Source organism: Oncorhynchus mykiss, chromosome 11 (genome assembly GCF_057628025.1).
Source record: "Oncorhynchus mykiss isolate SJ-2025 chromosome 11, ASM5762802v1, whole genome shotgun sequence".
Classification (NCBI taxonomy): Eukaryota; Metazoa; Chordata; class Actinopteri; order Salmoniformes; family Salmonidae; genus Oncorhynchus; species Oncorhynchus mykiss.
This window is the reverse complement of record NC_143032.1, coordinates 53,915,234-53,974,518: the sequence shown is the minus strand read 5'-3', so window position 1 is coordinate 53,974,518 and position 59,285 is coordinate 53,915,234. Positions and strand designations below refer to the sequence as shown.

Sequence of the window (59,285 nt, the reverse complement as noted above, 5' to 3'; positions counted from 1 at the left end):
AAATGTGAACAGCATTTTGTATTCCTAGTTGAATTAGTTAGGGAGCGTAAACAAAGTACCAACTTTTTTTTACATTTGAATTTCAATAGCTCCTTGGTCATGTGACCTGACCTCAAGGTTCAGAATGTACACTCAGTGGGCCTACACATTGCACACCCTTTAGTTGGTCCATTTTCGTCTCGCACGTTTTACATGAATTTTTCAAACTTTCTAATTTCAATAGCTCATTGGTCATGTGACCTACCGGACTCAAACAAGGTTCAGAATGTCCACTGACTACCCTTCTATATTGCACACCCTTTAGTTTGTCCATTTTCATCTCACGTGATTATGGTGATGCCATTTGTTTCCCTTTCTGTGATGATTTCAGCCTGCCAATTTGTTGATTTCAGTCCTATTTGATGGTAAAGTTCATACTTTCCCTTTAGGATATGAAGGGGGCCATTCAATCTTTTCATGTTGATATCTGTAGAGGTACAGATGACCCTGAACATGTGGCAAAAGGAATTTAGAAAATTGCCTGCACAGAAGCAGAGTTAGAGCTTAACCTGTAAACCCATGTTATCCTTAGGGAGAAACTCGGATGTGTCAAACTGTATAAACCGGCGGGTGCAACTAGAATAACTGATGACCCCAGTTCTTTTTTGACTTCCTGGAAGACCAGGCCTTGGGGGGCGACCTGAGGCCGTCTGCCTATTTTAATAACACCCGCGGACGTCTAGTAACTGGCCATCCATTTGCCATAAGGAAATGTAAAAAATTGCATGTAAAATCATGTGAGGGGGAAATGGACAAACTAAAGTATGTGCAATGTGTAGGCTCACTGAGTGTACATTCTGAACCATGTTTGAGGTCAGTAGACCTCGTGACCAAGGAGCTATTGAACTTCTAAAGTTGACTAAATTAATGTAAAATCGTATGAGAGGAAAATTGATAAACTAAAGGGTGTGCAATATAGAAGGGTCGTCAGTGGACATTCTGAACCTTGTTTGAGTCCAGTAGGTCACATGACCAAGTAGCTATTGAAATGTGTAAGTTAGAAAACCTCATGTAAAATCTCATGAGATGCAAATGAACAAAAGAAAAGGGTGTGGAATATATAAATATTGTCAGTGGACATTCTGAAACCAGTTTGAGGGTTTTAGGTCACATGACTAGAGAGCTATTGAAATGTGAAACTATGAAAAACAAAGAAAAATGATTGTAAAATCACCTGAGATTAAAATGGATGAATTTAAGGGTGTGCGATTATATATTGCTAGTGAGTGGGTGTTCTGTAAGTAGTTTGAGGGTTGTAGGTCATAAGACTAAGGAGCTATTGAAGATTGAAACTTTTAAAAATTCATGTAAAATGAGATGTAAATGGACAAACAAAAGGGTGTGCAATGTGTAGGCCCATTAAGTGTGCATTATGAACCTTGTTTGAGGTGTGTAGGTCACATGACCAAGGTGCTATTGAATTTCAAAAATTAAAATGAATAATTTAATATGGTGCAAAGAAAAGGTGTGTTTTTATTTTATTTATTTTTTATTTCACCTTTATTTAACCAGGTAGGCTAGTTGAGAACAAGTTCTCATTTGCAACTGCGACCTGGCCAAGATAAAGCATAGCAGTGTGAGCAGACAACACAGAGTTACACATGGAGTAAACAATTAACAAGTCAATAACACAGTAGAAAACAAAGGGGGAGTCTATATACAATGTGTGCAAAAGGCATGAGGAGGTAGGCGAATAATTACAATTTTGCAGATTAACACTGGAGTGATAAATGATCAGATGGTCATGAACAGGTAGAGATATTGGTGTGCAAAGGAGCAGAAAAGTAAATAAATAAAAACAGTATGGGGATGAGGTAGGTGAAAATGGGTGGGCTATTTACCAATAGACTACGTACAGCTGCAATGTGTCTATGCCATCGGGTTAGCTCGAACCAGTTTAGGAAGTTTTAGGAGTAATGGTTGAAGAGCTATTGAAATTTGAAAAATATGATTTGTCACTATGTTGACGGTCCCTAACTGCTGTTGGTGGAAGTAAGGAAAACTACACGCGAATATCCAATCTGAATCTGTCTTTACCTCAGTGAGTTATTCGGGAACAAATGGAAAGCTGCCAACCTGAAGTCAACAGCACCCTGCATCAATGGGCACACGACTTTGTCGTGCGTCTGCGCAGTGATTCTGGGTCGCGTAAGGGTTGGGTGCAGCCTCCACCAGACAAGGAAACTCAGTTCCGGCTATTTGTAGCGTAGGGAAAGTATTGCTGACACCTCGAATCCCTGAGAAAAAAGCCGCCGGCTTGGGGGCTAGCAATTGGGTAAAGGGGGGGGTAATCATTCTAATTCATATTGGGGGAAGTGCTTGTGTACGACAAGCCAAGGGTTCGGACAGCAAGTCGATAAGAAGAGCATAGTAAACGGCGGGGGTAACCCACCAACTACCGGCATGGCCAGGGACTACGATTACCTATTCAAGCTGCTCATCATCGGTGACAGTGGTAAGCGAATACCGGGGATGCGTAACGGGAAATGGGCCTCTCCAGGTATTTACACAATGAGTCGCAGAAGAGTAGGTCGCGGTTCCTAGCGTGATTTTGGACTCATGTTTAAGTGAACGTCTACGTTACTATGTGTAGTTTTAAAAATGCACAGCAATATTTGGGGGAGAGAGCGGTGACACTTGCGCGAGGTGTGCATCGCAGGGCTGGGCATGTCAGCCGATCAGGCCAGATATTGCACGATAGCGTCTAGTACTGCCACACTGGGACGAATTCCATCCATTAAGATTTTAGTTATTTAGCGGAATATTTTAGTAACTAGCTATTATGGCGTTGCAATTATGTATATTGTAGCTAAACTTTTGACTTATTTCTTACAACTTGCAAAGTGTTGTTCGCTTGCTAGCTAACTTGCCACTCAACGTTAGCTAATGGATCCTATTTTATTTTTCTGTTAGCCGAGGAGCTAGCTAACTACTAGGTAGAAAGCTGGCCTCCTTTAAGTTGACAACCAGCTACTCTGGTGTTATCCTGCTGTGAGCTGGCTCGTTAACGTTAGGTGGTTTGTCATAGTTTGTAGTTAGAAGAAAAACATTTGAGCAGCGTGTTCCCTGTGTGAAGGAATGTTAACTATGACAAACTGGCAATATGTATGTGATACTGATTGCATCAAGTGCAGAGTCGTTTACAATGAGCCCTGAATGATTTCTAGATGATCCCCTAGCATAGGGCCCTCAAACTCAACTCTGGACCTTGAAGCCAGTTCCACTGCGTTTTTTAATTGTTCCCCACGAATCAGGGACTTATTTAGACCGGGAACATCAGGTGGGTGCAATTAATTATCAAGTAGAACAGAAACCCTACAAGGTGTGGATCTTGATGGTTAGGAGTTTAATATCTCTGCCCTAGGGCCTAACGTTTAGTATACCAATAAGGAAGGAATTTAACTTGTAACTTACTATCAAGATCCAACTAAGTTACTGAATTCCATAATATAAGGTATATTAAAAACCATACTACCACTTAATTTGCAGTTTTTTCGACCACCATGTTTATTTTAATTCTAAAGACTGCTGCATTCATCTGAAAACATACAGTGCCTTGTGAAAGTATTCGCCCCCCTTGAACTTTGCAACCTTTTTCCACATTTCAGGCTTCAAACATAAAGATATAAAACTGTATTTTTTTGTGAAGAATCAACAACAAGTGGGACACAATCATGAAGTGGAATGACATTTATTGGATATTTCAAACTTTTTTAACAAATCAAAAACTGAAAAATTGGGCGTGCAAAATTATTCAGCCCCCTTAAGTTAATACTTTGTAGCGCCACCTTTTGCTGCGATTACAGCTGTAAGTCGCTTGGGGTATGTCTCTATCAGTTTTGCACATCGAGAGACTGAAATTTTTTCCCATTCCTCCTTGCAAAACAGCTCGAGCTCAGTGAGGTTGGATGGAGAGCATTTGTGAACAGCAGTTTTCAGTTCTTTCCACAGATTCTCGATTGGATTCAGGTCTGGACTTTGACTTGGCCATTCTAACACCTGGATATGTTTATTTTTGAACCATTCCATTGTAGATATTGCTTTATGTTTTGGATCATTGTCTTGTTGAAAGACAAATCTCCGTCCCAGTCTCAGGTCTTTTGCAGACTCAATCAGGTTTTCTTCCAGAATGGTCCTGTATTTGGCTCCATCCATCTTCCCATCAATTTTAACCATCTTCCCTGTCCCTGCTGAAGAAAAGCAGGCCCAAACAATGATGCTGCCACCACCATGTTTGACAGTGGGGATGGTGTGTTCAGGGTGATGAGCTGTGTTGCTTTTACGCCAAACATAACGTTTTGCATTGTTGCCAAAAAGTTCAATTTTGGTTTCATCTGACCAGAGCACCTTCTTCCACATGTTTGGTGTGTCTCCCAGGTGGCTTGTGGCAAACTTTTAAACAACACTTTTTATGGATATCTTTAAGAAATGGCTTTCTTCTTGCCACTCTTCCATAAAGGCCAGATTTGTGCAATATACGACTGATTGTTGTCCTATGGACAGAGTCTCCCACCTCAGCTGTAGATCTCTGCAGTTCATCCAGAGTGATCATGGGCCTCTTGGCTGCATCTCTGATCAGTCTTCTCCTTGTATGAGCTGAAAGTTTAGAGAGACGGCCAGGTCTTGGTAGATTTGCAGTGGTCTGATACACCTTCCATTTCAATATTATCGCTTGTACAGTGCTCCTTAGGATGTTTAAAGCTTGGGAAATCTTTTTGTATCCAAATCCGGCTTTAAACTTCTTCACAACAGTATCTCGGACCTGCCTGGTGTGTTCCTTGTTCTTCATGATGCTCTCTGCGATTTTAACGGACCTCTGAGACTATCACAGTGCAGGTGCATTTATACGGAGACTTGATTACACACAGGTGGATTGTATTTATCATCATTAGTCATTTAGGTCAACATTGGATCCTTCAGAGATCCTCACTGAACTTCTGGAGAGAGTTTGCTGCACTGAAAGTAAAGGGGCTGAATAATTTTGCATGCCCAATTTTTCAGTTTTTGATTTGTTAAAAAAGTTTGAAATATCCAATAAATGTCGTTCCACTTCATGATTGTGTCCTACTTGTTGTTGATTCTTCACAAAAAAATACAGTTTTATATCTTTATGTTTGAAGCCTGAAATGTGGCAAAAGGTCGCAAAGTTCAAGGGGGCCGAGTACAGTGCCATGCGAAAGTATATCTACAAACAACATTGCATTTCCAACTCCACAATCATTTTGATGGTAAAGATCCTTTCAGCCATTGACACTCCCAGTCCTGGCACTATCTCATCTGCTGGCTGATCACAATAGTGGGAAAGACAGCAGCCCTTTTACTACCACAGACACACCGGGTGCTGTGTCCCCTTGGCTGCAATCTGGAACCAGTATTGGTACCGCTGTTATGAGATTCAGGGAAGATTGAAACCAATGCTCAAATGAGAGTCAAGGAAAACCAGTATTTGGACTGACGGAGGTCCACCTCACCTGTAGCTAGTGTTTTGCATGACAACAACTAAGCAGAAACCAACTAGCACCCACCCAGGCTACTGTTCTTCACCTTTGTTACCTTGCCTAAATATAGTATTTGAGGATTTGAATAACATGTACTGTATTTTGTGGCTTTTGCTTATTGCCCTGGACAGTCGTTTTTACAAGTGAGCAGGCTATGGCCTATGTCTTCACCACAGGTACCTAATATGACTGCTAAGTACTCCTTCAAAGACAGGGCTGCACTGATAAGTCTTCCCAAGTATCACTGAGGGATGTTTTACCAGTAAGACCAGATGTGGACATGCCAGGTACCAGAGCTTCAACTGGTTTCTTCTCGACTCACTCCGTCATTGATTAGGAATCCCTGTTATCAAGACTGATTGATGGGGCCGGGACGATATTTTTATCCATGGCAACACGAAGCAGATAACTCTTTGGTCCTTTAACAACCTACTGTATGGAAAATATTGTGTGCTTTAGCTTGAAAAACAAAAATGTTACTCTGGATGACAACCTAATGATTTGTTTCCAACAGTAAGGCTGTTTTCTTAAAGAAGTAAAATCTGCTCTGTGTTTTTGTTCCCTTGCCATGATACTATCGAGTATCGCAATACGGGTATCGTCCCGGCCCTACTGACTGACTGACTAGACTGTCCAGTCCATCATTCAAAACAAAGCTTGGTTTTCCTGGCATACAACGGCCTGATTTTTAAAAGATGATAATGACATGGCCTATATGGTGATCTGGTTCTGCTTTGTCTGGGTAGCTGGTAGAGCATGACTGAACTCTTATTATCCCCCTGATTGGACATCAACGGGTAGGAATGTGTGATGCAGTAGAGCCCTGGGATTCCCCAGATGCTCTCTGTGTGAATGTTAGGCTCATGAGAGTTGGACTTGTCTTTGATGTGGTTGTTAGTGGCCTGACAGGTGACAGTATTGTTTAAATGATATTCCACCCACATAAAGTACACTATCTCTGTTTCTTGTAGCTGCCAGTAATGTTGAGTCTGGTAAACGAACGAGACTCCAGAGAGCGATCAGAGGGATTTGTTTTTTGATGGGCTTTTAATTCGGGACCAATCAACCGCAGCCAGACACGATCACATTACCTTCCGGTAGCAACTGATCTGAGCTGTTAGTCCCTCCTCCTGGACTCACAATTCAGCTCTGACAGTTTTGCCAACTCACCCGATGGTTAACTAGCCACCTGTCTGTTCCTCTTGGATTTCGCTGAATGTGTTATCTCATTGCTTATTGGTTGGCAGTACAAAGTCATTAGCAAAACCGTCCCGGGATGTTATGGTCTGTACCTGACCTGCATCATTTGTATCAAAACTATACCTCTGTGTTATTGTGATCTTTAACCTACTAAAGGTTATGCAGAGTTCAGCTATCACTGTCCTTATACAAGGCTACACTAGATAACATGTATTTGTCTGAGTGCCTGCTGTCAAGGGCTAGCTGTCTGACTGTGTTAATTGACCTATACCAAAGAGGTCAGGAGACACACCAGCCTAGTTGTAGGTGGTTATGTACCTCTGTTATTCTTCCTGGCCATTTTATGATTAGAGAAAAAGAGCTGTGGAAATCTGAACTCCTTGGTGGCAGTGGCAAACATATGTTTACAAAACAACACAAACTTAGAAAAATCTAAATCTTCTTTCAAATGAGCTTACTTCTAGAAACCTCTGTGTAGCCTAACTGTTATAACTAAAGGGTGGTAAGAAATCACATCTCCTGCCTAGCTTATTGTAAGCCTTTTTAACCTGACTCAACCTGTCCTTTTCAGGAGTGGGGAAGAGCAGTCTCCTCCTGCGGTTTGCAGACAACACATTTTCAGGTAAGTGTACATGTTACTCCTAACCCCACCTAGCAGGTTATGAGTCATTTGGTCTGTTGAATTTGAACAACTGTCCAACTCGCACTGTGTACAGTGAGTACTTGCCTTGCAAATCAAACACTGGGTCTTATAACCTGTTTGTGTGTGTGTGTTTGCAGGTAGTTACATCACCACGATTGGAGTGGACTTCAAGATCCGGACAGTGGTGATCAATGGGGAGAAGGTGAAGCTGCAGATCTGGGATACGGCAGGACAGGAGCGCTTCCGCACCATCACCTCCACGTAAGTACTGGCAGAGGCAACGCTCACTTTCACTTTCACACTGGGCTGTTAGCAAGACTCACACATGCCCCATTGACCATGCAACATTCTAACACGTCAACTGATATTTAGGGGATATTTTACAAGGCCAACTTTTTAAGATGGTTTGAGCAAGTACTTCTCAAAGACATTTAAAATAACACCTGTGCTCTTTTTGGAAACTGATGGAATTCTCCACAGAGCCTAATTACACATTTTAGTAACAGGTGTGTTTTAGTCACACAGAATTATAGGACTGTAAAGATTGGAGCTCAATGCCTCTCTCACTTGGGTATCATCCCCATTGATTTGCTTCCCCTTGTTATATTTACTTCATTTGTACCAATGGAATTTCATTTTTCTCTTGTCCTTGCCGTCACTCTCAATCTTCACATTTTCTGTCCGTTGTGTACTTTGGCTGCATGTTTGACAGATAATTACTCCTGTGGAGTCTGGGTTTCTTGGGACACCGGTATTGAGCTGGCTGTCAGATGCATCTTTTTTTTCTAGTAATGTGCCAAGTGGAATATGGTCACGTCATTGCCTTTTTTTCAATTGTGGACACAAATTATAAGCAAAAACAGAATTGGAAGACATTCCTCTCTGATTTCATATTCGTTTTTGAACTATGGCTGGTATCTCCTCTCAAGCGAGGACTTTCTAAGCTGAAGTGGATGAGTGTGCCCAGCCATTCTCCTCTCTGTCATGAGAAATAGGTGTAGTGATTAGAGGTCGACCGTTTATGATTTTTCAACACCGATACCGATTTATTGGTGGACCCCAAAAAAAAAGCCGGCCAATATTTTTATTTTATTTTTATAATAGTAATGACAACTACAACAATAGTGAATGAACACTTAAAAATTCACTTAACATAATACATCAATTTAGTCTCAAATAAATAATGAAACGTGTTTAATTTGGTTTAAATAATGCAAAAACACAGTTGGAGAAGAAAGTAAAAGTGCAATATGTGCCATGTTAAAAAGCTAATGTTTAATATGTTCCTTGCTCAGAACATGAGAACATATGAAAGCTGGTGGTTCCTTTTAACATGAGTCTTTAATATTCCCACTTAAGAAGTTTTAGGTTATAGTTATTATAGGAATTATAGGACTTTCTCTCTATACCATTTGTATTTCATATACCTTTGACTATTGGATGTTCTTCTAGGCACTATAGTATTGCCAGCCTAATATCAGGAATTGATTCGCTTGAAGTCATAAACAGCGCTGTGCTTCAAACATTGCAAAGAGCTGCTGGCAAACTCAGTAAAGTGCTGTTTGAATGAATGCTTACGAGCCTGCTGCTGCCTACCACCGCTCAGTCAGACTGCTCTATAAAATATCAAATCATAGACTTAATAATAATATAATAAACACACAGAAATTACGAGCCATAGGTCATTAATATGGTAAAATCCAGAAACTATCATTTAGAAAACAAAACGTTTATTCTTTCAGTGAAATACGGGACCGTTCCGTCTGAATATTGCTGTTACATTGCACAACCTTCAATGTTATGTCATAATTATGTAAAATTCTGGCAAATTAATTATGGTCTTTGTTAGGCCAAACTGCTGCATATACCCTGACTCTGCTTGCACAGAACGCAAGAGAAGTGACACAATGTCCCTAGTTAATATTGCCTGCTAACATTAATTTCTTTTAACTAAATATGCAGGTTTTAAAAAAATATACTTGTGTATTGATTTTTAAGAAAGGCATTGATGTTTATGGTTAGGTACATTGGTGCAACAACAGTGCTTCTTTTCGCGAATGCGCTTGTTAAATCACCACCCGTTTGGCGAAGTAGGCTGTGATTTGATGATAAATTAACAGGCACCGCATTGATTATTTGCAACGCAGGACAAGCTAGTTAGACTAGTAATATCATCAACCATGTTGAGTTAACTAGTGATTATGTTAAGATTGATTGTTTTTTATAAGATAAGTTTAATGCTAGCTAGCAACATACCTTGGCTCCTTGCTGCACTCGTGTAACAGGTGATCAGCCTGCCACTCAGTCTCCACGTGGTGTGCAATGTAATCGGCCATAATCGGCATCCAAAAATGACAATTACCGATTGTTATGAACACTTGCAATCGGTCGTAATTAATCGGCCATGCCGATTAAACGCTCGACCTCTCGTAGTGATGAGTAGTCTGTGTTTCTGAACAAGAATGCCGTCACTCAGGAAGGTGGACTAAAGGTCTGTGAGCTTGTCCTCATTACAGCACCTTACAACCATCTGACTCACACCACTCAGTTTGACATGGACAGCACAGCGTCTAAAAACTATTCACCCCTTTGGACTTTGACGAGGACTGTACAGATCTTTGACACTGTTTGGCTTTGATTGCCTGGGACTATGAAAGAGTGGAGAAAGTAGAAACCTTGCCGCCATTCACTCAAAAAAAATAAGGTTTTGAGAAAGGGAGGCATTTGAACCTATTGATTTGTATAATTTTTTTCTCAAAACCCTCTAGAAAATATGCCGAATTGCCCTCAAACAGAGCTGCTGGTTTTCCTGTGGGAAAACCTCCTACAAGTCTACAGAATGCCGTGTGTGTTTCTGGAAACCTGGCTGGCTGTGTGAGGAGGGAGGTGGCGGGTGCTGCTGGGTTGTGGAGAAGTAGTGTCATGGTGCCTCATTAGGCCTAAGTGCATTTCAGTGGTCAGCCCAGCCAGGGTGTGTTTAGCCTTATGTCTGTCAGTCACAGTCCATAGCTGCCATATGTCTGTCTGAATATATGTCTTCGTAGTGGACAGCAGCCTGTGTGTGTGTGTGGTGGAGGGACTGGGAGTGTGTGTGTGTGGTGGAGGGACTGGGAGTCTTGCCCCTGTGCCTGTTGCGTGTTTCTGGTTCTCCATTCATCTGTGCAGAACGCCCCGCTGACTGGTCCGTTACTGCTGGGCCGTGTGTGACAGACAAAGCTTCTGTCTGGCCAATGCAATCTCACACACACACACACACACCCCTTTGAAAGCTGTATATTGTGTGGTGCACTGCAGTCAGAGGGGGGATGCCCCCTCTTTTTGTGGCCTACTTTTCAGACATGGGGGGGCAGGGGCAGGTTTTCATGAATACTGTGGCTGTCCTCTACTTGCATGTCTGCCTTTCCCTCCATGTATCTGTCTGTCATATTCCTGTGATAAGCATCAGCTCCGGTTTCCTGCCGACCGCTGCCCTACCCTGCCTCAGACACACCCCTTCCTGCTCTCATGATTTCAGGACACTAGTAGGGATTATTGAACTCCAAGCAGCATGTGGAGTCTGTGTATATGTAATAGGCTTTCAGTTCATGTTGGCTGTTAGAGGGCGACCAAAGGAAGTAGATTATTGTTATATTGTGCCATTTATTGGAACAGGTCTGCGTCTATCCCCAATTCCATTCAACCATGGGACGATTCGTACCTTCAGCGGATGGTCATGGGCTGGAACATAGATATAAATAATTTGTATACTGCACATTGACCGCAATAACAGATAGTATTTGACAAAAAACAGAATAATTTCAAACCTTGATTACATTGAGATATGATCACATATGTCTCTCTCTTTATGCGTGGGAATACTTGAACAGATTTCCTGTATTAAAATGACTGAATTCATTTACTGGTGATTTATAGTCTTATGTCCAAGAACAAATCACTAAATATGTCCCGCGGGCCATCTACTGGGGGAACCCTGCTCTATGGGATCAAAAGGAAGCATTTCTACTTCATGTGAGAATGGGTAGTCCTTCAAGCATACTTTTGGCTTTGTTAACATCAGTTTGTTGGGATTGATTGAAAATCTCATGTGTGTTTGTAATACAGATACCTGCCAAAATAAAGGAAATACCATCCTAAAATGGTGGTGGAAAATGCTGTCTCAGGCGTCGATCCAGAATCTCCCATAAGTGTTCAATGGTGTTGACCTGTTGAAACAAACACCCTAGGCTTCTTCGAGACCCCCCCCCCCCCCCCAAACTCACTGAGATCCCATCTAGGCAAAATTATGGGCAACTGGGCAATCTTTTATACATTACCCTAAACATGATGATGTTAATTGCTGTGTGGAAGAACTTGCTTTCAATATATCTGTCATTTATTCAAGTGTTGCCTTTATTCTGGCAGTTCTTTGAGTTGGGCTCCCCCTAGTGGACATGGAATGTGTCAAAATGCTGACTTCTCTTTCTCTCCAGATACTACAGGGGAACGCATGGGGTCATAGTGGTATATGATGTCACGAGTGCCGAGTCCTTTGTCAATGTGAAACGATGGCTACATGAAATCAACCAGAACTGTGATGATGTGTGTCGAATATTAGGTGAGTCCAGTCCACCTGTTTCAATGACCTTTACCCAGTGCAGTGTTGTTCCATCAGGGACCATTGCGTAAGGCCTTATGAAATCTGTCCAGACATTAAAACAAAATATTCAAAGATATGATTAACTTAGTGGAACATTTTTTTTTAATGTTTTTTTTAAAAGTAATTAGAAAAATGTATTAATTTGTCTGCATGTGTGGGGGTTCACGTGGTTCTCTTACTTTCTGCATCATTTTCAGAGCAAAAAAAATGGGGAAAATTGAGGAATTTGGGAAAATGCTGACTGGAATTTGGGAAGTAATAAAACAGACTTTATAGTCCCTACTTGGAGTTGAGAAAGCTCAAATGGTCTTCCTATTCGTATTCTTCCTCAGTGGGAAACAAGAACGATGATCCCAACTCAAAGGTGGTGGAGACGACTGATGCACAGAAGTTTGCAGAGCAGATGGGCATCAACCTCTTTGAAACAAGTGCAAAAGAGAACATCAATGTTGAAGAGGTGGGTCAGGGGTCCTCTGGTATAAGTAGGGGAACGTTGAAGGGGTGGAGTTGTTCATGGGACATGGGCTTGAAGGTGAGGTTGTTGCTTTTAGTGGAGGGAAAGAAAACAAGCTCTCATCCTAAAAATGTTAGTTGATTGTGTTCACCGTGTTTTTTGTCATTTCCCCACAGATGTTTAACTGCATCACAGAGTTAGTGCTAAGAGCCAAGAAGGAGGTGCTGGCCAAGCAGCAGCAGCAGCAACAGAATGATGTGGTCAAACTCTCCAAGAACAGTAAACGAAAGAAAAAGTGCTGCTAGCGAACTCAAACCCCAATCACAAAGACCACCAGCGTCCGCCTCAGAGACGGCACACGGGATGGGACTCCAAGCATCTAAATTAAGATAGATTTAATAAATATACAATGAAAAAAAGAAATTAAAACGGTCCCCTTTGAACGAACAAACAAATCATGAAGACTTAACTAAAAATGTACAGATTATATTAGTCAGATCAAGTTTTATTTGGAATTCAGCAGATGGGCAATATTTAAGAGATTCTCCTTTCTTGAAGGATCTGCAAGCTGAAAACTGACGGCCATAATGCTCTGATTTCTATATGCGTATACAAATGTTGTTACATTCGTATCTATTTTCTCCTTGTCATTCCACTTCACACGGGACATTACGAGTCAAGTGAAACTCTGCACCTGAAGAGGAGGACTATCTTTTTCGGATGATACATTTTTTGGGGGGTGGGGGTCAGTTGGAACAGGGGTAAAAATGAAAAACTGGATGGGGTATGAGGGAAGGGATTCACAACCTTTTGTACATTTTTATTTTGACTTTTCAGACACCTTTATTTACCATGGTTCACAGCAACTGATCATGAACTAATTTGTTTTTGACTTAATGGGGAAAAATGATGATGATGATGATGATGATTGATGGGCACCCTTTAGCAACCAATCCAATGGACACAATTGGTGACTATCTTCTTAGTTTATTTTTTCAATTTTTTGGGGGGCAAGCTTTTTCTCCTCCCCTTTGTCCTACAGTAATGTTGATCGATCAGCCAACGACCTGTTTTCAGAGCTGGTCAGAGCAGTGAACCACTCCCATGGCCCGGGGACACAATGCTCTGCCATCTACCACTCACTGCAGTCTTATTGTGCACTAAGTTTGCTTTTAAAAGAAAATCTTCCACTTTTTTTTTTTTCTTCTTTTTTTTTTCTTTTTTTTAACAATGATACTGCCAATATGTGATGTGAATGAAAAGTGAGTTCTTTGGCTCTCCCTGTTGGACTGTTGTGATAGAGGCCCACTGGGCGTAGTCGTTTTGGGTTAAGGCCTAGGTAACTCTCGGGCAGCGGGGGGGAGCCCAGCGCTGCTCTAACCACACTTCAGCCACAGGCCTCCCTATTCCCATGCACCAAACACCCTCATATCAGCACCTCTTCACAGCTATGGATTCAAACCCCTTAGCTTTGGTCACTTGTGGGTTATTGTAATGATATTGGACATATTTATCATTATTACAGGGTGAATTTGGTTTGTGCCAGGACTGTGTTGACAGGAAATGGGAGTCAGTGCACTAACCCTGTACCGGTGCAAACTGGTTAGTGTGTTTAACACGAAACACTTTGTTTGAAGGGGTATGTATATGTTATCTGACATGCATGTAGTATTCATAAATTGTCCAGGATTTTCAGCTTGCAAAATATTCTGAACTGTAAACATGTTTATGCCTGGTCGTGTCAGGTTTTTATCTAGGACTTGTCACAATCTGGTTACCCATTCAACTGAAGTGTTACTATCCAGTGTTCCGCTTGAGTGTGTGGCAGGCGGGCGGTGTGACAGGTTCCTCTCTGAGGGTCTGCTATGGGGGACCATTAGTGATGGAGAAATGGAATCCCTGGCCTCAGCCCTCCTACACACATCCGGGCCCCCCGAATACCTATTCCTCTGCTTGAGGATAGCTGAGGTGGTCATGATGTGGAGTTGGGAAATCTGTGACCCTAACCAGACGACCATTGGGGCGGGGCACGTGACAGTGCCACAATCTGGGTGTTGGGTGACGCATGCCAGGCAGTGGAGAAATGATATCAAATCTAACTGTATGATTTCTATTCATTGTGTATATAAAAAATGTGTTTATATTCAGTATATAGAACATACACTCACAACTGTGCATGTATTGACATGCCTCGTGTGCTATGGTTGAAACACACTTATCAGCAGTGGTTGGCTGTACACTGGAGAAAAGAGATGTACTATTCAATTTCCCTACATGAATTTAATCAATAAACGTTTTAAAAGAAATATTTGACATAATGACTGCTCTCTTTTGTCAATGATTTGAAGCTTGGCCTTGATTTGTTTTGAACTTCTTGCTTTTTGTGAATAAAACTATGGAGGAATTGTGCCACTTGAATGTGTCTTAGCTGTTTTATTTTGTTGTTGACCACAATGAAACTATATGAACTCCGTGTAATCATTCATTTACTTAGAATGAGTGGCATGGTAAATGGTGTTTTTCTCTACACGGAGAGAAGCCAAAGTAAGTACTAACACTACCAAGATACTTTCTGTCCCCATGTATTTTTTCAGTGGCCGCCACATATAGAAACATTAATTGGATGCATGATTTCCCCTGAAAAATTGCTATAAAAATCCATTCTGAGTTAGTGTTTTGGATATTTTTACCCCAATACTAAAAATAGTAATTTACTATGAATATAAAACCATACTCTTTTACATTTCCAGCCCCATCATAAACATTATGTACCTCTTTATGAAAGTGTCCTCGGTATAGAAAAACTAGTTTGTCATATGTACAATATTTGAACGAGTATGCGTAAATACTTATGCATATGTAACCTGTGTCAAATCACATAGCTGTGTCATTATCATTTACCATTTCAAACTGTCTTTGTTACTAAGTTCACTTGTGATCTGAGACCGTGCCTTTTAGTGTCAAGACTACATTAAAGTAATCTTATTTAATGACATAAATATTACTCTTACAACAGTGTGCATTATCCATATTCAATTGACTGGAGCAGGGTATATAGTCCCTTACCATTACAGAAAAGCTTTAATGTGTCAGGAGAGAAAGGGGCAGCTGTTTAAGTTCAGTACCACATTCATTTATGAAGGCTAAATGGCAACGGTGTCATTATTGAAGCTTGTCCAATAATGAGGTTGACAGAAAGCTATGTTTCTTACCCTATGGTGGTGAGTCAGGGGGGAAATGGGTGTACTGATACAAAAAGAATCCAGACCCACAGATTCCCACATTTACTCCCCCAAATGACCATGGTCAATGACTTATTTTCAAAGGTTCCAAATAGTTTGGCAACCCAAACAATGTTTGTCATTGGTGAATGAAAAAGGACAAACACTGAGATTAAGTGAAATTCCAAAGAACATGACCCATAAGGACAAGCAGGTGACACACTCCATGGAATGTCTGTTTTTTACACAACGTGCACACACAGACTCACAAACACTCAACGCAGGAGAACAACTCTTCCCACAGCATTCAGGCTGATTAACAGTAAGATTGAGGACAGGAGACAGACTTTAAAAAGAGTATTCAAATAGAAAATTAAAACAATACAAATGACAGTAATTTTGGACATAACATATACATGAAGAGTACATAACTTTACACTGAAAAAACTATAACATGGATGTAAGTAACTAGCAGGCCAGAGCTCTTGAACGTATCCCCTCTGAATGAACAGAACGGCCAAACTTTTCTACCAGAGGCCACGCCCAGGAACACCGGAGGTCTATACGACAAAGAAGGATTCATGAATTGACCAACTACCTTTGATAAACAACCAAAAATAACTATTGATTTTCTGCTCCATTAAGAAAGCAAATCTTAGATATGTGTTTTTGGTTAAGTTAATTAGACTGTGCCCATTTTATGCTCATCTTTCTATTTTTTTTGTGTGAGTTATTTCAGAATATTTGGTTGCCAAATTAGCTGCCTAAGCCATGGAATTTACTTCGTAGTATACCCCTCTGGTGACAACAGGCCATGAGGCTGAGTTCAAGACCTCTGGCCTGTTACATTACAAATTACTACATGAGAAAACTTACATTCTGGTCATAAGTGTTGTTTGATCCCGTTCGTAATATAAGTTCATGTTTGATCCAGGTTCAACCAACCCTAATTTAGCATGCAGAATAACTTGTCATCACTCAGTTCTGAGGCTGCAGTCTAACTGTGTGTGGTTGGCTTAATATCCACTATAATCATGCAGCTAGTCAGTGCCTATCAGAGCTGACTGGCTCCTGGTGTTAGACCCACTTAACCATCCTTCTCAGATCAATACAACACCACAGCTGCTTAGACACGGATTCCCAAACCTTTTTACTTCATGACCCACTAATTGAGGTGTCTTTTGAGTCGCGACCCACCCTAAGGGTTGAGCGGTGCAAAAACATACAGACCAAATGTCCTGCAATTCTATACATCTTGCCATGGAGATGAAATAAAATGCCATTTTAAAACTAATTTCCTGCAATTCTTCATGGAGCCTAATCGAATATTGCTGTTTTAAAGCCAATCTTTCTGCAATTCTATACATTTTGCCATGGAGCTGACAGAAATGTTTTGCAGTTTCTACACATTTGGACATGGCTAATGCTGTGTTCATATGCTCAAACATTATAACAAAATCAATGGGGGCTTTTATTTTGTTGATTCCAAGTTCTCAAAGACTAGAGTATTATTAAAAATATATAGGTCCCTTATCTTTTCTACATACTTTCTATTTGGTTTTAGTTGTTAAAGTTTACACTCAAAGTGTTTTTCCATTCCCCAAAATGTGTGTATATATATATATATATATAAAATATAATTTATAATTTTGCAATGCACTAAAAATGTAAGCTAACGACCCACCTGGACCCCTGCCCGACCCACACTTGCTTAGACAACAGACAGAAAGGCAGACATCGCTCTTTTATCTAGATAATGAGTTTGTTTTTGCAGCCTGGCTGGGCTCAATTCAAATTGAAGGTAGTCAATTCAGGAAGTGATTTTGAATTCTTAAATGTAAAAACTTTTGAAATAAATAGCTTGAACTTTTTTTCAATTTATTGAGAAGTCATTGAAAATAACTGCCCTTCTTTTGATTATTTAAACTGTAATTGTAGTTTACCTCCTGAATTGACTGCTCTCAATTCGAATTGAACCCAACCCTGGTGACAACCTCTGAATCAAAAAAATCGGTAGACTTGAGTATAACTCAAACTTCGACAACATTCAGTGAATTACGTGAAAGTTAGAATGACTTATTACAAAGACAGAACTGAACAGTCACATGTAGAACTTATAATCTTCACCCTCCTCCACATCACCCCTCCCCTCCCTTTCCGCAGAGATCCCAATTTGCATGTAAACACTCAAAACACAAAATAAAAATACGTGAGCAATGAAAGTTTTTTAAAACAACAAAAAATACGAGATTTCCATTGAAAAAGGTATGCATTTATAAATATATTGATTTCATCCAAACCTACTCTCAACTCTTTAAAAATAATAATTCTTTGGGTTGATCCTAACCAACAACCTTACCAACTGAGATGGCGAGAAGACATCTGCATAGGTTTGCGCAGGGGCTCTAGATATGACTTTCCATACATAGACAGAGGTCCGAGGACTGTGCCAGTCTCCTTCTTAAACACGCCGGGACAGTTCAGACGCATCACATTTATCGACACACACACTCTACAAATATGGAGTCACAGATACAGTCACCTCCAAAATGATTGGCACCCTTGATAAAGATGAGCAAAAAACATGTGTAAATAAAACAAATACTAAGCTATATTGTATGCAAAAAAGGAACATACTAATACAATATTGCTCCAGTAAAAAAATAAATAATTATGTGTCAAAATGATTGGCACCCCTAAAGATTGCATTATCATTCTACTTGTTTAAGTTAATCTCAGTTAAAGGAACTGTGTTGTGGCCTTCCATGGCTTCCTGTTTCACTGGGGTAGAAAAATGAGGTAACAAACATGTAAAATCCCTTTGTCATCCATCACCATGAGGAAAGGCAAATGGCTGTTGACTTTCATAAATCAGGCAATGGTACAAAAAAACGACTGAAAACTCCAATATACCACTATTATGGGCACAATGAATACGTTTAAAACCACTGGAACAGTGGTAAACTTGCCTGGTAAGACCCAAGTGTATTTTGTACTACGCACATTGAGGAAGACGGTTTGGGAGGCAAAAAAAAGTCCAAGGGCCACAGTTGGAGAATGACCGAACTTGGTCGCGTCTTGGGGTCACCAAGTCTCCAAATATACAATTAAACGCCACTTCCTTTATTGAGAGCAACCAACAAATGTAAATGCCTGGAGTTTGTTAAATGGCATTGGCCCTTGAATAGGAACCGGGTGCTATGGTCGAATGAGATTAAAACTGAGCTCTTTGGCCACGCACACCAGTGGTGGGTTTGGCCTCGAATGAAGGATGCATATGCAGAAAAGAACCTTGTACCTACTGTAAAATGTGGATGAATCTTTCAAGGTCCTGGAATGATCCTGTATGGAGGAATGGTCTCATAAAATATTATAGAAAAAGGATAAGTGCTGTTATCCTCACAAGAGGGTGCACAACGCATTGAAAATAGTGCCAATAATTCCGACACCTATCTTTTTGAGATTTTTTGTTAATTACTTTTTGAACAAAATATTTTCTACAAAATAATATATTTTCACAATTATTGAGCAAACAATTTTTGTATTATTCATTTTATACTGTATTTTTTGCTCATCTTTATCAAGGGTGCCAATCATTTTGGAGGTGACTGTTTGTCTGGCCATTATGGAAGCTTGAAAATGAAGTGTCCACTATCATAAACTTTGAACCAATGGGAATGGCAGTAGACCTTCTATATTACTGTGATAGTATAGCTAAAGCACTCTGTAGGCCCTGTCAATAGGTTTACCTGTGAAACTGGATTGGTGGTACCTGACTGAGTAGGTTACTAAATCAATATCATCTACATTTGTGTTCCAATTAATGGTAATTTGACAATTAACTGTAGCACAATATGGATGCCTTTGACTTGCCAAAGTTAGGCACTGCAGACGTATTGAGAGACCGTTTAGATTTCTCCTTTCTCAAGCTAATGTAAACAGTTCGGAGGATTTGGTCAGCTAGGAGGAATATACATGATGATGGCCATTGTACAGACAATGTTTGAAAATACTTTTTGTACGTCAAACGTACGCAAAACGTGACATTCTTAACTGTAGAAAAAGCCCACCTGGATAGAGGCTGCAGCTAACGCCAGCGGCCCAGAGATTTATTCAGACGTCAGAGACTGACAAGAGGCCTGTGTAGAAATGTCCATGGACCTGAAACAGTCCTATAATCACTTTAGATAGGCTGGTTTTCATACATTCAGTGCTTGGTCAATGTAACTCTCCCTTGGTCATGCACTGGTTGCTCAGTTAGTATTGAGTATTTGAGGTAAACTTATGATTGATATGCATAAAGTGCTATGTTTATGGATTTACTGTGGCTTGATCTATTCATTTATACTTCAGTGATATTCAAGGATGGACATTTGGTGTGTTGTGTTAACTCTATTAACCAATGCTATGGCACGACCATAATTGTGAAGTGCATACCAACCGAAAGAAATCCATCCATTGGATTGATTGGGAATAAGGCCTCTTTGTAAATCCCTGAATATATGAATAAACCTGAGAACATGTCGGAGTTAGCTGTAACAATGTTGCTTCCCACCCAGAGGCTGGTTCTTGTCCCTCAATTAATTTTCCCTTACCCAGATCCCTGTCCCACTGCCCTAATCCCTCCACCCCAACGCCTTGGTGAGTCCCGTATTGAACACCCTCCCCAGACACCTTGGCATGTGGCAGGGCACAGGAGCCAGCCCTACTGTATACGTACACTCCCAGTCTGGGGTTTTGGAAGTGGGGTAGAGACACTGGGCGGCACTGCTAGGGAACCGTCCTCTTTGAAATATATGTAAGCCAAATGGGTGTTTATGGGATGGGAGCCAAGGCCTTTGGATGTGTAAGCGCTCGCACACATCACACTGAATGTGGGTCTAATGTGGATCTAGCGTTCATCTGTCGATCGTTCAGTGCACTGTGTTTTAGGGACCACCCGCTATAGATGTCTGACTGCCGACATTTCCCACATGTAAAACCGGTGCGCACTCGGTTCTCAAATTACGTTCAGAGGTGCCAAGTACTCTCGGCCAGAAAGCACTACTGGTGTGAGTGAGCCCTAACAGTGTTGCTCACTCCTTCTTTAAGTGCCTTAATTCTCTGTTTCAACATCTTTAAGGTAGGACATGATGGGACAGATAAAGTGCAAAATGACCCTTGAACATCTTTAGCCCCCCCCATCTGATAGTGTGTATCACTGCCACTCAGTCTTTGCCTTTATTTTCCTCTACCTCTGCACTCTATTTGAATTATAATTTTTCTCTCTCTCTTGCCTACTCGGGCCAGTCCAGAGGCGCTCAGTTCTTTTTGAAGAAGGAAAAGAGCCGCTTGTCTCCATCGGAGAGGCGATGGGCTCGTCTGGAGGACTGGCCGGAGGGGCCCCCAGAGGACCCAGCGAGGGAGTAGGGGGTCACCCTCCACTCCTCCTGGTGCTTTTCCATGAGCTGCTGATCAATCATACTGTGCATATCATCCTAAGAGAGAGAAAGACAGAATGAATGAGTGACAGAGAGAGAGGGTGTGAGCACAGTAGAGCGACAGAGAGATAAAGGGAATGTGAGGGGATGTTAAAGAGGACAAGGGTTTTTAGAGAAGAGAAGGAAGGCGTGACAGATTGGCATGGAAGTGGCTGGTATTGGGTGATCAAATGGGTTAGAATGGGTGAGCGCATTTCTGTTGATTCAGCAGGCCATGGCATGGAATGGCTCAGCATGGTATGGAAGAGTGGCACAGGACAGGATCAGGCCGAGATGGCACACCTAGGCTCACCTCTAAGGCAGGAGGGGGGTACCACAGGGGAGAAAGGGTGGTACGGAAGCTGAGAAAGGCCACTAGATCAGAAACCACAAGAGCCACACAGTAAAGAGCCCTGAGGATGCAAACTGCAGCCAGGGAAAGAGAGAGGAAAGAGCTGCTAGTTACGGGTGAGGATGGGAAGGGAAAGTCATACACTGAGTCCTCAATTTAGTTAGCTAGCTACTCGCCCCACTTGCTTAATTGTTTGCAGTATGTTCAATGAAAACCCATGGTTGAAACTCATTGAGGTTTCATTGAGGAGTGTATTAGTTCCTTAGACACTTGTGTAAATTGGCGACTCAGAGTACGTACAGTATTGTACATGTTATCACACACACACACAGGACAGTGGTAAGTTAGAGGAGAGGACAGGATGTGGTGTGGAAAAGATCACCATACACACATTTTCAGTCCGCTAGTATACTCTTATTTAATGAATAAAATACAGTACAGATTAAGAATGATAATTACTGTGTGAATGTCATTTATACATGTTGTCATTCAGATACATATTCATATCTGTTATATATATATATATATATATATATATATATATATATATACATATACATACACACAGTGGGGCAAAAAAGTATTTAGTCAGCCACCAATTGTGCAAGTTCTCCCACTTAAAAAGATGAGAGAGGCCTGTAATTTCCATCATAGGTACACTTCAACTATGACAGACAAAATGAGAAAAAAAATCCAGAAAATCACATTGTAGGATTTTTAATGAATTTATTTGCAAATTATGGTGGAAAATAAGTATTTGGCCAATAACAAAAGTTTTGTTATATACCCTTTGTTGGCAATGACAGAGGTCAAACGTTTTCTGTACGTCTTCACAAGGTTTTCACACACTGTTGCTGGTATTTTGGCCCATTCCTCCATGCAGATCTCCTCTAGAGCAGTGATGTTTTGGGGCTGTTGCTGGGCAACACTGACTTTCAACTCCCTCCAAAGATTTTCTATGGAGTTGAAATCTGGAGACTGGCTAGGCCATTCCAGGAACTTGAAATGCTTCTTACGAAGCCAATCCTTCGTTGCCCGGGCGGCGTGTTTGGGATCATTGTCATGCTGAAAGACCCAGCCACGTTTCATCTTCAATGCCCTTGCTGATGGAAGGAGGTTTTCACTCAAAATCTCACGATACATGGCCCCATTCATTCTTTCCTTTACACGGATCAGTCGTCCTGGTCCCTTTGCAGAAAAACAGCCCCAAAGCATGATGTTTCCACCTCCATGCTTCACAGTAGGTGTGGTGTTCTTTGGATGCAACTCAGCATTCTACGTCCTCCAAACACGACGAGTTGAGTTTTTAACAAAAAGTTATATTTTGGTTTCATCTGACCATATGACATTCTCCCAATCTTCTTCTGGATCATCCAAATGCTCTCTAGCAAACTTCAGACGAGCCTGGACATGTACTGGCTTAAGCAGGGGGACACGTCTGGCACTGCAGGATTTGAGTCCCTGGCGGCGTAGTGTGTTACTGATGGTAGGCTTTGTTACTTTGGTCCCAGCTCTCTGCAGGTCATTCACTAGGCCCCCCCCCCCCCCCCGTGTGGTTCTGGGATTTTTGCTCACCGTTCTTGTGATAATTTTGACCCCACGGGGTGAGATCTTGCGTGGAGCCCCAGATCGAGGGAGATTATCAGTGGTCTTGTATGTCTTCCATTTCCTAATAATTGCTCCCACAGTTGATTTCTTCAAACCAAGCTGCTTACCTATTGCAGATTCAGTCTTCCTACCCTGGTGCAGGTCTACAATTCTGTTTCTGGTGTCCTTTGACAGCTCTTTGGTCTTGGCCATAGTGGAGTTTGGAGTGTGACTGTTTGAGGTTGTGGACAGGTGTCTTTTATACTGATAACAAGTTCAAACAGGTGCCATTAGTACAGGTAACGAGTGGAGGACAGAGGAGCCTCTTAAAGAAGAAATTACAGGTCTGTGAGAGCCAGAAATCTTGCTTGTTTGTAGGTGACCAAATACTTATTTTCCACCATAATTTGCAAATAAATTCATTAAAAATCCTATGTGATGTGATTTTCTGGATTTGTTTTCTAATTTTGTCTGTCATAGTTGAAGTGTACCTATGATGAAAATTACAGGCCTCTCTCATCTTTTTAAGTGGGAGAACTTGCACAATTGGTGGCTGACTAAATACTTTTTTTGCCCCACTGTATATATATATCTGTTTGACAGCCCATTCAATTTGGCAGTCCATTCAGTAACAATGGAAATAAGTTGTTAAACATTATTGTGTTACCCTCGATTATTTTAAATACAGTGTATACACATGTGGCTGAATTGTGTTTTTTAAATCAAATCAAATAATAGCTCACACTATGAGTGGCCTAGCGTGCCCCCTCATGCTCCCTGACCTCTGACCCACCTGCCAGGCCTCCAGCTGCTGTGATAGGTTCAGCTTCTGCTGGATGGCGTCCAGGAGCTGGCTGTTCAGAGACATGATATCTATCTTACACTTGGCCAGCTCCGTCTCCACCACTTTCTTCCTGTAAGGCAGACAGACACACAGACATACAGCTTAGAGACAGACAACATCTCTCTTTGCTCTTATTCCGCTGAATCAGAGTTTATGACTGGCTTGCTTATTTGGAGAAGAATATAAAAAGACTAATTGTTGTTATATACTAGTCTATTACATTGGTAGTGATTTTACACAGGAAGCACATACAATTTGGTTGTGCCCAGATGATGAGTTATGTTGTGTGGTCTTACTTGGAAATAGCGTCGTCTCGGTCTTGTATAGCACTTTGGAGCTGTTCACTGGGGTCTCGTGCTTCAGACATGGCCCTCATGCGCTCACTCTCCTCCTGTACAGAGCACATCTCCACAGAAAACGTCGCCATCTGCAGGACACAAGCAACCCTTATCAAACACATTGTCAGCCTCATAAATAAGAATTCCCATCGAATGTGTCTCGCTTGAATAATAACGCTGTGCTGAAGTGATCTTGTTGGAGAACAACAGCGATGATGAAGCTCTGTGTGCAGTAGTACCTGATTATGGAGTTGTAGAACCTCTTCTTGGCTGTTCCGTGTTCTATCCTGCTCTGTTTGGTACAGCTCTCTCACTCCTCTCAGCTCTTCCCCAAGCTTTCGAACCTGGTCCTCTAGAGCCTCCTCGTCACTCCGCCGAGAACCCTGCTCACACACAACCACAACAACACACAGAGGTTCATTATATTGTGATTTCCACTCAATTGTAATTTTGGCTTGTTTTGAGTGTGTACCGAATAGTTCACACTCTTTATTAGATGCACGGAGGAACTATACGCGGAGTGTACAAAACATTAGGAAATCCTGCTCTTTCAATGACAGACTGACCAGGTGAATCCAGGTGAAAGCTATAATCCCTATTGATGTCACTTGTTAAATCCACTTCAATCAGTGTAGATGAAGAGGGGGAGACCGTTTAAATAACAATTTTTAAGGCTTGAGACATGGATTGTGTTATGTGTGCCATTTAGAGGGTGCCTTTGAACAGGGTATGGTAGTAGGTGCCAAGCGCAACGGTTTGAGTGTCTCAAGAACTGCAACGCTGCTGGTTTTTCCCACTCAACAGTTTCCTGTGTGTATAAAGAGAGGTCCACCACCCAAAGGACATCCAGCCAACTTGACACAACTGTGGGAAGCATTGGAGTTATGTTGTAGTCCATGCCCGATTAATTGAGGCTATTCTGGGGGCAAAAGGGGGTGCCGTGCAACTCAATATTAGGAAGGTGTTCCTAATGTTTTACACTCAGTGTATAGTATATCTGGTCAGTATTTTTCATATATGTGTGTGAAAGGTCCGTACCGTGGACTCATTGCCGTCTAGCAGGTTCTGTGTGAGTCTGCGTAGCTCCAGTAGACTGGCATGTAGGCTCCCCATGGGAACGTCCTTGGCTGAGGATGTCTCAGAGGACTCGTCCATGGAGGAGTCTGTGGACAGGGCCGAGTCTGTGATGTCGTTGCCTCGCAGGTGGGAGACGAGAGAGCGCACCTGGCAGTAGGCTTCCCACAGCTGGAGACGCAGCTGGAGACAGAGAGGGAAAGCTGCTTAGCAAAGACCACTGATAATAATAATAATTAGTTGGTGGGTGCTTACATTTCACCTATGTATAAGTATGTACTAACACACGTGTCAATTGGCCAGGGTCACCATTGTCCAGCATCCCTGAAGCAATTATGGTTACATTTTTTGACATTGTCTGCTTAGGGTTTCAAACGAGCAACCTTTCGGTTACCGGCCCAATGCTCTAACCGCTAGGCTACCTATTGGTTACCGGCCCAACGCTCTAACCGCTAGGCTACCTGCTGGTTACCGGCCCAACGCTCTAACCGCTAGGCTACCTGCTGGTTACCTACCCAACGCTCTAACCGCTAGGCTACCTGCTGGTTAACGGCCCAACGCTCTAACCGCTAGGCTACCTGCTGGTTACCAGCCCAACGCTCTAACCGCTAGGCTACCTGCTGGTTACCGGCCCAATGCTCTAACCGCTAGGCTACCTGCTGGTTACTGGCCCAATGCTCTAACCGCTAGGCTACCTGCTGGTTACTGGCCCAATGCTCTAACCGCTAGGCTACCTGCTGGTTACTGGCCCAATGCTCTAACCGCTAGGCTACCTGCCGTCCACATAAAGTGTTTGGCTGCGATGGCCAGGAATCAAATCCAGGCCAATTGTTTGGAAGACAGCTACAATGGGGCAACAAAGTATTTAGTCAACCACCAATTGTGCAAGTTCTCCCACTTAAAAAGATGAGAGAGGCCTGTAATTTTCATCATAGGTACACTTCAACTATGACAGACAAAATGAGAAAAAAACATCCATAAAATCACATTGTAGGATTTTTTATGAATTTATTTGCAAATTATGGTGGAAAATAAGTATTTGGTCACCTACAAACAAGCAAGATTTCTGGCTCTCACAGACCTGTAGCTTCTTCTTTAAGAGGCTCCTCTGCCCTCCACTTGTTACCTGTATTAATGGCACTTGTTTGAACTTGTTATCAGTATAAAAGACAGTCACACTCCAAACTCCACTATGGCCAAGACCAAAGAGCTGTCAAAGGACACCAGAAACAAAATTATAGACCTGCACCAGGCTGGGAAGACTGAATCTGCAATAGGTAAGCAGCTTGGTTTGAAGAAATCAACTGTGGGAGCAATTATTAGGAAATGGAAGACATACAAGACCACTGATAGTCTCCCTCGATCTGGGGCTCCATGCAAGATCTCACCCCGTGGGGTCAAAATGATCACAGGAACGGTAGTGAATGACCTGCAGAGAGCTGGGACCAAAGTAACAAAGCCTACTATCAGTAACACACTACGCCGCCAGGGACTCAAATCCTGCAGTGCCAGACGTGTCCCCCTGCTTAAGCCAGTACATGTCCAGGCCCGTCTGAAGTTTGCTAGAGAGCATTTGGATGATCCAGTAGAAGATTGGGAGAATGTCATATGGTCAGATGAAACCAAAATATAACTTTTTGGTAAAAACTCAACTCGTCGTGTTTGGAGGACAAAGAATGCTGAGTTGCATCCAAAGAACACCATACCTACTGTGAAGCATGGGGGTGGAAACATCATGCTTTGGGGCTGTTTTTCTACAAAGGGAGTGTGTGAAAACCTTGTGAAGACTTCCAGAAAACATTTGACCTCTGTCATTGCCAACAAAGGGTATATAACAAAGTATTGAGATAAACTTTTGTTATTGGCCAAATACTTATTTTCCACCATAATTTGCAAATAAATTCATTAAAAATCCTACAATGTGATTTTATGGATGTTTTTTTCTCATTTTGTCTATCATAGTTGAAGTGTACCTATGATGAAAATTACAGGCCTCTCTCATCTTTTTAAGTGGGAGAACTTGCACAATTGGTGGCTGACTAAATACTATTTTGCCCCACTGTATGCTCACCACTATACCACCACTGCGTGATACACTGTAAATCACTTATAGAACAACAAGGATTCTCTGTATGTGTTATGTGCATGCATGTACCTGCTCCCTCTCCTGTTCCTGCTCCTCTTGCTCCATGCTCTGTTCTATCTCACAGAGTAGGCTGGCAGGGTTTGGGCTGAGGCCTTGTAGACTTCTCTCCTCTGTGAACTCCTCAAAGCGGGCACTCAGATGCCTGTGGGACACCCGTACCTCCTGGAGCTCCAGCTGGCTCTGCCGTAACTGGACATGTACAGCAGTCAACAAACTGGTCAACACAGTGGTCAACACAGTGGTCAACAAAGAGCCCTGATACCATACAGATCAATACAACACACTCAGAAGTACTCGTACTGTATTTCTATACACCAACATACCCACTCACACATTACACAGGAATATTATGACACAGTACAACAGTTCTATCAAAACCCCTAAAGAATGTCAGAGATCGTACCTGTGAGACCTTCTCGTGGTACTGTTTCTCCAGCACTAGCGTCCCTTCCCTCAGGTCGTCAACAGTGTTCTGCAGTAGCTCGTTTTCCTCTAGTACGGCGTTAACCTGATCCTCCAGCTCTCTCTTACGCTCCGACAGCATCTTAATCTGACAAAATACATAACCCCAATAGCCAAGTTACACATTGTGCTATGGAACCAAGGACAGATAGCTACCAAAAGAGTTTATCCTATCTGCACTCAGTGTTAGCCCTCTAGTGTTAACCTGTTTCTTTCCTGACTCTGAGGAGAGTTCAAATGTTCCAGAAGATTAAAGTACTCCCCCTGGTCCAAAGAATGTTTGTTGCCTAGCATAGGCGATTAGGAGTAGGCGGTTTCTGCCTCCCTCACATACAGGAATGTCTCTGTGATAAGTTGATATTCCAAATAAACCTGATAACTGTCTATTCCTTCATCAGTCTATACTGTACAGTGGACTGAAGGCTAACATTGCATGAACACCGCACATGTCTAGCGATACAAGGCGAGTTTGTGTGTAAAATGTTCGGTAGCCGCCTGAGCAGCTTACTCTATTAAACAAACATCAGCTCTTGTTCTTTCTCGTTATCCCCCAGCCATGCTTTGACCTAAGTCTGTTGATCTCCTTCACAGCGCAGGAGGCTGACATTGCGTGTACAGCTCAGCTCACTGACTTTGCCATCATGTGGACATCTTTGTAGCTTTATGTTCTCCGTGTGTCCTTCAGACATTTTGGTTGACATTGCTGTGATTTTCTTTGTCTAGCAGGACTGTGATATATTCATCCTTGTCACATTAAGAACACCCGTTGCAATCCTGCGAACACCCAGACATTGCAGTATATCTGAGCTAAATATAGAACGGTATTGTTTTCACCCAATTACAGCGCGGTCTCCGCAGTGGGTTATTCCTCTCCAATAAGACCCACTTTAAAAGAGGAGGCTTCAGAGAGATATTATATACTGTACTGTATGTCATGGTATCATCCTATGACCCTGAGCTAAATGGCTGATATTACACATTACTGATATTACTGTGTATTCCCCTGGTAGGCTACAGTAGCTCACGCTCCATAGCAGTACAGTGGGACATGTACACACATGTGACATGCAGCATGCAGACAAACCAATATAACCACTCACTTCCAGCCCTTGCTGCTCCAGTCAAGAGGAAGGATTCAATCATGGTATTAGAGGAGTGGAACAGGGAATGATTGATAGAAAAGGAGGAAAAACAGATTTGTATATTTGTTCACTTAACTCAACTGTTTGAATTAGTTTGATAACAAGCACAACTTGAGGTGTGCATATTCTAATATCTCAGGATATTACTTTTTCAAACCCACACAGCATTTTAAAATAACATTTTAAATAAACAACACTTTTGATAATGACTGGGGATATATTTCATAGGTAATATCTGTCAATATCTGTCATCCGGTAGGCTCCCTAGTCTCGCCTCAGCCGGCAGGCTCCCTAGTCTCACCTCAGCCGGCAGGTTCTCTAGTCTCACCTCAGCCGGCAGGTTCTCTAGTCTCGCCTCAGCCGGTAGGCTCCCTAGTCTCGCCTCAGCCGGTAGGCTCCCTAGTCTCGCCTCAGCCGGTAGGCTCCCTAGTCTCGCCTCAGCCGGTAGGCTCCCTAGTCTCGCCTCAGCCGGTAGGCTCCCTAGTCTCGCCTCAGCCGGTAGGCCCTGTAGGCTCTCTAGTCTCACCTCAGCCGGCAGGTTCTCTAGTCTCGCCTCAGCCGGCAGGTTCTGCAGGCTCTCTAGTCTCACCTCAGCCGGTAGGCCCTGTAGGCTCTCTAGTCTCACCTCAGCCGGCAGGTTCTCTAGTCTCACCTCAGCCGGCAGGTTCTCTAGTCTCACCTCAGCCGGCAGGCTCTCTAGTCTCACCTCAGCCGGCAGGCTCTCTAGTCTCACCTCAGCCGGCAGGCTCTCTAGTCTCACCTCAGCCGGCAGGCTCTCTAGTCTCACCTCAGCCGGCAGGCTCTCTAGTCTCACCTCAGCCGGCAGGCTCTCTAGTCTCACCTCAGCCGGTAGGCTCTCTAGTCTCACCTCAGCCGGTAGGCTCTCTAGTCTCACCTCAGCCGGTAGGCTCTCTAGTCTCACCTCAGCCGGTAGGCTCTCTAGTCTCACCTCAGCCGGTAGGCTCTCTAGTCTCACCTCAGCCGGTAGGCTCTCTAGTCTCACCTCAGCCGGTAGGCTCTCTAGTCTCACCTCAGCCTGTAGGCTCTCTAGTCGTGTCATGTGCTGGTTGGTGGAGATGCTCTTCTCTCTGAAGTCATCCCGTAACGAGTGGACCTGAGTGGACAGCTGCCTCTCCACCTCTGTAGCCTGGAGACGAAACACACCCCAGAAACAGGGTGTTAGCACAAAAGACATGAATAAATATTTGAATAACATGTTATTAATAAACATTCAACTTTATTCACTCCCTCAGGGGCATTACCAGATTACAAATAAACATCTTCTGCATAGAATACAAAGTGCATAAGGGTAGTGTTGTAAAGTCATAATTCAGAACAGTAGTATTGTGCAGTCTGTTCAGTGTAGAGCAACTCCTGTTGTTTGTTGCTGCTTTGAGTGCGTCTCTCAGCAAGGAGCCTCGTGTTCACCTCTGGGAACATAACTCATCCCTCCAGCGCTTGATTCAGAGCAGCGTGACGTCACTCCTTATGCACAACAATACTGACACACAATGAAATGTTCACAACATATTGTCCCTTACATACTTCACATGGCGCAATTTATACATTTAGATTTTATTTAACATTTATTTAACTAGGCAAGTCAGTTAAGAACAAATTCTTATTTACAATGACAGCCTACCCTGCCCAAACCCGGACGACGCTGGGCCAGCTGTGTGCCGCCCTATGGGACTCTCAATCACGGCCGGATGCAATACAGCCTGGATACGAACCAGGGACTGTAGTGATGCCTTTTGATCGCTGCGCCACTCGGGAGCCCATGGTGAGACACGTTATGAGTGAGTAACCCACATTGTAAATGCTTTGAGTGCTATTTGATTTGACACGATGTCGCCTCTGAGTCACCACAGTGTTCCTGGAACTGGTACATTCAGCTGCGCAGTATAACTGTTCCTGTGAAAGCACAGGTTTGAGTAACTCTTGGCCTTTAGAATCTGGAATGTTCCATTTGAAGCTGGGCCCCTCCTTCTGAGTGCAGCAGAGTGCAGGAGAAGCCCCTTCCCTGGCTGAGATCATTGGACTGTTCTGATCACCCCACTGCCTACCGGCCGAGTGCAGATCGCAAAGTCAGACCGACAGAACTTCATTAGCATAAGTGAGGCTGCACTCAGGAAGCCCAGACTCTGATTGTCATCATCGCTGCCATGGTAATGGACGGTGGAATCCGGGATACCACTCCCTCACTCCTCTCCAGCCTCTGCACTGAGAAAAATAAATGCCATATAACAAAGCAATCATTGATTTATTCACTGGAGACAAAGTCAACTTAACAGATCTTACTGAGAATATAGAGACCTGATAAACTGCCCGTACACACTGTACGATGCGTTTACACAGTTCTCTGACTACAGTATTTCACTCCATCATGGCACTTCAGTATCTAGAATCTAATAGATCTGTGTCCTCATTAGAGATTCTAGAGAACACTCATCCAACAGGTTGATTCCTGTTCACAATCAAAGGTCAGGTGTATACTACCTCTGACAAATAAGAACCAGGTGGAATCAAATCTCTACATGGGTTTGCTACAAAGATTATATCCGTGGCAGGATGTTCGATATGTTTGCCTCTAGGTAGCAGTGTGATATTTCTAGGTTATTTCAGTCAGTGGTTGCAGTGTTGGCCACACTGGTGACTGGTGAGGCCTTGGTGAGTAGGGACTGCATGAGACAGGCCAGAAGGCTACAGCCTCTCTCTAATGCCAAGTCCTAAACAGTGTTATCTTTTCTACTACAGTAAGTCTACTGTAAGTGAATTTAAGATTGATGTGAGAGGGTAATGGTTTCTCCATTGGACAGCTGTTTGAGTTTTGGAAACCAGCATGGCGTAGTGTTTTTTGGAACGCTTTTAAAGGTGAAGAGAGATGTCCACTCTGTAATGTCTGCTGTAAAAAAAAAATGGGCTACTTCCATTCACACTTAATGGACTTGTGTCCTTAAATAACTCAGAGAGGAGTTGTACTATTGATGTATTCTGTCTGGGTAACCAAGGGCAGAACAATCTGTAAACTAGACACTTTCAGTTGTACCATATCACTGCTCCAACACAGGAAGAGTTTGGTCCGTGCACTGTGCTTACAACAAGAAGGAAACATTTTTGTTGTGGCTCTTTCACAAGTATTGAATCCCTTCCACATCGAAGTCCATGTACCCCTTTTTCATAATTGCACCTTGTTGTCCTCAGTGATGCGTGGAATGAATGATATGTAGCCTACACTAAATGCAGAATCATATTCACTTTAATGCATTTATAGACATTCAGACATAGTGTACAACACACCAGCTCTACTCTGCCATTCGGAATGTGCTTCACATTCTCCTAACCAGGCCAGGATGATGTATACAGCTCTTCCTCTCTGACCTGACTGATGTATCTCTCCTCAGTGGATGTCTATACAGAGCCCAGTCACAGTGGGAACGTGACATTTGACCCAGTATCACACTGCGCCTGGCAGATTGAGATCACAGGAGAAACAGGATATTTCACTGTGGTTTGCCAGATTTACTGATATTTCCCTTAATCTGAGCGTCAGATCCTCAGATCCCAGATCAAGCATTATCAGTGCATGGGGGAAAACGGACTATTGCGACAGAATCCAGGCCAACAAACTAGGACTCAATCAGCTGAGGGACAAGCCTAACGCTCATTCTTCCTCCAGAGTCCAGACACAAAGGTAACTTGTGCCAAGTCATTCTCTTTCAAATGGAGAATCACAAGATTCTCAAAACTTTTTCATTTACACTAGTCTTTGATTGGAGAGGAAACATATCTTTGCTACATACAAACCTAATCCATAGCGTATGTATAATACAAGAACGTAACAGATTTTCGGAGGTTTACCGGTCTAATGTTCTTGCTTACGCCTATGTGAAATTGAGAGGGGCTAGGGCACTTGTATCCTCTTATTTTTTAACATTCGCTAATTAAGTCAGGAATTTCCAGTGGCTTATCTGTTTCCTCTTTCTCTCTCTGCCCTCTCCTCAGGAAGCAGAACATACTGTACAGTTCAAGCTACAGTATACACGTATGGTTGAAGATGACTCACAAGTCAATGTGTGTACATGTCAGGGGGTCTGTGTTGCAACCTGACATTGGGTTGGCTGTACAGCACACAGTGATGCAGAGCACATTTCCATGGCAACACATGGAATCTCACATGTGACACCCGGGTTGTCATAGCAACCAGAGAGAGCGAGACATGACTGGTGGAGCTGTGTGACTTGGTGGCCATATTTCTGGCATTTCCCTTAGTCATAGCACAGTGTACACTAGTGTATGGACCCACACTCTTAGAAGTAAAGGAGCCCGGAAGAATCTTTTGGGATTCTAAAAATTGTCACACAGGGGGAACCTATCTAATTCCAAAAGGTTCCTTAAGGAACCCCTCTGAAATGAGTCTTCGAGGAACCCCTGTGTAAAGGTTCAAACCGGGAACCTTTTTGTGATGGGAGGGGTTGAACGTTGAACCTTTTTAATAATATATTGTAGAAGCCTATCAGAAGAGTGGAGGTGTGGCTTCCACCCATTAGAGTAAATGTCCTTCCTGTTCATCATGTTAAGTTTATACACTGCAAATTTCAATTGCCCTTGAATGTGTGTGCATATTACATATTCTAATGTAATATTCATACATCTATGCTCACTTCGAGGCAAGCAACACTGAAGCATGCATGAGAGCATCAGCTGTTCCGGACGACTGTGTGATCACACTCTCCGTAGCCGATGTGAGGCCAGACAGATTACCAGGACGTGTACTCCGAGCATGCACTGACCAACTGGCAAGTGTCTTCACTGACATTTTCAACCTGTCCCTGACTGAGTCTGTAATACCAACATGTTTCAAGCAGACCACCATAGTCCCTGTGCCCAAGAACACTAAGGTAGCCTGCCTAAATGACTACCGACTCGTAGCACTCACGTCTGTAGATGAAGTGCTTTGAAAGGCTGGTCATGGCTCCCATCAACACCTTTATCCCAGAAACCCTAGACCCACTCCAATTTGCATACCGCCCCAGCAGATCCACAAATGGTGCAATCTCTATTGCACTCCACCCTGCCCTTTCCCACCTGGACAAAAGGAACACCTGTGTGAGAATGCTATTCCCTGACTACAGCTTAGCGTTCAACACCATAGTTCCCTCTAAGCTAATCACTAAGCTAAAGACCCTGGGACTAAACACCTCCCTGCAACTGGATCCTGGACTTCCTGATGGGCCGCCCCCAGGTGGTAAGGGTAGGTAACAAGGAACCCCTGAACTGAACATACTGTACAGTTCAAGCTACAGTATACACGTATGGTTGAAGATGACTCACAAGTCAATGTGTGTACATGTCAGGGGGTCTGTGTTGCAACCCTCCTGTACTCACTCATGACTGCATGACCAGGCACGACTCCAACACCATCAATAAGTTTGCCGACAACACAATACTGGTAGGTCTGATCACCGACAACGATGAGACAGCCATTGGAAGGAGGTCAGAGACCTGGCAGTGTGGTGACAGGACAACAACCTCTCCCTCAACGTGATCAAGAAGGGAGATAATTGTGGACTACAGGAAAAGGATGACTGAGCACGCCCCCATTCTCATCGACAGGGCTGTAGTGGAGCAGGTTGAGAGCTTCAAGTTTCTTGGTGTCCACATCACCAATAGGCTTTGCCGTGTAAAGGGCACGGCAAAGCCTATTCCCCCTCAGGAGACTGAAAAGATTTGGCATGGGTCCTCAGATCCTCAACAAGTTCTACAGCTGCACCATCGAGAGCATCCTGACTGGTAGCATCACTGCCTGGTATGGCAACAGCTCACCCCGGGCAAGGCACTACAGAGGGTAGTGCGTACGGCCCAGTACATCACTGGGGCCAAGCTTCCTGCCGTCCAGGACCTCTATACCAGGTGGTGTCAGAGCAAGGCCCTAAAGGAGTCAAAGACTCCAGCCAACCTAGTCATAGACTGTTCTCTCTGCTACTGCACGGCAAGCAGTACCGGAGTGCCAAGTCTAGGTCCAAAAGGCTTCTTAACAGCTTCTACCCCCCAAGCCATAAGACTCCTGAACAGCTAATCCAATGGCTACCAAGACTATTTATATTGTCCCCCCCCCCCCCTTTTTACGCTGCTGCTACTCTCTGTTTATTATCTATGCATAGTCACTTTAACACTACCTACATGTACATATTACCTCAATTAAGTCAACTAACCTGTGCTCCCCGCTCATTGACTCTGTACTGGTACAGCCTGTATATAGCCTCACTACTGTTATTTTACTGCTGCTCTTTAATTATTTGTTATTTTTTACTAAACACTTATTTTTCTTAAAACTGCATTGTTGGTTAAGGGCTAGTAAGTAAGCATTTCACTGTCAGGTCTACACCTCTATTCGGTGCATGTTACAAAAAAAATGTTATTTGATATTAACATGATTGCACATAGTAATAAAGTGGTAACTATTCCAATTTTGGGATTTGCATAGGCTCATAGACCTCTGAAAGCCACATTAAAGCTGCAAAAGTGTCAGTGTTCAACCTTAACATGTGATGACAATACAAAAGAACAGACAAATAGGGATGACACTTACTCCCACGGGTGGCCTAAACATATCTATCTGAAGGGGTTCCTTAAGGATCTCCAAGGTTTCTCGAGTCACAACTGTCATAACTCTCCTGTGACGATCTGAAGGATCAGGTTACAGCGGATCCACTCTACAGCGTGCTCTCTCTCGTAGAGGGGGAGAGCGGGAAGTTGGCTGTTTTATGACTGTCGTAAAATACGCTGCCTCTATGCTCTGTAGTGTTCGAGATTGGAATGTAAACTGTGGAACACAGAGAGACCCTTGGACATCAAAAGTTTGAATAATTAAACAATATTTCTATTTTTGAGAATGTGGGAGTGGTCTGTGGACACTTAAGGGACAGTCATGACGAGTGTGTTTCATTTGGTGATCTCATGAAGGACAGGAAACACTCAATACTGTGTTGGTTGCATACACTTCTTAATTATGGGGTTACATCTAAATATTGTGAAACGTATGTGATTAAACATGAAGCTATTTGTGAAAAGATGTAATGTGATGTTAACCTTCTAAATGAAAGTTTCATACCAAATCAGTGGCCACGCCCACGTGAGTATAGACATTACGCCGGCGTCATGGACCGCCCCTTTTCTCAGAAGTGTATAAAACCCACTCCTGACGAAATGTACATTAGACTAGAAAACATGCAGCTTACGCTACATGTGAAATGGTTAAGAACTACAACTATTGCTTATGGAGACCATACAGCGTGGAACTTTGGCTACACGACTGGAAATGGTTCAACTCTGAGACTATCGATCACTACAGAATAAGAGCAAATCCTATACGTAGAATTACAGTCTGCAGCTGGAAATTACGTAAATCTAGTACAAGAATACCGACAACCGCAGAAGTATCTATTCCATGCAACGACCATCTGTATGCCTGACGTATCCATTACAACAGACACTATCCAGAGCCGCTGAGAAAGCTACAACCACGAAAGACATTGCGACTTCTGGGGAAGTTAAACAGAGACTCTCTGATGAACTGACTCTCCAGCAGACTTAGCGGCGATTCCAACAGAGAAGACAACCACGACATAAAGGTGTAAATATATACATTGCAATTATTTTTGAATGAGTGGCAGTTCATGTGCAAAGGATTAGCATTTCAATGAATATAATTATCAATTGTGTGTAGTGAATCCATTTTGTCTATCCCGCTCTTTATCTGTCCCCACCCCTTTCCATTGTCTACCACTTTTCATACCGGTTTAGTCGACTAGGGACTTATCAATGCATTGTGTTAGTAACCAATTACTATTTGTTTGTTTATGTATTTATGTGATTTGTTTAGTTAGTAAATAAATAATTAAGCCAATTTGTATATAGCTGATTCGTTATGGAGGCTAGGGTTCGTGCAGATTTCCAAGGGTTTGCGACGTTCAGTAATGAGAACCAATGAGGTAATAACAATACATTAATACAAGATTGTACTCTATAACATATGAAATATCTGAAGAGTCAATTTGGGAAATAGAGACCCTATAAACACTTTCTCGTGGTGCCCCAACTTCCTAGTTAATTAAAGTTTACATGATTAGTTTAATCACATAATAATAATTATACATAGAGAATTGATTTGATAAAATAACAGCCTTTCCATTTAATGATAGTCACAGACACGACACCACTAAAGAGTGTAGATGATGAAATCCACTAAAACATGACATCAGTCAGTCTTCCAGTTTGACATTACCAATGATCACTGTCTGTGAAGCTGTATTGTCAGAATCCCTGATGGTTACAGACAGAGTATGGGAGCAGCAGCACGTGTTTCTGATCCTCATCACAACTGATGGCCTGGAGAGACGCATGTGTTGTATACAGATGGTTATTAGAACAGAGACCTGTGACAGGAACGAAGCAGAACAGAGACATGGCCCTTGGTAATACAGTCAGCTCATTACAGTTCGTTTTTTGTTGTTGAGCGGATGTAGACTGCAAGAAGCCCAAACATATATAATATTTGACTAAAACAATCATTTCAAACCTTGCTTACATTTGTATATAGAGCCATAGCTGAACAGAACTCTTTACCAATCCATATTTCTCAGGAAAAAAAGTAAATCCATCCCAAATAAAATAACATCTAATGTGATAGACCATATGACTGGACAGGAAATAGAAAGCATCAACTGAATGTTAAATGTGTTTCCTGTCAGGTATTTGAATTGTCTGTATGGTCTACTTGTTGAATGTTTGTGAAGTCTTGATTTGTAATGTCTTATTAATTGGTGTTGGACCCCAGGATGATTAGCTAGCGTTACAACGTTAGCTAATGGAGATCCTAATAAAAAATACAAATACAATCACATATACAGGTATAGTATAGCTGTTCTAAGGAGGAGAGTTACCGGAGAATAGAGGAATGGCGACGATATGAGAGTACACGGCTAGCACGGAAGCCCGAGAGGCAGCCCCAATCATTTTTTTGGGGGGGTGCACACGAGGAGATTGGCTGAGTCAGCTCCTCGCATTTGCCGGGCTAGAATGGGCATCCAGCCAGGACGTATTGAGCCAGCTCTATGTTCTTGATCTCCAATGCCTCTACACGGTCCAGTGTATCCTGTGCCTCCTTCGCGCACTCGCCCTGAGGTGCGTGTCCCCAGCCCGGTACCACCAGTGCCGGCACCACGCGCCAGGCCTACAGTGCGCCTCGGCAGTCCAGAGCGTCCGGCGACAGTACCCAGCCCGGGGCCTCCAGCGACGGGCCACAGCCCGGGGCCTCCAGCGACGGGCCACAGCCCGGATCCGCAGTACAGAGCTTCCGACGATGATCCACGGGTCTGTGCTACAAGAGCGGACTCAGAGTAAAGAATGGGGGGCGGCGTCCAGAACCAGAGCCGCCACCGAGGTGAGATGCCCACCCAGACCCCCCATATAGGTTTAGGTTTGCGGCCAGGAGTCCACACCTTTGGGGGGGGGGGGGGGGGGGGGTACTGTCACGCCTTGACCTTAGTTATCTTTGTTTTCTTTATTATTTTGGTTTAGGTCAGGGTGTGAAGAGGCTGGTATATGTGTTTTTGTTTTGTCTTGGGTTTTTTGTATATCTATGGGGTGTTGGTATTGTCTAGGTAAATGTAGGTCTATGGTGGCCTGAATTGGTACCCAATCAGAGACGGCTGTTTATCGGGATACTATTTAGGTTGCCATTTTCCATTTTGGTTTTGTGGGTTATTGTCTATGGTTAGTTGCATGTCAGCACTCGTTATGTATAGCTTCACGTTCGTTTAGTTTTTTTGCATAGTTTGTTCAGTGTTCTCTTTCATTAAAGAAGAATGTATTCATATCACGCTGCACCTTGGTCTCCTCGTTATGACGAACGTGACAATGAATGGTCACCGAATGGCTTGATGTGTATGAAAACTGTGTAAACCACATGCCCGTCTCAGTCACCAGATCTCAACCCAATTGAACACTAATGGGAGATTCTGGAGCGGTGCCAGAAACAGCGTTTTCTACCACGATCAACAAAACACCAAATTATGGAATTTCTCGTGGAAGAATGGTGTCACATCCCTCCAGAAGAGTTCCAGAATCTATGCCAAGGTGCATTGAAGCTGTTCTGGCTTGTGGTGGCCCAACACCCTATTAAGACACTTTATGATGGTATTTCCTTTATTTTGCCAGCTACCTGAATCTCTCTATTACACGTGAGAATACAATGGAACAGATTCTCAAAATTAAAATCACTGATTTGCTGGTGTTTTTACAGTCCTTATGTCCAACAATAAAATAAAATAAATTTGGCCCTCGAGCCGCCATTTGAGGAACCCTGCCCTAGATGATTTGCCGAGCTCACACCCCAGCCTACCAGACACCACTGAGTATACTGTGTTTTTGTCTTTATGTCTGTATGAGTAATACAGTAAGTGTTTCTGTGTGTGTCTCTATGTGGCTGTGTTCTGTGGGTGATGAATACAGGGCATTCGGAAAGTATTCAGACCCCTTGACCTTTTCCACATTCTGTTACGTTACATCCTTATTCTAAGTAGCCACCATTTTGCCTTGATGACAGCTTTGCACACTCTTGGCATTCTCTCAACCAGCTTCACCTGAAATGATTTTCCAACAGTCTTGAAGGAGTTCCCACATATGCTGAGCACTTGGTGGCTGCTTTTCCTTCACTCTGCGGTCCAACTCATCCCAAACCATCTCAATTGGGTTGAGGTCAGGTGATTGTGGAGGTCAGGTCATCTTAGGCAGCACTCCATCACTCTCCTTCTTGGTCAACTAGCCCTTACACAGCCTGGAGATGTGTTTTGGGTCATTGTCCTGTTGACAAACAAATGATAGTCCCATTAAGCGCAAACCAGATGGGATGGCGCATTGCTGCAAAATGCTGTGATAGCCATGCTGGGTCTGTGCCTTGAATTCCAAATAAATCATGACAGCAAAGCACCCCACACCATTACACCTCCTCCTCCATGCTTCACGGTGGGAACCACATGTGGAGATCATCCATTTACCTTCTCTGAGTCTTAAAAAGCTACAGCAGTTGGAACCAAAAATCACAAATTTTGACTCATCAGACCAAAGGACAGATTTCCACCTGTCTAATGTCCATTGCTCATGTTTCTTGGTCAAGCAAATCTCTTTTTATTGCTGTCCTTTAGTAGTGGTTTCTTTGCAGCAATTTGACCATCTCCTTTGAACAGTTGATGTTGAGATGTGTCTGTTACTTAAACTCTGTGAAGCATTTATTTGGGGTGAAATTTCTGAGGCTGGTAACTATAATGAACTTATCCTCTGCAGCATATGTAACTCCAGGTCTTCCTTTCCTGTGGTTCTCTTCATGAGAGCCAGTTCAATCACAGCTCAATGGTTTTTGCAAATTCACTTGAAGAAACTTTCAAAGTTCTTGAAATGTTCTGGATTGACTGACCTTCATGTCTTAAAGTAATGATGGACTGTCATTTCTCTTTGCTTATTTGAGTTGTTCTTGCCATAATATGGACTTGGTCTTTTACCAAATATGGCTATCTTCTGTATACCACCCCTAACTTGTCACAACACAACTGCTCAAACGCATTAAGAAGGAAAGAAATTCCACAAATTAACTTTTAACAAGGCACATTTGTTAATTTAAATGCATTCCAGGTGGCTACCTCGTGAAGCTGGTTGAGAGAATACCAAGAGTGTGCAAAGCTGAAATCAAAGCAAAGGGTGGCTACTTTGAAGAATCTCAAATATAAAATATATTTTGATTTGTTTAACACTTTTTGGTTACTACATGATTCAATATGTGTTATATCATAGTTGTGTTCACTATTATTCTACAATGTAGAAAATAGTAAAAATTAAGAAACTTTTCACTGGTACTGTAAGTATTCAGACCCTTTACTCAGTACTTTGTTAAAGCACCTTTGGCAGTGATTACAGCCTTGAGTATGACACTACAAACTTGGCACACGTTCATTTAGAGAGTTTCTCACATTCTTCTCTGGAGATCCTCTCAAGCTCTGTCAGGTTGGATGGGGAGTGTTGCTGCACAGCTATTTTCAGGTCACTCCAGAGATGTTCAATAGGTTTCAAGTCTGGGCTCTGGCTGGGCCACTCAAGGACATTCAGAGACTTGTCCCGAAGCCACTCCTGTGTTGTCTTGCCTGTGTGCTTAGGTTCGTTGTCCTGTTAGAAGGTGAACCTTCGCACCAGTCTAAAGTCCTGAGCGCTCTGAAGCAGGTTTTCATCAAGGATCCCTCTGTACTTTGCTCCGTTGATCTTTCCCTCGATCCTGACTAGTCCCCCAGTTCCTGCCGGTGAAAACATTCCCACAGTATGATGCTGCCACCACCATGCTTCACCGTAAGGATGGTGCCAGGTTTCCTCCAGACGTGACGCTTGACATTCAGGCCAAAGAGTTCAATCTTGGTTTCATCAGACCAGAGAATCTTGTTTCTCATGGTCTGAGAGTCTTTAGGTGCCTTTTGGCTGTCATGTGCCTTTTACTGAGCAGTGGCTTCCATCTGGCCACTCTACCATAAAGGCCTGATTGGTGGAGTGCTGCAGAGATGGTTGTCCTTCAAGAAGGTTCTCCCATCTCCATAGAGGAACTCTGGAGCTCTGTTAGAGTGGCCATCGGGTTCTTGGTCACTTCCCTGACCAAGGCCCTTCTCCCCTGATTGCTCAGTTTGGCCAGGCGGCCAGCTCTAGGAAGAGTCTTGGTGGTTCCAAACTTCTTCCATTTTAGAATGATGGAGGCCACTGTTTTCTTGGGGACCTTCAATGCTGCAGAAATGTTTTGGTACCCTTCCCCAGATCTGTGCCTCGACGCAATCCTGTCTCGGAGCTCAACAGACAATTCCTTCGACCTCATGGCTTGGTTTTTGCTCAGACATGCACTGTCAACTGTGGAATCATATATAAACAGATGTGTGCCTTTCCAAATCATGTCCAATCAATTTAATTTATAACAGGTGGACTCCAATAAGTTGTAAAAACATCTCAAGGATGATCAATGGAAACAGGATGCACTAGAGCTCAATTTCAAGTATCATGGCAAAGGGTCTGAATACTTATGTAAATAAGTTATGTTTTTTCTTTTTAATACATTTGTAAAAATTCTAAAAACCCGTTTTCGCTTTGTCATTATGGGGTATTGCTTGATGAGGAAATGTTTATTTGATCAATTTTAGAATAAGGCTGTAATGTAACAAACTGTGGAGAAAGTCAAGGGGTCTGAATACTTTCCGAATGCACTGTATGTTAGTGGCTTGTGTGCTCTCATAGATTTAAGTTTAGCTCATAGAGAATGGTGTCCTAGTGTATTAGTGCCAGGTTTGCACTGTCCTTTGACATGAGGGGCAATGGCTCACACACAGACTCTTCTCCACCCAAACAAAATAGTTGAGTGACAGTTTTTTAATTAGCTGTGAGCGCAGTATGGAGCAGTGTTGTTCTTCTGGCTGCTGATTTAATTCATAAGGAAAGGCTATTACACAGGATTATGACCTAATCCCTTCAATGCTGCATTTTATACAATGCGTCTTACATCACTTCCTGTGGCCAGCCCCTCCACAACAAGCTAATTCCTGCTGCATCCAATCAGAGACTTGATTCCAGCAGACAATTGGATCCTCTCTCAAACCTGTTTTTGTGAGTGCATTGTTGTTGTGAGTGTAATCTTTAAAGCTTCATTTTGAGAATGGCCCTTTGAAGAGCTGTCAACCACATGACAGGATTCTAACCATTTTACAAGCTCTCTAATGCAGCCTGCAACAGATTACCTCTTATTTCTGTCACTTACCGGGAGGATGCTTGATTTTAGACTGGAAGACAGTGGACACACTGTGTCCAGAGTGGAGCTAAAGCTTGAGAATATATATTAAAGAATAGAACCTAAAGAACCTTGAAAATGAACGAATGGGTGTTTGTTTTGCAGTGAATATTACCAGACTAAGGTCTGTCTGTAGATAAAACTGTTAGCATCCTTATCCCTACTAATGCTACAAAGAATGTCATTACAAAGCAAAAATATCTCCTAATCTATGTCTTTGGTTAGGGCTATCCACACACACAAACCTACTTGGATCCTAATAGCTGTCCTCTCTCTGGTGGCTCTACTACTGGGGAGGTTTCCAGAGTCAGGGTGGTGTGGGTTCACTCGGAGGAGGTGTACTCAGAGCCGTGGAGTAAGCAGGCCATTGCTTAGTAAAAGAGAGACTACCATGGCTGACCCCATTCATTTTATTACACAGGAGGTCTCTCTGGAATCCGACAGCATTGAATCACGCAGGCCTGATCAATAATCTCAATTCAGGCTCATGAATACCATTAGCCCACTCCCCAAGCCCTACATAAGTCTCTACCCCCAAAGATCTACCCATATTTAATTTCAACCAGGGCTGCTTTTAAATCAACTGCAACTTAATTATGTTAAGTACCTAGCAGGATCCATAGCAACAGACCAGTTCAGCGACCCCCTCCATGGTCAGAGACTGATGGTGGATGACAGGTAATTCACTTTAATCTGATCAGAGATGGAAATGAGAGGGAGTGAAGGCCTGTATGACACAGTGGTGCTGCTACTATATCTGTGACAGCATACAGCCAGCAGCAGCCCTAGTGATGAGGGCTAAAAACAGCCATTGACAGCTAGCTAGCTCTCTCCCTGCTGGGCTGTTGAAGGAAGCAGCATCTGCCTGACTGCAGCTCACATCTATTCCCAGGACAGACAGCACCACACCACAGGCAGTGTTACCCACACCCACAACACTGTCACCGGTGTCACCTCAGCAGGCAACACCCACCTATCTCCTGGGGCCTTTAAAACGGAGACTGCTCCTCTGTCTGACTGCAGTCAACACAAAGCTTTCTCCATTTAACAACCTTAACCAACTTTCAAAGGTTTAGGTGTTCTAGCTTTTGGGTATCGATATATCCCTGCAGCACACACAGAAGCATGACACACGTGAGTGGAAAGCTAGTCTCTTTTAGTAACACTGTATTGACGCCATGCCTGGTTTCGATGCCTCCGACTGGTATGAGAGGCTAGTGGCAAGATGAGCACCAGTAAAATCATTTCAAAGACTCTGTTGATGTAGAGGATAATACATTCATGAAATATTGAGTGTTTTTGTCCTGAATTGAATGTCCATTGGGTGCGTAAAACCCACAAATTCAGATAAACAAAAAGGTGTAGTGGGTTCGCACTCAAAAAGATGTTGCATTAAGCTTACTTCATTGTTACATTTTTGAAAATTATTTTCACTGCATCCAGGATAGCGTGCATGCCGAAATGCTTTATGCAATATATTTTTGAGTGCGAACCCTCTACATTTATTTGTTTATCTGAAAAATAGTTTTTACCAGATGTTTTTCCAGATAGTTATGAGATTTTTGCTGCACCTTGACTCAAGTTGGTAGAAGCGCTGTGTACTCCCCTCCTTACCGAAGTTTCTTGTAGTTTTCATTGGGATTTAGGCTGTCATGGCAATGCCTCCCTCATTAGTTAGGATTGAGTGATTTGACTGAAAGCTGTAGTAAATCCATCTTCTTAGGGGAGTCTAATCAACAGTATTACCTGCTGTTGCTCAGCTCCGTCAATCCAACCGGGCCATGAATAGAGTTGAATCAATAGCCCTGTTTATACCTGGTGCTAATTATGTGTCCTTTGTCCGGGAACTTGTCCACATTCGGATTGTGCCCATATATTTAGACAGGTGTAGACAATTAAAAGACCCATTGTGATCTGATTGTGATCAAATTTTATAAGTGTAAACGGACAAGATCAGGACAATATCAGGATGAGGTAGGATGATAGCCCTGTTTATACCTTGTTCTAATGACAGCTTCTCCCATACTTCCATCACTCTCTACAAAGTGCATGTGGCCCTCAATGAACCTTTACCTCCTCCAGCCTCCCAGTCATGCTGTAATTCTTCCTCTTTTTCTCTGTTCTTAACCCATCAGCCACATACTGTATGCTATCAAAACGGATTGTGTGTTACCTAAGATATCAAATCTGTTTCAACAGCCTGTAGTTACTTATCAATATTGACAGGAGGGTTGCGTAAGGTGTATGCCGCCCCAGCTCAATCATTCTAAATTATTCAGTGTTTAAGAGGGGAACGTTACACTTTAATTTCGATGACTTAGCATATATTGATGTGTGAGCGAGAGAGAGATGGAGACATGAGATGGAGACATGGGGGAAGAGATTGAAGCAGAGTGTATGCATGTGCATGTATGCATACCATATGAGAACATAGTTGTACCCTCTCCAGAAATGAACACAGCAGACTGAGACATCCAGTGTTGAGTCCCAGTGGTCCACAGACAGACAGACAGACCGACAGACAGACAGGTCCACAGACGGACAGTTATCTACACTCACCCGGTTGAGCTGCTCCAGCAGGCGGTGGTTTTGCTCTGACAGCTCCCTGATGGCCGTGGACTTGTCACGGTCGGCTTCTCTCAGCTGGACCTGATGGCGCTCCAGCTCTCCCTGCAGCTGCTGGACGTCTGTCTCCAGCTCCGCCACACGGTCCCCCCACTCCCCCTCCTTGTTCTCCAGCCGCCGCCGCAGCTCGTGCTTCTCCTGCTCCAGGTGCTGTGGGTGAGGGGAGACAAGGGACAGGTTTAGATATGATGCTGGACTGGAGGGACCAGGTTAGGCCTGAGACTAGTAGTAGTAATAGACATTGGATTTTGAAAGGATGGCACAAAGCTTCAGCTTTTTTTCTATCCATCGCTTGATAAGGCTGAGGCAGGGGGTGAGGGGATTAGGGTGGGCTTTTAATGAGAGCACAAGGGGGTCAGAGTATGGGAGGTTGGGATGGGTGGCATGGCTGGTCACAGGGCATGCTGGGTGATCAGTCCTGAACAAAGAGGCCTCATCAGGAGTAAAAAACGGTTGGAAAAACAAAGTTGGTAAAAGGATAAGGAACAATATTAACTGCCCCTAAAAAGCCTGGAAATAGCTTGATGAATATTGTGCACTGGGTCATAGCATAGTACTGTGTTGTTAGAGATCAGTTTTGTGAGCAGATGTATCCTACAGTAGATACAATAGGCCATGCCCATGCGACATTCCCAGGGGATTAGACTTGTTCCAGTCCAGGCCAAGTGCAGTGGTGTGAGAGGGTTAATATAAGAAGGACAAAAGCTCTGCTGTCAGCATGAAAAATGCAAGAGACATCTATGGGATTTGAGGGCTTTAGTGACACTGCAAGATGTTGTGAACTCCTCCTCTCTAACTGTTGCAGTGCTGTCTGTGTGAGACAGCCAAATCATTGAAATAAAAAGTCTTTGTAGGAATTGAGTGACCTCCGTCTGCTTTAAGAGTACTGTTTCGCTCCCCGAATCTGATTTCATGAAAGAGGCATTAGACTGTTATGACACTGTGTGGAGGTGTTTGTAGCTGTACTGTAAGCTGTAGACAGTCTGAAAACACTGTCAGGACAGTTGTTTAAAGAGTGAAGTCTGCTCAACAGCATTACCAATAATGTGGGACAGTCTTAATCAGTTCAACGTGTTTACATACACTGCTTAACTCCACATTAATTGAATAATGATGGCCAAAACAACTGTGAATTGAAAAACGAATCTGGCATGATGGTAGCCTACAGTATTTGTCAGTGTGTGTTTGTACTACTAGCTTCTTACCTCAAGTTTATCGTTAAGATCTTTGTTCATTTTCTCATATTGCTTAGTCAGGTCTTGGTTTCGCTCTAGCAGTGCCTTGCCGAGTTTAGCAGCTAAAACCAAGTCCCTCTCCTTTTGACGGAAGAGCAACAAAAAGTCTGTATTCTGTCCCATTACAGGCGTCTCCAATTCGGATAACTCTTCCTCCTCCTCCTCGTCCTGCTCCCCGGTAAGCATGGCTAATTCTTCTTCCAACGCCATCCCGAGGCCTCCAGAGTCGGTATGTAGCAGCGAGTGGCCCTGAAATCCTCCCGTTTCTTGTGGGGTTTTGTTGCCCTGATCTAGCAGGTGCGCCATGCAGTCGCTGTCCAGTTCGGGTGGTGCTGAAATCGCGGCGGTAGATGTGTGCAAATCTAGGCAGAAAACTGACATCGCCGCCCGGCGGACAAAAATAAAAGAGATTAACCAATTGATTTATTCCGACTGAACCCGCTCTGTTACTGGGTCGGGATGACCGGATCCTCTTTTTGTAGATAATATCTCCATAGATACGGTTCCTTGGTATCAAAATCACGGCAATTGCTAACTTGTCTGACTAAAATGTCCCTCACACTCGGAAGACCTTACACACCAAGCTCTCCCTTTAATCATGCAAACAGTGCCGCCTCCTCTGCAGCTGAGTTGAAAACAAGCCTCTTGATGTCTGTTGCTGGCTATCTTGTATGTAAAGATTGTCGGTCCAGCGTGCTTTGTCCCCCGCGTTAACCGCCCTGACGAACTCTCCACAGCGGTCGGTCTGTCCACCCCGTTGCGGCGGGGTCCCAGTACCCCATAATAGTTGGCCCCTTTACACCCGAGGCATTTTGCAGAAGCTATAAGGCCCGTGCCAGATATCCAAAATACCCACTCGAGCAGAGCACGAGCCCGATGGCGCCACCTTCTTCCCTCCCTGGAATGCGCGCCCCACGTTGCTGACGTCAACAGCAAACTATTACAAATATCCACCCATTGGCTGAGGATGATAACGCCATATTTTGTTATTTTACATACAGCATAGGAATGGGGTACGTTTAAATAGGCCGCCAGGCATGGATTAAGCAGCTGCCTTCAATCATCCATATTCATGTAATGCTCTTTCTCTTATATACGAGATAAATGTATAAAAACAATCGTTGCTTCAAGATTTTTCAGTACAGTAGCTTCGCATCATCATCATCATCATCATCATCAATACCATAATCGCCATCATCATCATCATCATCATCACCACAGTGATGATATTAGTGTGTTAGTCTGTTCTTTGACTATGATTTGAATATGGATTTGACTATATTTTTGTTATAGGTTGACAACATGAATATGAGTTGCTAGATGTTAGAATAACACAGTGTTCATTCTAATTAACTTAATCATTATGACACACTCCTCACTATTGTCATTGGTTGCACTAATTGCACTGTTTATCTGCATAAACTGGTTCAAGCATTCATGACATTACCCTGAAGAAGGCACAGTGATGCCGAATCGTTGGTGATTTACCCAATAAATTACTGGGAGTTTAAATATAGAGTGTGCGACTCTCTTTATTTTTAAAGCTTATAGTTTATTTGCCATTAGTCAGCCACCCTACATAAAATAATTTTTCTGGGTGTTTTCTCATGTTTTTTATTCTACTTGGAGCTGTAAACATAAAACTGCATCCTCTCCAGGATTGCTTTGTACACTGAGTGTACAAAACATTAGGAACACCTGCTCTTCCCATGACATAGACAGACCAGGTGAATCCAGGTGAAAGCTATGATCCCTTATTGATGTCTCTTGTTAAATCCACTTCAATCAGTGTAGATGAAGGGGAGGAGACAGGTTAAAGAAGGATGTTTAAGCCTTGAGACAGTTGAGACATGGATTGTGTATGTGTGCAATTCAGATGGTGAATAAGGCAAGACCAAATATTTAAGTGCCTTTGAACGGGATATGTTAGTAGGTCCCAGGCACACTGGTTTGAGTGTGTCAAGAACTGTAACGCTTTTTCATCCTCAACAATTTCCCGTGGGTATCAAGACTGTGGGAAGCATTGGAGTCAGTATGGGCCAGCATCCCTGTGGAACGCTTTCGACACCTTGTAGAGTCCCTGCCCCGACAAATTTTGAGGGCAAAAGGGGCTGCAACTCAATATTAGGAAGGTGTTCCTAATGTTTTTTACACTCAATATATATGGTGCAGGTTGACTTTTATTGTTAATAATCTTGTCCTGAAGACAGAGTGGTTTCCTCTAGATGGCCCAGTCGCAAAGTCATAATTGGCCACATTATAAAAAATGTATGAAAACAAAATAAGCTTTTTGGTCTTAAGGTTAGGCATATGGTTAGTACTGTGATTATGTTTATAATCAGATGTTATAACTTTGTGGATAGGCCAGCTGATGACCACTCTGCATAGCTGCCTCCAGGACAAGATTCATCACAATAAATGCAAACCTGTGTATATGGCAGTGTAATGGCGCCCTCTGTGTAGAAGACATGGTATCTCCATCACAGACTCAGCTCACTGGTTAGTATTTTATTTATTTTAATTGAACCTTTATTTAACTAGGTGATTGTGATACAGCCTGGAATCTAACCAGGGTCTGTAGTAATGCCTCTAGCACTGAGATGCAGTGCCTTAGTCCGCTGCGCCATTTGGGAGCCCCGGAGTTCAGTAAGTAGCCAGCCTCCTTTCCCTACCTACAGTATTTATTACTTGCCAATGTCTTAAACATATGAACAGGCACACGCACAAATGCACGCACACACACACCACACACACACAAACACACACGCGTGTGCACGCACACACGCACACACGCTGTAAATTAGAGAAAAGGTATACCATTACAATGAATAACCGTACGAAATAGACAGTAGTAATAGGTACATTAAATATGCATTAAATATGCTACACTAACAGTCTCTGACTGTCTGGCACTAAGAAACTCTGGTGTGAGAGGAATACACAATGCATGGTGGGAATAGAGCTGTGGCTCCTTGTTACGGTTTTTGCTGATTTGCTTACACACTGAAGGTGAATGCTTAGACCAAAGCATCCAAACCTTAACTTTTGTAACCATGCCTTGAACAAAGTCCCCAAAAGTACAAACACATTTTCTGCTTTGCAATTCTGCAACACACTTTGCACTTTGTTTGCATTTCTGTAAAACACTTGCAAAACACTACACACTGTTTCTTACATTAGACACTTCATTCAAGAATGAAATCTCTTGCAATCATTGGGAAAACACTTTTATTCAGAATGCAAAACATACTAGATATTGACAACACCCACACACACGTGAAAACATTCATACAGTAATATAACACCAATTAGTCTGAGCCTTAGCACTGCAAATAGACCTCAGGTAAGCTCACCTCTTTTGTGATAACTTTGCAAACATGGAGGCAGTGAGAGCGAGAGGAAGAGGTAGAGGAAGAGGAAGAGAGAGAGAGAAGGAGTAGGATGAGGACGAGGACAAGAACAAAGAAGGGGACCAGGCAATAGACTGAGACATATTTCCGATGACATTAGGGACACTTTGGTGGACCATGTCATAAATCATGGCCTGACGATGAGGGAGGCAGAGCGTCCAGCCCAACCTGAGTCGCTACACGGTAGCATCCATAATACAGACATTTTAGACTGGAGAACAGGTATGTCTTCAACTTTCTACACTAGACTGTACCTATAATTGTTGCACATCATTCTGCATCACAGTACAATACAGTGTAGTCCTACAATATTAGGTCTATGCTCCTCAGTGAAAAAAAAAGGTACAGTGCCGTGAAGTACATGTAATACAGTTGTGATGTTACAGTGTACAGTATGACAGTACAGTATGTAAAAAATAACCTAACCAATTACATAATATTATTGCATTTTCTAGAGAACTGCCAGACGACCTCCTGAGGGTGGAAGGCCACGTCCGTTCACCATGAACAGGAACTGGCCATTATCAACCTAGTGTTGGCAAACACCACCATCCGCCTACATCAACTACGAGAGCAAATCATCGCAGATCACACAACATTCCATAATATCAAATCAATTCAATTGTATTTATATATCCCTTCTTACTTCAGCTGATATCTCAAAGTGCTGTACAGAAACCCAGCCTGAAACCCCAAACAGCAAGCAATGCAGGTGTAGAAGCACGGTGGCTAGGAAAAACTCCTTAGAAAGGTCAAAACCTAGGAAGAAACCTAGAGAGGAACCAGGCTATAAGGGGTGGCCAGTCCTCTTCTGGCTGTGCTGGGTGGAGATTAAAACAGAACATGGCCAAGATGTTCAAATGTTCATAAATGACCAGCAGGGTCAAATAATAATAATCACAATGGTTGTAGAGGGTGCAACAGGTCAGCACCTTAGGAGTAAATGTCAGTTGGCTTTTCATAGCCGATCATTAGGAGTATCTCTACCGCTCCTGCTGTCTCTCGAGAGTGAGAAAACAGCAGGTCTGGGACAGGTAGCACGTAATATCAACTGTGTCAGTATGTCGACACTCTGCCGCGTCTTGCGCCAACATCAACTTACGATGAAGCAGCTGTCCAGGGTTCCATTTGAGAGGAGCAGCGCTAGAATCAAAGACCTTCGCTATGACTACGTACAAGGGGTCTGTCGGGGCACCTGCCTTGACTGTGGCTTGCAGTTTTGACTGAATGTGTCTGACCCAACCCACCCCCCACCCCCATCCTGGTGTGTAAATGTAGACATTGTAGTCCTGTGTTTTGAGTTACTCCATATTCACGGTACAGTGTATGCATTTTCTGTTACAGAGAGTCCTGGACTTTGACGTAGCTGCACAGCCTCATGAGTTCATTTTCATTGATGAAGCTGGATTCAATCTAGCTAAAACCAGGCGTCTGGACCGAAATGTTATTGGACAATGAGCCGTTGTGAATGTCCCTGGGCAACGCCGGGAAAATATCATCTTGTGCGCCGGCATTAGTCTGCAAGGAGTTTTCCATCAACATGCCACCCTAGGTCCCTACAATACTACAGACATAATCATATTTCTGGATGCACTATATAATGCAGTTGTACAGGACGGACCAGAGCAGACCAGGTTTGTTGTCATCTGGGATAATGTTAGTTTCCACCGGGCTGCTCTGATCAGGGACTGGTTCACCAACCACAATAACTTCACAGTTGTATACTTGCCCCCTTACTCCCCATTTCTCAATCCGATTGGGGAATTATTTTCAGCTTGGCATTGGAAAGTGTATAACCACCAACCACATGACCGCCTGCCTCTTCTGAAAGCAATGGAAGAGGCATGCGGAGACATTGAGGTGGGGTCAGTCCAGGGTTGCAAGGCGATATTTTCCCCATTGCCTAGCCAGGGATGACATTGCTTGTGATGTGGATGAGGGGATGTGTCCAGACCCTAACAGAACACGGGATCCATAAACCATCCACCCCTATCCCTTACAGTCCCTTACAATCCCTTACAGTCCCTTACAATCCCTTACAGTCCCTTACAATCCCTTACAGTCCCTTACAATACTATTTTTTGTTTACCACTGCACTGTAAGTTTTTTTGTTGTCAGCCTGCAATGGCAAAAAAATAAGCTGTACACAGCAGTGTTTTGTATAAAGTACATCAGTGTGTTGTTGCTGGTTTGAAAGAGTAATTCAAATGGTGTATCATTTTTGTTGCAAAAATGCAATTTTGAAAAAGGATTGTTAGGTTTTGATTGCAGAGTTTCATTTTGACATAGAAGTGAGATGTTTATCTCCAAGTGATGTGTCTTATTTGGGTTGTGTGTAGAGTTTTGACACAATGAGTCAAATTCCACAACAAGTGTGTGAGCAATCGCAAAAAAACTGCAATAGCAGTGGTATAAAGTACTTAACTCGTTTTTTTGGGGATCTGCACTTCGCTTTACTATTTATATTTGACCACTTTTACTTCCCTACATTCCTAAAGAAAAAGTACTTTTTACTCCATACATTTTCCTTGTCACCCAAAAGTACTCGTTACATTTTGAATGCTTAGCAGGACAGGACAATTGTCAAATTCACGCACTTATCAAGACATCATCCCTACTGCCTCTGATCTGGCGGACTCACAAAACACACATAAATGATGTAATAAATGTGTAAATTATGTTTGAGCGTTCCCCTGGCTATCCGTAAAAAAAACAAAAAAACAAGAACATGGTGCCGTCTGGGTTGCTTAATATAAGGAATTCGAAATGATTTATACTTTACTTTTGATACTTAAGTATATTTTAGCAATTACATTTACTTTTAAAACTCAAGTACATTTAAAATCAAATACTTTTAGACTTTTACTCAAGTAGTATTTTACTTAGTGACTTTTACTTTGACTCAAGTATGACATTTGGGTACTTTTTCCACCACTGGTTAACAGTAAATATTTTCTACTAGGTGAGAAGAGAACACTTATGTAACATCTGCCTTAGTCATACAGCAGACCTGCTCTGGTCTGACACTATGTCTGCCTGTCAGTGTGCTGCCTGTTCGCTGCATTTCAGCCAATGCAAGGGCGATCTTCCAGGCTCCAGTTATGTAAGAGTCACTTTTGATGAAGAGGCACTCACCTCCAGACTGCAGCAGTGTTCCTCTTTAAGAACTCTACCCTTACATAAACCATCACGTGTTATAGCCAGTAATGTCATTTCATTTTTGTACCAATGGAGGGCAATATTTAATCACTGGTATTTTCTCTAGGAGAGCCTCAGCATGTTCTGCACACATTGGTCACCACTCTCCCAGACTAACCATCTTAGTCCTACAGCCTTCTTACAGTCTTCCAGCCGTATTGAGCTTTGCATAGAGCTTTCATGCAACTTTTGTCCTCCTGATGTCCCTGAAATTCAGCATGTCTTGAAAGAAGTCTGTGACACGTTGTTATAAAGGTGAGTGGAATATAAGATTTAATTGATTGTGCTTTGTGGAGTGTCATTTTCACTGGATTAAGAATTCCCCTCTGTACTCTAGCAACAGATGAATCCAGTCTGAATGATCATTTATACAAGCTCAGTGAATTGTGATGAAACTCTCATTATTCTCCCTCCTTCGATATTAAGCTGTGATTGGCCTAAGGTATGTACAATACCTTGTTGCTAGGTAACATCAGCAAAAAGCCTCTGCAAAAGCCTCTACCCATCCTCATATTCTCTCAACGAAACCAGAACCAATTTCATACTGATGTGTTTTGGAGAGGAGTGTAATCCAAGATCTGCCGACAAAATGTTGACAATTGTCCTAACCTAATTAGCTAACTTTATTATACTGTACACCATTGCATGCATTGATCTCTATTAAATGGCACAAAATTGCATACTTTTACAGAAAATTATGTGATGTGTTTGAATTGTAACAGTTTGTAACAGTTTTTTGTGTTTGGTCAGGTTGAATGGTCTTTTAGAGAGACGTCATCAGGAGGCAGATTGTCAGGTTTTAGCTGCAGTTAGCTCAGATGGAAGTGGAGATACAGCAGTAAGGCTATTGATCATGTCCTTCTGGCAACACACTGCATTACGCAATGCTTTTGAGCCAAAAGCGGGTTCTATTTCTAAATCCTAACAATTAGTTGCACTTCAAAGGATATCAAGAGATGTTTAGAGAACACTGATTGGTTCTGCAGGTCTATGTATACAATGCACGCACAAACATCAAATGGCATAGCATGGTATTCCTTAGGGGATAGTACTGTGCAGTATTTTGGTTTTCAGCCTGGTCCAAAGACAAATGTACTGTTTTCATAGACCTAGAGCATGACCTCATGCTGTAATAGCAGAAGTCTTCTCCGAGAAATCAGTAATTGAGGATTCTTACTGGATTTGATTTCTTGCAGGCCCAGATTTCTGTTCAGATTGAGACGGCTGGTTGTCTGAATCACTGGGAGTCTGAAACAATTATATTCTCAGCTCATAAGACAAAGCATGCCTCCAATGTTTTTCTTTCATCTGAGCTGAGTAAACACTCAACAGAAACAAAGTCAAAGTCATTGTTGTGGTTTGTTTGCTGGTCCATTTTCCCCACTCATGCGCGATGCAAGTTTATAGCCTGCTTATTGCCTGCTATGCTCCACATCCAATTTGATTTGAAAAGTTCATTTCAAACAATTCTACACTTTAAGATCTAAAATCAGTGAATGATTGCATACACTCATAACAGCAATAGTAGCCCGGAATATGAATGCCGAGTTGTGTTCTGGTGGTTGACAGGGCCATAACAACCATTGATTGGTTACTTGAACTTGCCAAGCTGTTTCATATCTCTACTGCTGTGATGGAGTTTTGCTTACCAGGACAGGTCCTGCCGTCTGCTCCCAAGCAGGGACCTCAGCGGCCCCAGTGTGATGTGTGTGTGTGTGTGTGTGTGTGTGTGTGTGTGTGTGTGTGTGTGTGTGTGTGTGTGTGTGTGTGTGTGTGTGTGTGTGTGTGTGTGTGTGTGTGTGTGTGTGTGTGTGTGTGTGTGTGTGTGTGTGCGTGCTTCTGCTCACATGTGCGTGTATGTGTCCGTTTGGCTAAACTCAGCATTGATACAATGACAGAAAGGCCAACCAGCCTGACTAATAATAAGATTTTTTTTTGTGATGGATTTGCTTCCTCACTGACTTCTCTAGAGTTACTAATACAGCTTCTCTAGAATGACTAATATAGCTTCTCTAGAATGACTAATACAGCTTCTCTAGAATGACTAATACAGCTTCTCTAGAATGACTAATACAGCTTCTCTAGAATGACTAATACAGCTTCTCTAGAATGACTAATACAGCTTCTCTAGAATGACTAATACTGCTGAAACGCATGTCTAAACAGCTTGGCATTGAAGTGTATTCATGTGTTTATCATTGGAGTTGATTTGGAGCAGCTGTGGACAGGTGTAGCTTGAACTTGTTTTTATTGCATAGAAGCAGTCTTATCAGTTACAGGACCACTGTGCCGTCCACTAAATTGGACATTTGATAGCAGTGCAGTGTGATAGGAGAGACTGCGATAGGTAACCAACCGATCACTGTGTTTGATGTCTGAGAAGAGCTGGGGTCTCTGTGGAGGGGTTGTTACTGAGATGCATGTGTTATGCAGGAGAGAACACAGTTTCGGCAGTGAATCTGGCTGCATGTATTACAGTGATTAGCGTAATCTATTGCAGTGTGGAGAGAGAGAGAGAGAGAGAGAGAGAGAGAGAGAGAGAGAGAGAGAGAGAGAGAGAAAAATAGAGAGTGGGGAAGCGAGATTTCCCTGCGTGTCTATGCGATTGTGTTTTCACTGATCTACTGCATTACTCTTCAATGCAGTTTCCCTCTCTCCTCCATTCCCTCCCTCTCTCCTTCACTCTATCTCTCTGTGTGCTAATCTTCCCTCGCTCTCACTGCTCACATCTCTCTCTATTGCCAAACCTCTTCTCTCCCTTTCGTTTGGCTCTACTCTCTACAGTGAAGATGACATCCCCAGTTTTGATGAATCAGCGAGTCCCTCGTACTGGCCGGTGGCTGCCCAGCAAGACCCCACATGATCGGGCTTTCTGGGTGAGGATGTGCCCCCTCTAAGGTGGTTCTTCAGCAAGGCACCGAGAGCACCGGCCAGGTCTGAGTAAGTACTGCTCTGAAGGAATCTTTCACTAATAACAGGGTGGAATTGATTGCACTGACAGAGTAACAACAAGGACTGTGTGTAACAACAAGCCTGTGTGTGCAGAACCTCTAAACTGCCTCGACACACTGCAACTGATCTGCCTTTGTTTGCCCATCTCAGCATGCTGTTCAAATTGATTGATTTGTGGTTGTGCTATTGTCAGGGGAGTTTCAGTCAGATGTGATAGCGGTATAGCACAGGTGCCTGATGCATCAGTGGGAGAGCAGAGTCTTCTATTGTCACGACTCTGAGATGCTGTGTTAGCATTAAATGGTTGTCTTTGTTTACCCATCCTCTTCAGGCAACGGTGTACATTAGCATATCCCCTCTCATAGCGTCTCTGTCTCCTTTCAGCAGATCTCCATCAACTTCTTAGGGGAATCACAGCTCTCACATTCTGACTTCGCTCTCTGCTTTGATGTACTGTTTCAAAGATTTCTGAAATTATCAGTTTTTTCCTGATGGGTTTCTTTTGCCTAGAATTTGAGGAAGTAGGAAGTTCATGTTGGAAAAACAGAATCTAGGCACTGTGTGCTTATTGTCCTTGTTATATCGAAGCTTGGTAGAACAAAGAATCATCTCTATTGAGAGTTCGATCGTGAATCACATGAACTGTTCACTACAAATTGAGACAGTTGCCATTGATAAGGCACTTGGTGAGTTACTGTTAGGGAAATGTGTGCGTAGGAAGGCCTGTGTGGCCAAAAATAGATTCTGTAACAAGAAAAGAAGTGCTGAAATGCCTGAAATGATCAATCAAGTCTATGTTGAGAGAACATGTATTTCGATGGAAACAGTTGTTTCACCTCTGTCTCTATCTCTCTCCTCCCTCAGCTACCCCTCAGAGCAGGTGAAAGGAGAAGGTAGCTCCTGTTTCTTTATCTGGCCAACATTCAATTAGACTACAATACATACATATTCATGATAGTTAAGTAATAAATGTTGATATTTAAGTCTTTAGTCTTGTTACAATATCCCTCACACCACGGTTGTTTTAAAGTAATCATCATCAATAATGTATGATGATGAAATATCTGCCTTTCCCCTTTGTCTGACACTGAGATGGCTCATGAATGAATAATACTGTGTATCTTACTCAGATACACTGGAATTGTAACGATTTTCAATGTACGAAGTTCCAATCAAAGACAGAGAAGTGGTTTGTATAGGGTCTCACTAGGGACAGATATAGTTGGCTTTATTAGTGTTCTCAATGGGACACAGAGGGCTACGTGGAGTGGACTGAGTAAGGGGCATTTCCCCACTCTTGGAAAAAAATGGGTTCTACAAAAAAAGGATTCTACAAAAGGGTTCTACAGAGAGTTCTACGTGGAACCCAAAAAGGGTTCTACCTAGAACCAAAAAGGGTCTTCCTATGGGGAAAGCCAAAATAACTCTTCTGGAACCCTTTTTCTAAGAGTGTACATATTTAGGATAAAGTACACTACATGACCAACAGTATGACATCTGCTCGTCAAACATCTCATTCCAAAATCATGAGCATTAATACGGAGCTGGACACATCTTTGCTGCTAAAATAAACTACTCATCAGGGAAGGCTTTCCACTAGATGTTGGAACATTGCTGCTGGGACTTGCTTCCATTCAGCCACAAGAGCATTAGTGAGGTTGGGCACTGATGTTGGCCGATAAGGCCTGGCTCGCAGTCGGTGTTCCAATTCATCCCAAAGGTGTTCTATGAGGTTGAGGTCAGGGCTCTGTGTAGGCCAGTCAAGTTCTTCAACACCGACCTCAACAAACCATTTCTGTATGGACTTCCCTTTGTGCACGGGGGCATTGTCATGCTGAAATAGGAAAGGGCCTTCCCCAAACTGCTGCCACAAAGTTGGAAGCACTTAATCGCCTAGAACGTCATTGTATGCTGTATCATAAAAATGCCCCTTCGCTGGAACTAAAGGGCCTAGTCCGAACCATGAAAAACGGCCCCAGACCATTATTCCTCCACCAAACTTTACAGTTGGCACTATGCATTCTGGCAGGTAGCGTTCCTCTGCCATCCACCATACCCAGATTCATCCGTCGGACTGCCAGATGTTGAAGCATGATTCATCACCCAAGAGAACGCGTTTCCATTGTTCCAAAATCCAAAGGCGGCGAGCTTTACACCACTCAAGCTTGGCATTGCGCATGGTGATCTTATGCTTGTGTGCGGTTGCTCGGCCATGGAAACCCATTTCATGAAGCTGCTGACGAACAGTTCTTGTGTCGACGCTGCTTTCAGAGGCAGTTTGGAACTTGGTAGTGAGAGTTGCAACCGAGGACAGATGATTTTTACATGCCATTGCGCTTCAGCACTCGCCGGTCCCGTTTTGTGAGCTTTTGTGGCCTATCACTTCGCGGCTGAGCCAACATTTCCACTTTACAATAACAGCACTTAAAGATTAACGAGGCAGTTTTTGCAGGGCAGAAATGTGATGAGCTGACTTGTTGGACAGGTGGCATCCTATGACTGTGCCATGTTGAAAGTCACTGAGCTCTTCAGTACGGACCACTCTACTGCAAATGTTTGTCTATGGAAATTGCATGGCTGTGTGCTCGATCTTACACACCTGTCAGCAACAGGAGTGGCTGAAATAGCATAATCCACTAATGCGTGTCCACATACTTTTGGCAATGTAGTGTATATTAGAATATTAAGACTATATTTAGGGAGTATCCATATGATTACATAAGTGTAAGGCAAGAGGAATTGGCAAGAGAAGAATTTGTTAATTTGCACCTGTAGACAGGAGGCGGCACCGAACAGTGTGAAATGTGACTCGGAGAAAGAGAAAGGGCTGAAGGCGGCGAGCAGATACGGTCAGGTGGTGTAGCTGCTCTCTAGCGCAAATCCATGCATGTTAATGTGAGTCG

General features: G+C 42.9%; 3 protein-coding genes and 1 pseudogene across 9 annotated transcripts in view; 3 read left to right on the top strand and 1 right to left on the bottom strand.

Moving 5' to 3' along the window:
* The first annotated feature begins 1,999 nt into the window (after positions 1-1,999).
* Positions 2,000-14,776, top strand: rab35b (RAB35, member RAS oncogene family b). 2 transcript variants are annotated; one of them, XM_021621289.3, is made up of 6 exons: positions 2,000-2,494; positions 7,309-7,359; positions 7,518-7,641; positions 11,850-11,974; positions 12,349-12,473; positions 12,647-14,776. In XM_021621289.3, the coding sequence occupies exons 1-6, from the start codon at positions 2,443-2,445 to the stop codon at positions 12,773-12,775; spliced, it is 606 nt and encodes a 201-aa protein (XP_021476964.1). In that variant the 5' UTR covers positions 2,000-2,442; the 3' UTR covers positions 12,776-14,776. The 2 variants fall into 2 exon arrangements, with proteins under 2 accessions (XP_021476964.1, XP_036791631.1); XM_036935736.2 differs by having other exon boundaries at positions 2,227-2,539.
* Positions 14,777-17,941: 3,165 nt separating this feature from the next.
* On the bottom strand, positions 17,942-47,744 carry bicdl1 (BICD family like cargo adaptor 1). 3 transcript variants are annotated; one of them, XM_021621286.3, is made up of 10 exons: positions 46,793-47,744; positions 45,522-45,737; positions 30,126-30,242; positions 27,895-28,041; positions 27,501-27,680; positions 25,310-25,528; positions 24,511-24,654; positions 24,230-24,360; positions 23,883-24,003; positions 17,942-21,168 (listed from the first exon to the last, which is right to left on the bottom strand). In XM_021621286.3, the coding sequence occupies exons 1-10, from the start codon at positions 47,201-47,203 to the stop codon at positions 20,992-20,994; spliced, it is 1,863 nt and encodes a 620-aa protein (XP_021476961.3). In that variant the 5' UTR covers positions 47,204-47,744; the 3' UTR covers positions 17,942-20,991. The 3 variants fall into 3 exon arrangements, with proteins under 3 accessions (XP_021476961.3, XP_090046580.1, XP_090046582.1); XM_090190454.1 differs by lacking the exons at positions 45,522-45,737; positions 46,793-47,744 and adding an exon at positions 30,738-31,318; XM_090190456.1 differs by lacking the exons at positions 30,126-30,242; positions 45,522-45,737; positions 46,793-47,744 and adding an exon at positions 28,159-28,177.
* Positions 47,745-49,422: 1,678 nt separating this feature from the next.
* LOC149979625 (uncharacterized) lies at positions 49,423-51,833 on the top strand (annotated as a pseudogene).
* Positions 51,834-55,085: 3,252 nt separating this feature from the next.
* citb (citron rho-interacting serine/threonine kinase b) overlaps positions 55,086-59,285 on the top strand; it is a 57,225-nt gene continuing 53,025 nt past the window's right edge. For 2 of the 4 annotated variants that reach the window (XM_090190449.1, XM_090190450.1), the window contains exon 1: positions 55,807-56,370. The gene's annotated coding sequence lies outside the window, so the exon portion shown is untranslated. Of the gene's footprint in view, positions 56,371-59,285 lie in introns of all 4 variants that reach the window. The other 2 variants (XM_036935731.2, XM_036935734.2) reach the window with 2 other exon arrangements.

Bases quoted from the DNA above. Each gene is read 5' to 3' on its own strand.
- rab35b (XM_036935736.2), top strand. From the start codon at position 2,443: ATGGCCAGGGACTACGATTACCTATTCAAGCTGCTCATCATCGGTGAC. The intron at 7,642-11,849 runs GTAAGTACTGGC...CTTTCTCTCCAG, and splicing joins TTCCGCACCATCACCTCCAC to ATACTACAGGGGAACGCATG. The intron at 12,474-12,646 runs GTGGGTCAGGGG...ATTTCCCCACAG, and splicing joins AGAACATCAATGTTGAAGAG to ATGTTTAACTGCATCACAGA.
- bicdl1 (XM_021621286.3), bottom strand. From the start codon at position 47,203: ATGTCAGTTTTCTGCCTAGATTTGCACACATCTACCGCCGCGATTTCA. The intron at 27,681-27,894 runs GTACGATCTCTG...GTACATGTCCAG, and splicing joins ACCACGAGAAGGTCTCACAG to TTACGGCAGAGCCAGCTGGA. The intron at 24,655-25,309 runs GTACGGACCTTT...GTGTGTGAGCAG, and splicing joins TAGACGGCAATGAGTCCACG to GGTTCTCGGCGGAGTGACGA.